Source organism: Eucyclogobius newberryi, unplaced genomic scaffold (assembly GCF_026437365.1).
Source record: "Eucyclogobius newberryi isolate DKJ021-1_F unplaced genomic scaffold, fEucNew1.0.hap1 SCAF_8, whole genome shotgun sequence".
Classification (NCBI taxonomy): Eukaryota; Metazoa; Chordata; class Actinopteri; order Gobiiformes; family Gobiidae; genus Eucyclogobius; species Eucyclogobius newberryi.
Genome location: NW_027316500.1, coordinates 17,493,327 through 17,565,415, shown reverse-complemented (window position 1 = coordinate 17,565,415; position 72,089 = coordinate 17,493,327). Strand labels below are relative to the sequence as shown.

General features: G+C 40.6%; 1 protein-coding gene and 2 long non-coding RNA genes across 3 annotated transcripts in view; 1 reads left to right on the top strand and 2 right to left on the bottom strand.

Moving 5' to 3' along the window:
• The window catches only part of LOC140351235 (uncharacterized), a 32,536-nt gene extending 23,670 nt beyond the window's left edge, over positions 1-8,866 (top strand). The window contains exons 3-4 of the long non-coding RNA XR_011925343.1: positions 4,093-4,169; positions 8,124-8,866. This is a non-coding gene — a long non-coding RNA (uncharacterized lncRNA). The remainder of the gene's footprint in view (positions 1-4,092; positions 4,170-8,123) is intronic.
• Positions 8,867-34,880: 26,014 nt separating this feature from the next.
• On the bottom strand, positions 34,881-37,240 carry LOC140351584 (uncharacterized). The gene is made up of 2 exons (XR_011925376.1): positions 37,080-37,240; positions 34,881-37,003 (listed from the first exon to the last, which is right to left on the bottom strand). It is a non-coding gene; the product is annotated as an uncharacterized lncRNA (long non-coding RNA).
• Positions 37,241-43,877: 6,637 nt separating this feature from the next.
• bcl2l11 (BCL2 like 11) lies at positions 43,878-50,641 on the bottom strand. The gene is made up of 4 exons (XM_072437357.1): positions 50,625-50,641; positions 49,300-49,616; positions 47,912-48,021; positions 43,878-43,939 (listed from the first exon to the last, which is right to left on the bottom strand). The coding sequence occupies exons 1-4, from the start codon at positions 50,639-50,641 to the stop codon at positions 43,922-43,924; spliced, it is 462 nt and encodes a 153-aa protein (XP_072293458.1). The 3' UTR covers positions 43,878-43,921.
• Between the last annotated feature and the right edge of the window lie 21,448 nt (positions 50,642-72,089).

Sequence of the window (72,089 nt, the reverse complement as noted above, 5' to 3'; positions counted from 1 at the left end):
CTTCTTCTGTAGGTGTGAGAGGCTGAGTGCGTTTTCTCACTCTGTCTGAGCACTCCTACACTTTCTCTGTAGCAAAAGTTCAACCCCACTGACTTATTAATCACATCTTAATGACATCAATGTACTTTTATCTGACAGACTGGTTTTGATGTTTGATTTTTGACAACATTGCAATACTTGAAATACAATTTTGATGTTTTTTTTTTTTGTTAGGGTCAGTCACTTTTTTTTTTTAAATTACCAAAATACTTCACACACACAAAAATATAGGCTTCAATGTTCACATATGTATCTGCTCAAACGATGTTTAAGGTTTTATGAAGAGCTACTATAATCCAAGCTCTCAAACTATAGACTTAAGTTTGTTTTTTTCTTGGAAGATTAACATAAGTGGAAAAGTGATTTGAATTTCACTGAATCACAATGCCTCGTTTGAAAGGAAAATGCAAATAAGTATTTCATAATATAAAAATGTGGATGGAATTCCATTAATAATATGGAACTTAAGTAAAAAAAACAACACGTGTACGGAATACTTATTTGCATAATACCCTGATGTGAACTTATGTGTACTGTGAAAGTATGTTTGGCTTTCATAATAGTATAGAATTATTTTTGTACATGAAAAAAAATTGTGAATATGAAACGACACATTTGACTGTCTGATTTTGAGACATCTGACAACAGTAGGACACTATTTAAACTGCCTCCTACTTCTTTAGAGCACCGTGGACTTGAAGTTACGGTAGAATTTTTGCTTGTTTTTTGCCATTTCAATGATTCGTATCAATTCAATTCTTCCTTTAAAATTCTCAACTGATCTCAAATAGATAAATAAATATTTTTTTTCCTTTCAAGACACAATTATCTCTTTCGACGTTCACCTTCTTTGAACTCTTTCAGAACCTCAATGTAGCTTTTTGTCCTTCCCTCAATTTCTGACTAATTCTAACGTGTCGATTCCCACCCAAACCTCATCTTAGTCCATTTCACACGTTTGAGTGGTGCAATCTTCTTGTTTTAAGTCATACGTTTTCAGCCCGGCCCCCAAAGACACCCACCGTAAACGGCAGTCTCCAGCCGTGGGCGATGACAATTCAGCAAATCCCTTTACGCCTCTCGGTCAAGGAAAAATTGTTTGTCTCACGCCTCATTTAACTTTGCCTGCGCTAATTTCATCAGACGTAGGAAAATTGTGAGCAGTGAGTTGTGAGCAGAGGCCTCAGTTCGGCTTTTCAAATGCTTTCACTTCACCACGATGACAGAACACTTTTTTTAATCACCTACATTTTTTATCTGTAGCGTTACACAAAATTTAAAACTGCACGAAAATATTTTTGTAATATTGAAACTATGTGAGATTTCGACTCACTTTAATCAACCGTGTTTTAAAGGTGACTCGTGGGTGGATCGCGTTTTCATAAGTCGAGCTGCAATTTAATTTGGAGCATTTTAGTGCGCACGCAACACTTCAAAAGAGACGACAATTTAACAGAGTAAAATACAGTTTGAGTAAAATACACGCCAAAATTGAGTCAAAAATGTAAAATGCTTTGGTAAATCTTTCTTTGTCATTTGCTACTGTGAATCGGTGTCACTCTGACTTGTTTTCTTCTTATAAATAAATCCAAAACTCATAGTGAAACCGTGATGCTCTGGAGTGATAATATTACCAGTACACTGGGGGAAATTTGCCTGGTGAAATGTGCTGTTCTGTGACAACCCACTCAAGTTTCGACTGGAAAAAAACATCTTTTAACCTTTTCTGCATCAAGTCACTTTCAGACCACACGTTCAGAGAATAAACCATCATTTTTCGATATCATTGTTTGTAGTTTAAAACAGAAAAAAGTGAAGAAGATGGCGATCCTTTTATTTTATTACTTATTATTGTATTTTTTATTCATGAATGTTCTTCTCCAACGTTGCGTTTAATTGCCGTGGGTGGCGTCGCCTCGTTTTCTCAGCCACTGTTTGACTAATCACTTCAATAACTTATTCCACTGAGAAATGAATTCAAACAGTAAAATCCTAATATCTTTACTGCACTTTTCTGATTTTGTATTTGTGTATTTATTTTATATTTGCCTATCATTTCAATGTTGGCATTATATGTTTGTCTGGCCGCTGTTTGTAACATTTCAAAAAGGTATAAGTTGTTTTTTGTAAATGTATTGTTGTTTTGTGACGCACACATTTCTGGCCTCACAGCATAATTAGTCTTAGTCCATATTCAGTTATTTGTTGTGCTTTGTGAAGTTAGCGCTCTCTTCGTTTGCATTCACGTGTGTGTCCTCGTGTGTGAGACTAAACGTCTGTTCCCTCTTGTGACATTTACACATTCAAATGAGTCTCCTCTGCTCAGGTGGAGGGCTCTGGACTGTATAGACGTACTGGTTCATCATGTGCTCACTTTTTGAACAAAGCAACGTGTTTGTTCAGGAGAATAATATGTAACTAAAGGTCAGAATCACTTTATTTAGAGTTGCTGCATTTTTCTGTGCGCACACACTGATTCTGGTTTAAGACCAGTTTAGTCCTGGTGATTTGGTTAGGTCCTGTTTTAGTCTTAGTCCTTTCTGGTCCAGGTTTAGGGTCGGATTTAATGTATTGCAGATGTTGATGTGGCGTGTGTGTGATAACATAGAAGTGTGTTGCACACAGTACTGTCACTACTCTTTTAGAGTCACTTCAAAAGGTAGTCCTCTGGAGGTGCTTTTGAGTTGAGGAAGAAAGTGTCTAAAACTGTATATATTATACTCATTTACAGAATTACTTGTATTGAGATACGACTTCTCTCCATTCAACTGTTATGTCAAATGTATTTGAACTGATTCATGTTGAAAGTGAGTCATGAGTGCGGTCGGACACTTTGACTCAAATATTGCGATGGCTGATCAGTATTGTTGTATTTGTACTTTATTCAGGTAAAGTAGTACAACAATAACATGCCTGATTGTTTCATGTTCTGTAAAGTCAAACACAGGCCGTGGGTGTTGTTGTTCTCTTGGTCCGTTTGACTAATCACCTCAAAAACTTGCTCCATAAAATCTTATACTTAACATTTTCCTTTTCGTTTTTTTAAATTTGTTTGTTTTCATATCGTTGTGAAAATGACTGTGCCAAAACCATTAGTCCACTAATTAGTTTTATTTTTAATTTAAGCTTTTCAATCCCACCCTTTCCTAGAATTATCTTTTTACTATATACGTTTTTGAAAACATATCTTTTGGATTAAGTATTTTATGTCTATGAGTGTGTTTGAACATTTTTATTTGTAGTAATATGACGATTGAATCCCCATTTGCTCCAACAAGAGCAGAGAATCTGTGTTTCTATCCTCAAATACAAAACAAATGCAAAACACATTTTAAATGTGTTCTTTACAGTGGTAATATGATGTTTGAGCGTGTAAAAACATCATTGTTAATCTGGATTTTCCCTGAGCCACGGTGGCTGATATTAAAGCTCTCACTTCCTTTATGAACATGTTGTGTTTACAACAACAGTGTTACACAAAGACATCCTGAGAGATTTCTGTTTGAAATAAAATCATGTAAAGTTACGTGATTTTATACACTAAACATTATACAGCATATTATTACATCATTCAGATTTAATGTTTGACAAACAGCTCCTTACAGTTGTTGCACGGCAGTGTGTTGTTTTCTCTTAAGTGACTGTTCAGTTCATGCTTTGTGTGCCGTGGGAGCACATTTACATTACAAACAATTCTGTTTCTTTTCATATTGCGCTTGTGAAAATAACTTGCACTTGTGTATAAAATATGGTGTATTTATAATATGCACATATTGAAATAAAGGAAACCTGTGCAATGTGTGACTTATACTTTGCCCTTAATAATGTCAGGATTATTCAGGCAATTGATAATTGTAATTATTCCGGTCACAATATAATTGTAAGAACTAAAACATTTTAATCTGGTCACATTTGGTCTTGTGAATAATATTTGTGTTACAACCCTGTTTGCCCTTTAAACTTAGATGTAGGAAAGTCCTTTCTGTCTGTCGTTTCAGTGAATTGTTCCAGTACAAATAAGATTGAGTTTAAACTACATCCTCTTTCTCACAGATGGATAAAGATAACCCGGCACAGAAGCTCAGCACAGGGAGATTTGGCCAAGGCGTTTCCAGAGTGACGATGGCGAGGTAACTTTACACTAATACAAAGTAAAAAGTGTCTCGTGTTGCCGCTGCTCGCACTGCTGTGATGTGGACGAGGCTGACAGCTTTCACATTCACAGAAATTCTGCCTAAGTATGTTGTTGCATGTGTGAATCAAATACATAACATTGAAAATAAAATATCAAACATAATGTTCAGTTGTACAATTTTTTTTTTTTTTAATGCTAAAACAGCTTCTGTCTTTGTAGTTGAGCTATAAAACTGAACTTGCATTGTCGAATCCAAAATACTTTTTATACTCAGCATTGGCAAACAGAAACACTGGTATGTGTACTAGCATGATATTTTGTAATGGTCTGGTTATACGGGACAGGAGAGTTACAGGTGATTTCCAAACTAACTGTAGACAATAAAACACTTGTGCACTCTGACACTGCTGAGGCTTTGATGGTTATAGTGATAGTTCTACTGTAGATTAGAGACATTTCAATGTTTTTACAAGGAATTATTATTATGACATGAATTATTACTGTCAGAAAACTAAAATTGCACTCTTGAGGAAAAGACTTTACACTCCCAAATGATCATTTTTAAACACCTTTTTAATGAAAGAATGTAATTTTCAACATTTTACCTTGTGTTCTTACAGATTGCAAATATCTTTTAGTTTTAGTATTGATTAGTATCTGGATATTGTTTTTTTTCTGTCAACCCTACTATAAAATATAAAATTAGTTGACAATTAGTAGCACATACAACATACAGAATTGACGTTTGATTTTTTTAAATAAAAAATGTATTGTACAATGTCTACAATAATTCTTCCACAGTTAGAAAAATTGCAACAAAAATATATTACAGAATATTTATAGAAATAACTTTGTGTTTAATTAATTTATTAATTTTGAAAGGGAAAGTTAAAAATATTCTTGTTTTTATATTGTAGTTACCCATTCTTGTATGAAAGACATTCATCATAGCAAATGTATTAGTAGCACAATTATTTTTATCCCATCTGCTAAAACTGCTGACATTCCCATAAACATTTGACAGTGTTTAGAGGAAAAATAAGACAGCATTAATCTTGTGCGTGTTTGCTCTCTTGACTGACAGTGAGTGTGAGGCGGTCCAGGCTAATCAGCTAAAGTGGACCTCATTTATCTGAGTCTGTCTGCGCCGAGTCGTTACGATCAATACCTGTGGCACACCTGGATCCCTGTGCAGCGCCGATGCTTTATGTCCGCTGAGCGCTGAAGGAGAAAACGCTTGTGTTTCCAGTCGACAGAGGAGCAAGTCTCGACCTGTGCCAGGATCAGCGCAGGTGTTTCACATGTGACACGGCTTTCACTCCGTAATGTGCAGTTTCAGGCTTTCAATGAGGCTCGGATTGTTTTCAGTCACTGCTACTGTGCAATTATTTAAACTTGAATCAAATCATGATTAAATTGTATTCAATCATTAAAAGTTTGGGGTTTTTTAATCAACAGAAACGTTATCCAATCGTGTGAGTTTGAAGACTTTTTTGTGGTAAATGGCACTTGAGAGGAAAACATGAATTTATTGATTAAGCTAAGGTTTATTTTAAGAGTCTGTCTATTCAAAATATTGATGTCAATATGAAGGAAACAATGTGCACTATAATTTTAGACAGATTGTAATAATACTTGTATTAAGTTTTTGTTTTTTTCTTGAAACAAAGTTACCTTGACAACAGTGGGCTAAAGAAATTTGACAACATTCTGTGGTAGTTGTTGTTCTGCTTCTGCTAACACTCTTCCACACTTGAATCATTTAAGTGTTATACTCTGAATTCTTAATATTTTAGTCTAGCTCTTCTAATACCTTCTCACAAACACATTTATTTTTACAAAGTCCTCTAAGCAGTGTAAGCCACATGTTTTCATTGATATCTTAAAATGCAGTAAGGATTGTTTGATTTTAACATCAAACACTACAACAAGATTATTTGCTTTACTGTCGTTATCTTGAATATCTCACATTTTCTGTTTGATTTTAAGTGGCCATTTTGTCCCACTGTCTTTGTTTATACAGCTGCATCTCCCGTTTCTCTTTCACCGCAGACATTTTATCTGCATACGCATTCAGCCACTGCAGAAGCATCCCCGTGCTTTATTAGAGGAATTAACTTCTTTTTAGTGTAATAGAATTTGAGTGGGAAAATGTCAATTGTGTAAAAGAATTTAAACGACTTACCGGTAATTAAATACTGATTCAAAAATGCACAATTAAGAGAAATAAATACAAGACGATACAAGGATGTAGAATTTCAAATGTATTTAATTGTATTTCCCTTTCTAATATCCAGCTTCTTTCGCCTTTAGCAGTAATAACGATAGTGCCGCTCTTCTCAAATGTATTGCAGTTGCAGGTCGTCCATCACTTTTGCTCACCGTGTTCCTCTTGTAAAGGATGTGGTGCTTTATCAAGTCGACATCTGATCTTTAACCAAAATGCTATTTGTATTCCTTCACTTATTCCCTGACAGCCTCAGGGAGCGCGTCGTCTCCTGTCTGTGTCGGAGAGATAAATAGTGGACGGGGGTTAAAGTGGCACCGTTCTAAATGCACATGTCATTTGTCAGACGAGAAAATGGAGTGATCTCATCCTTAACGCCCTATTCCTTATGTTTGTATTCCTTTAAGGCCATTCAGTAACTTTGTGTGTTTAGAAAAGACAAAGCAGTGTTTTGCATGTGAACATTACGTGCAATTTTCCACGATACAAAACTGAACGCTGACATTAAATTCAAATCGACATAGTTTTTAACAGTTAATATGGATAAAGGGCAATAATTCAATCAATGTGTGGCGTTTAACAGGTTGATGAAGTGCATTGTGGGTTGATAAATGAGTTCAGTTCTCGTGCTTGTAACTGCTGCAAAGTGAGTCCAGGTTATAAATGGATCGCTATCATTTATCTTCAGTCCTGAACTCACTGTCCACCACTGACCAGTGCTTCATCTGGACACGAGTGAGCTTTGCTTTACACCCAAACATACCAATAGTTACCACGTGAATGTACAGAGTTTTGATGAAAGGTTCTGGAGCATTTTGTGTTTGACATGTTTTTTCTCAAGCGGGCATCTTGTTTTATTACCAGTTTAGACAGAACTAGACAGTTACACAGAAAGACCCTGCCACAAAGACTTTCCACTGAAACAACCACTGATGTTCTTTGGTATTATCCAGATGACAATATTCAGACAATGATCCATCTGAAATGTGCAGAAAGAGCCATTCAATGTTGTGGTGATAAACGTAGTTAAATACAAACAATGAAAACAGTACAAGCCTTGAGATATTTTCCATTTGTGATCTATCTCCCACCTCATCATGATTTTAAATAGGAAATGCAGACAATTGTAGTGCCAGAATCTGTGAGCAACAGCCCACTTGTTGCCTCTCATGTGCACACATTTGTACTCCCACAGGACATTGTTGGATGTTAGTTTGAAATGTCATTATCGACATTGTGAAGTCAATTCTGAAATACATTGTATGTGAGTGTGAGTGAGCAATGTGATTTTCAAAAAAAACTGAATGTATGTTATTTTGTGCATTATGTCATGTTTTTAAAGCCTGCGTCGCCCTTTGGTTTCCTGGTGCTCTTATCATGGCCATAAACTTCTCCTACTGCTCATTAATATTTCACTGTAACATGCTGTGTTATGATTTTTATAATTGACTTAAGTTGTAGCTGGTTCTGGCGATGAATATTTTATGGAGCAGAGGTCAGTGTTAACTTCACATTCTCTGTGAGCGGCAGAAACTCCCTGACCACGGGCGCCGTAACAGTCACACATGTGGATTTAAGGTGCAGACGTTAAACGACATGTGAAATCACTCTGAGTCCGTTACAGTCCCAGAATAGCACTGCAGCTCTTCCCAAAGGAACGCACCTAATGTGTGCTGCATTAAGGCTCATGTTACAATGCCCTTTGTGTTTGTGTTGTTTCAGTTGGTGCTGAGTCAGGGTGGGGCTGATGACATCATCATCATGAGACTGGAGTGACCACAGCACAGGAGCCATCTGCAGCTGCGTTTTTACTCAGCTCTTCTGTGGAGAAAAATACTGCACTTTTAGAGGAAATTGAATGTTGTGCTGCCAGTAAGTAGAATATTTCACTTGTAATTGTTCAACATATTTTACAGTACACATAAATGCATTGCTTTATTAGATTATACAAGATTATCAAAACACATTATTAATTGTAGCTCATACAACATTTTCAAAAGTGATTATTTGTTAAACAATAATATAAGAATTAAGTTGGAATTACATATGACATATGACACAATTATCTCAGTTATAATTACAAATAAAATACATGTTCAATTCAAACGTGTTTTATGCCAGATGCCCTCCCTGACCTTCTCCATTTATTGAACCTTGAGAGAAGCCCAGAGATTACACTTCTCTGTTTCTCATAAAGTTTTTAAATGAAATACAATAAGGCATCCTAATCAACACACAATGCATAGGCCTACATTCTTTCTTGGAATAGTTAAATACTAAAATAATAATAATCATCATCATTATACAGTATTACCAAACCCCTTCACACATTTGCCTTTACAGAGTGAGTCCATAGCGTCCTCCACAGTCAGTGCACCTGTAAGTGTTACATAACCCTGTACAGTACGTGTCATTTTTGTGAAAAATCCTTCACCTCAGACTGTTGTTGTTGTCAGTCAACCTCACTGTACCCAAATAAAGACGATTTTGCCCGATACTGCTTATGTTATATTTGTTTTTCTCTTTTGTCTAGACTGCTCAACCCGTTCTCCATGTGTTTGTGTGTCCTCATTTGAACTCCATCTGACAGCTCCAGTGAAAAACATCCTCAAAAGATAAAAATATGTTTGTTTTATTACTCCTCAGACAGACAGTGAGGCCAAATTAATATTCAGTGTTGTTTTTACTTTCCGAGGAATCATTTGAGCTGGTGGTAATACACTCTGACGTACATTGTTCACAATGAGCTCCGTTGTTTCACTTCATTTATATTCCTTTCAGACAAAATGCACTCGACAAAATTGTCATATAAAATACAAAGCAAATACAAACAAAATTTCAAACTTGAATTCGATACTAAGTAAAAGGCTAAAAAAACACACACTTCAGACAATAGGCAGTAATATTCAACCCAAAGTAATAATACTTTACCATGTTGTCTCGTAGTAGTTCTCATAAAGCTCAAGATTATTCAAAAACTGTCCTATTTTGTCCCTTTTTCTGATGTTTTAAGTATTGATACCTGTTTTAGTGTTGTTTAGTACCTGATTTTTTATGCTTTTGACAACCCCAGTTACAGTATCTATTTTCACTGCGGTCATACGTGCACCATGGCTTAAAACTGTTCAAATCGAATCACAAACATGAAGAGGCGGGCCACAATTACTGAGCGTTTCAAACTAACAAAATTAAACAATATTTCAGTGGAAATATTTGCTCTGTGGAAATATTTGCTCTGTCAAGTGCTGTACTCAAGTAAAATGTTTATCTAACTTTTTTACTTTTACTTCACTATATTTGACTGTACTTTCTACTCCAGTATTTTTTTTAAGAAGGAAAATGAAAAATAAAAAGTACTTCTTCTCAGGGCAGATACAGTCTATGGTTCATGGAGTCTCGGCTTTGAACAAAGATAAGATAAGATACTCTTAATAGAACTCTTATGAACAAAACAAAAAACTCTTATTAACAAAACTCCTCTCCTATCTTAATAGGGGATGGAGGGGGGGGAAATAAAATAAAATAGATAAATAAAAATAAAAAGATAAAAATAAGATAATAATAATAAAATAATTATAATAGAATAAAATAAAGTAAAAATAGCTAGCACAAGACTAGGTAATACTATTAGCAGGTAAGTAAACAGAATAAAAACAAAATAGAACACTCTTATTTACAGGTATTGCACATGGCTAATTCAGTATTGCACATGAATATGATGGTATTGCACATGTTCAGGGCTAGCAGTGTTTGTTGTAGACATTAAAAATATATATATACATTAAAAAGTCTAGGAATTATCTGACAAAACACAGTAATCAGAAATATGAGCTAAAGACATTTACTTTTTAATCTTAAAGTAACATTTTTAGCACATACTACATACTTTTAACCCAAATAGATTTTTACATGTGATACTTTTACGCATTTGTACTTTCACTTCAATAACAAAACAGTCGCAGTTCCACCAGGTCTGATCCATCCCCTGAAAAAGACTGATATTAAAACAGCTGAAAGTGTTGAGAGTTTTTCTACCACGTTATAAAATGTATAATAACTATGACAATCTTATCTGGATTTGACTTCAGTGTCAGATTTGGATTTATTGCTTCAGTGGACAAACAAACTGTACGCGTATTTGAGCTGACACTGAGCCGTCAGTCTGTGCAGAGACAGAATACGCCCAGGCATGTCTGCAGCAAAGTTCACACGCACACGCATCTACACACACACGCAAAACTAAACGCACAACTACACACACGCACGACTACAGCACCCGACACACCGATATGAAAAGTAACCACTGACATTGAACTCTTAAGATAAGTCTTTCACAATAGACCTCCCCAAACGAAAAAGAAAAAAGTCCTCTATGATTTACGGCAAAGATAATGTCAGTACAAAACTAATACTGAATCCACCTGCACCTTGTAAATTCTTGATGCAATTAACTGCCCACGAACATAAGTGTAGTCGTTTCCTTTGTTGGCTCGAATGCAGTGCCACATGTAAAAGGAGGAAGTGCTGAGGGGGAATTGACTTTCACGTGCTACAGACTAAAGAAAGACATTTGAAGCAGCATCTTGGATCAATGTATTTTTTTCATCTAAGTCTATTTATTCACGTTTTCAGTTTAGTCCACCTTGACATTCAGGAGCTGCTATACCAAATGATGAGAAAGTTTGCATTAAAAGGAGACGTTGCAGCATTATGATTGTGTTGTTGTTGAATTCTTTAGCTTTGTTCACTTGCTTCTCTTGCTCAAGTTTAACTTTACTGAGATCTATTCGATTTTTTTCAGATGCAGACTGGACTAGGGTGCGTTCACACTTGTCCTGGTTGGGTCCTGTTTGAGCCCACTTCAGTCCAGATGTAGACATTATTTGTATATTAGTCTCTATGTGTAAGCGTGAACCCTTAAGAGGCGTTCACACAAACACAGTGTCCAATTCGCGCCCGACGCAGGAGTTGGAAGCCTGTACATTGGAAGGCAGAGGCCTCGGACGCTTGGTTCCACCGCATGGAAAACATAAACTCACAGCAGACGAAGGTCCTAGGTGTCTGTAATGTTCCACAATGTGGCATCAAACTTATCTATGGCCATGGAGACAAGCAGGTGGCCCAACCAGGCCGTTACAAGTCTGATCTGTGAAGAGGCGAGTCTGTGCACTATAATAATGCAGGTTTTTAAGGTATTTTAGCTAAAAAAACAACTTAATTGAATAAATGCCAGATTGATAAGTTTATTGCCATACAGTGGAACATTACAGACAAAGTAACAGTCCAAGTGGCGAGTCTCCACCAGAAAAAGTAACACAATGTCATATGTAATATGCACGTTAAATGTTTGTTACATTGTTATTTTGTTTGGTTTGATTTTATCTGTGGTAATTATTTATAATAGTTTACATCAGCAAAGTGTCAGTTTGTGACAAAATGTTGAAAAAAGTGAAGTAGCTCTAAGTTCTTAAAAAGAATCCCTCTTTAAAGCGCGTGTCGTCATCACACAAACGTTCATCCAAATGCAATTCACGCACAAAGAACAGTTTCATAACAAAGAGCTAAGGTGTTTCCTATGTTTATTTGTCAAATGATAATGATTGTGTAAATGAGATGCCCTTGGGTCTTGTTTACATTATGGTTGCTATGTAATTGCCTCTAAGTATATAAACTATAGTTCAATTATAAACACCATCAAAACAAGGTCAGATTCATGGCAAAATGTTACAATTATTTTAGCAATATTTTGATATCCATTTATAACTTTCTTTTTCATCTTTGCAGGAGGTTAATGCATTCTAACTAAATGCATAAATAACTGTCTGAATGATCTACTGTACTTTTCCAGACAGCGTAGAATTCTGGCAATAAGTTCTTCTATTTTTGTGCTTCCACTCAGAGTCCGGGGTTCAATCACAGCCTCAGGACAAGGCCATTAAACTGCTACAGTGCATTGCAATTTTTATTCTTTTCTATTCTATTATTTAGTAGTTTTGATTCTAGTAGTAAATAAGGAGTAATATATGGCATAACCTATATATGTGGTGTGTGTGGTACAAAGTCATTGCATAACTAGATTTGCGTGAGGTCCTATTGGAATGTGCATTTATTTGATCTTAAATGGGTCCAAATGAGTTGGTTGGGGCTGTCTTCTCTGCTGGAGTTTTGCAACAATGGGAAAGAACCTGACATTTAAGAATATTCTGAAACCGTGAGAATCCAGCTCATCAATAAAGACTTCTCCTCGTCTCTCAGATGGCAGTGAATCTGTGCAAGAGGAAGTTGTGTTTCTGCCACACCCTGACACTGGACTGGGCCAAGAATAAAGGTGTAAAGTTCTGTTATTTCTACAGACTATAGCTTCTTCTGACAATGGGTCTTGTATGATTTAAGATTGCATTTTATTTTTGAAAAGTTTGAAAACACACAATTTAAATACATTTCACACATTGCAACAAAAGGAAACTACGTAAGTGCATGTGACAAGTCCTTATGTTGATTTACTATTTTGAATTGTGCCTGTTGTAAATGTTAGTTTGTGAAGAAACATTTTAAAATACAATTTGTAAGTTACAGGAATTAGAGCTGAGCAAACAGATTCCTTCCAGCCAAAATGCAAAGACAATTTACACACAACTGACACATTTTTCTGACATTTCAAACTATTATGTGTTATCAGGTATTATTATTATTTGTCAATTCATAATTATTGTGTAAATGGATTTTGGCTCTTGATTTCCAGATAACAATTGTGGAATTACCTACTGCTCATGTCCAAGTACAATTATAACCATCACCACATTTGTCAAACTGATAAAGAATGAGCAAAATCACATGCTTTTGTGAAAGGTGTAAACTAGCCCGTCATGTGCACTTTAACGAAAGAGTTAGAATACAACGATATTCCTCATCATTTAGGCTAATACATGTTGCAACACAATATGAGAAAAACAACAAATGCCTTTAGTTAGTGTTTGTATTTTTCCAGCAAAATGAACAAAATAAAACTTTGTGGTTTATGATGCAGCTTTAAGAAAGTACACTCAACATTCAAAAACCCCTTTTTACGCTTGTTTTCTGAATAACACAAAGAGCATTCTGACCGTCGGCCGTGTTCAGACCTGCAGGAGCTGGAAGACTGATTACGCAATAGTAGCAACAATAAACTGTAAATGTCCAGCTCACTCATTTTCACCCGGCTTCAGTTCAAGACCAGAACACCCCTCTGAATGAGTTCAAAATCACTTTACTGTTTTATAACCTCTCTAAAACAGCCCAGCCAATCACAGACAGGCCACAGTGACTCACCAGCAACCAATCCACTGCTCCCAGACAAGTTACGGCTGAAAGAGATTGGTTAACGCTCCTGCATCACCACGGGGAAGTCGCAGGTTAGATTCCCAGACCAGCTGACGCATGAGTAACGTTTGGAACCTGATGGTCACATTTCAGCTCCGGCTCACAGTTGAACCCAGCTTCCTTTCTAAAAAAAAGACCCTGTCGTTTTTGCAACGTCCTGACCATCTTAATCAGGAACCGTGAGCAAACATTTGTAAATGAGTCATAAAGCAGATGGAGGTAATGAAATAAAGACGTCTGCAAGAAGTCAAAAGAGTATAAGTACAGTAAAGTTGTACAGTGTGGTATGGTAACAAAAGAAAGCCACATATGCTTAATTCTGTTGCGTAATATTATAGTAATATATGTTGGGCTGCTACAAGAAGTCAGAATCATTGTGAACCGACTATTCTGGGTTAGTATTTTAGTTTAATTGTATTGTTTTGTATAATCCTTATTGTGTTTCAAGGTGAAGAATTAGCTTCAGTCCAGGGATTACGGATGAAAAATAGCTTCTCTGGTACATTTACAGACATGTTGATCAATGTACCCTGGTGAAGAAATGTATGTATGAATGTAACTATTATGACTATAATTGTGTTTTGATAATCATTACCTGAACTATACAGACTTTAAAACACACGGGAAATGGCGTTTTATAATGAAGACAGCGACATTATTGAAGCAAAATGGAAAATATTCTCTATCTAGAAGCCTTCAGTCACAGATGTGTCAATGTAAAAAAGAAATATTGATTTGTCTGTCTCGACAACAAAAAACAACGACAAACTAACGACATAATTGTTCCTTGTTTTATTCACTTTATTCTTTTTATATTTTTATTAATCTTTGTATTTTTTCTGAATGAAAAGTGTGATCTGGTAACGTAAATGCTCGATTATCCTCCTGTCTAACTGTCTAACTATGACTAAGTGTCAGGTGGAAGAGCTTCTCAGCGTCTTCCCTTTCCCTCTGGCAGAATGCAACAATGGCTTGATGTTTTTAAAGGCGGTCTAAAATACCTCAGCCAATCACAGGTGAACTCTTTATGACTCATATTCAACCCGCTGCCACCTGTAAGAGTGGGAAGGTGAGAAGAGGACACACGAGCTGGAGGCTGATTGGTGGAAAAAAACTCTGTGTCACTAAGCAACAGAGTCAGATTGGTCAAGCTGTTGGCAGCAAAAGGGAGGGAAGAGTTCAAGAGCAAAAACAGATATCTCTATTTTGAACTATTTTCTTTTTGGTACCAGATTCTACACATTATATTACTTACACTGTAGTTGATGGAATTTGCTCAAAATGGGATGGATTTTTGTTGCTCTAAAATAAATTTGGCTTTTGAAAACATTGCTAGACAAAGGATAAATTATAAGGCTTCAACATTTTTATTTAAATGGAACTTTTGTCATGTTTTTCACAGACATTTAGCCGTCTATGTGATTTGACTCTTTACTCATTGTGTTCTAATTATGTTTAAGTACTTAATAACGATCTGTTAGCTTCCTGTTCACCCACTAAACATGAATCACTGTGGCAGCTGGGTATTGTAAAATCCCTCTTGTATTTGGATCTTTTGAGTCATATTCTGGGGGCTGATTATTTTACCCAGTGTTCTGCTCATGGTTTATTATAAGTAAAATGTATGTTGGTCCTTGCACCGCTTCATTTTCAAAGGGCTGCATAAAATATGAATAAAAAACTTTATGACTTCAAGTGTGAAGTTTAAGTATTTTCAAATTAGTCTAAATCACTCCTCATTGTAACTCAATTACTCTCTCATTGTAACTTATATAAAATGAATTCCAAAGTGTGCTGTATTTGATAATGAATAGAAACTGAAATCTCTCTCGTCTTCCCCTTTTTGACCAAATATTTATTGCATGTACACAAACAAACATGAAATATAGTTTTTCCTGAATGTTGAGCTTGAGGCTCTGAGACTCGGGGTTGGTTGTAGGAGGTGTGGTGTGACTCTCTGTTAAATGATTATGAACAATCCTAATGGAAAGTACCTGAAAGACACAGGCAAGGCTCATCAAGTTGTTTATTTGCCCTGGTGTAAACTTTGCTGCTCGACCTATTGCAGCAATCTTGGAGAATTATCACATTTTAAAATCTTTTGCTCAGTAAAGTAAGTGTCTGTCCACTGTGACTCATGATGCTTTTTTTATCAGGCTCCTCCAAACACCTCAGATACGGCTGACCTGAAAGTGCAGCTCTGAATGTGCATTAAACAGTCACATTCACATGTGCGTCAGTCTAATGTTTATGTAGGTCTTGAGGGTTTGAAATTGCATTCATGCATTTATGTATCTCTATTGACTGAATATATAATCTGTCAGATGGGTGAGGTTAAATGGTTTTAAAGCTGTTCATCCTATGGAAAAGATGTTCAATGCTTTTACTTTCCTGGTGCGGTCGTGAGCAAGACACATGACCTGTTCACAGTGTGGACTAAAGGAAAAAACAGCAAATATCCAACCAAATCACCCAAACTATACAGGGTCAAACAAACATAGTTACTCAAAAAAACAAACAGAACAACAACATGTTTGTTCATAGGATTTGTGAGGTGGTCTATTCTTTGTTGCTCACTTACACTCGCGTAGAGGAGCGAGAGGAGCAGCAGGAGCGAGAGGAGCAGCAGGAGGAGGAGGAGCAGGAGGAGGAGCAACAGGAGTGAGAGGAGCAGCAGGAGGAGCAGCAGGAGCAGCAGGAGCAGCAGGAGGAGGAGGAGCAGCAGGAGCAGCAACAGGAGTGAGAGGAGCAGCAGGAGGAGCAGCAGGAGCAGCAGGAGCGAGAGGAGCAGCAGGAGGAGGAGGAGCAGGAGGAGGAGCAACAGGAGTGAGAGGAGCAGCAGGAGGAGCAGCAGGAGCAGCAGGAGCAGGAGCGAGAGGAGCGGCAGGAGCGAGAGGAGCAGCAGGAGCAAGAGGAGCAGCAGGAGGAGGAGGAGCAGGAGGAGGAGCAACAGGAGTGAGAGGAGCAGCAGGAGGAGCAGCAGGAGCAGCAGGAGCAGCAGGAGGAGGAGGAGCAGCAGGAGCAGCAACAGGAGTGAGAGGAGCAGCAGGAGGAGCAGCAGGAGCAGCAGGAGCGAGAGGAGCAGCAGGAGGAGGAGGAGCAGGAGGAGGAGCAACAGGAGTGAGAGGAGCAGCAGGAGGAGCAGCAGGAGCAGCAGGAGCAGGAGCGAGAGGAGCGGCAGGAGCGAGAGGAGCAGCAGGAGCAAGAGGAGCAGCAGGAGGAGGAGGAGCAGGAGGAGGAGCAACAGGAGTGAGAGGAGCAGCAGGAGGAGCAGCAGGAGCAGCAGGAGCGAGAGGAGCAGCAGGAGGAGGAGGAGCAGGAGGAGGAGCAACAGGAGTGAGAGGAGCAGCAGGAGGAGCAGCAGGAGCAGCAGGAGCAGGAGCGAGAGGAGCGGCAGGAGCGAGAGGAGCAGCAGGAGCAAGAGGAGCAGCAGGAGGAGGAGGAGCACGAGGAGGAGGAGCGAGAGGAGCAGCAGGAGCAAGAGGAGCAGCAGGAGCGAGAGGAGCAGCAGGAGTGAGAGGAGCAGCAGGAGGAGCAGCAGGAGCAGCAGGAGCGAGAGGAGCAGCAGGAGGAGCAGCAGGAGCAGCAGGAGCGAGAGGAGCAGGAGGAGGAGGAGGAGCAGGAGGAGGAGCAACAGGAGTGAGAGGAGCAGCAGGAGGAGCAGCAGGAGCAGCAGGAGCAGGAGCGAGAGGAGCGGCAGGAGCGAGAGGAGCAGCAGGAGCGAGAGGAGCAGCAGGAGTGAGAGGAGCAGCAGGAGTGAGAGGAGCAGCAGGAGGAGGAGGAGCAGCAGCAGCAGCAAGAGGAGCAACAGCAGCAGGAGCAAAAGCAGCAGGAGGAGCAGCAGCAGGAGGAGTAGCAGCAGCAGCAGGAGGAGTAGCAGCAGCAGCAGGAGGAGGAGGAGCAGCAGCAGGAGGAGCAACAGCAGCAGGAGCAAAAGCAGCAGGAGGAGCAGCAGCAGGAGGAGTAGCAGCAGCAGCAGGAGGAGTAGCAGCAGCAGCAGGAGGAGGAGGAGCAGCAGCAGGAGGAGCAACAGCAGCAGGAGCAAAAGCAGCAGGAGGAGCAGCAGCAGGAGGAGTAGCAGCAGCAGCAGGAGGAGTAGCAGCAGCAGCAGGAGGAGGAGGAGCAGCAGCAGGAGGAGCAACAGCAGCAGGAGCAAAAGCAGCAGGAGGAGCAGCAGCAACAGCAGGAGGAGCAGCAGCAGCAGGAGCAAAAGCAGCAGCAGGAGGAGCAACAGCAGCAGGAGCAAAAGCAGCAGGAGGAGCAGCAGCAGGAGGAGTAGCAGCAGCAGCAGGAGGAGTAGCAGCAGCAGCAGGAGGAGGAGGAGCAGCAGCAGGAGGAGCAACAGCAGCAGGAGCAAAAGCAGCAGGAGGAGCAGCAGCAGGAGGAGTAGCAGCAGCAGCAGGAGGAGTAGCAGCAGCAGCAGGAGGAGGAGGAGCAGCAGCAGGAGGAGCAACAGCAGCAGGAGCAAAAGCAGCAGGAGGAGCAGCAGCAGGAGGAGTAGCAGCAGCAGCAGGAGGAGTAGCAGCAGCAGCAGGAGGAGGAGGAGCAGCAGCAGGAGGAGCAACAGCAGCAGGAGCAAAAGCAGCAGGAGGAGCAGCAGCAACAGCAGGAGGAGCAGCAGCAGCAGGAGCAAAAGCAGCAGCAGGAGGAGCATGCATGGTTGTTATGCCGGTGTGTGTTTAGCGAGTTCTTTCAGTTACAGTACAACATGACGACAGAGAAAGACGACGTTCGAGATGGTTCAGAAGAGACGGAAATCTGCGGAGACAAGTGATGTGATTGTGATCCGTCGCCCTAATAAACAAACGAACGTGTAGCAACAGGGCTGATTGGAAAGAACAGGACGGTGGGAAGTGAGTGTGCACATGAGCATTTTTGCGTAACAGTTGCTTTAGTTCTGAAATTGGCAAAAATTCTCTATTCTTCCTTTAAATCATTTCTATGAGTCAGTGAATAGTGTTATATCGTTGAGAAAGACGCTTGACCTGCTTCACCCCTGGTATCTGCATACACTGGTGTTTGAACGTATGTGTGAATGGGTTTGTGGTTTGAGTGCCTTGAAGATAGAAAAACACAACAATGTGACCATATTGTCCAGTGATATTTGTGGGTCTTCTGTCTTAAACAAATGACCCACAAATCTCACATTTCACACAATTTATAAGGAATGTGAGTGCATGATTAAATTGAAACCGTTGAATCAAGGTATTTTTCAAAAATGTTTCTTTGCAATCATTTGTTTTCTGTTGTCACACATTCGTGCAATAAACAGTGAACTAAGCTTTTAGTGATTTCCCAGAATGAAACAGCTTCAGTTCATATACATCAAAGTTGAGAATAATGACTCACTGATACGATGCCAAATGCTTGTACAATCTGATCACCACTTCCTTTTTATTTTTTGGTTTCCTTTTCTGAAAAATCATAGCACTTGACACAGGAAAGATTCAGCCAAATGCATTTCCAGCGAATTCCAGCCTAATTAAAGTTTAAAATGGCTGAGTTACTGTCAGTCTGCACATGTGACAAAAAGCAGTAACAAAAAGCTTGGATCTAGTTAATACTTGGATTGGAGATGGTTGGGGAAAACCAGGTGCCACAGTGGGGCAGTATATGGCTGTAGTGCCTCTTATTGTCTTCTTGGACAAGACACACACATCCTGTCTCCAGTGTCCATGTCCACGTCCACTGATGTACGAGGGAGAAGGTCATTAACATGCACTGTCCTGATTTAATAAACAAGTAACAATAATATTGAAATGTTTGACCAAACAACAATTGAACAGAATATTAAATAGAATTAACAGTGTGTATAAACTTAACATTTTACCCTCAACATATTTAAATGTTATTTTTTACATTAAAAGGCTTTTACTGAAAGTACTAAATAACAATGGTAAGCAACGCAATACCCTGCAACAACCAAACCAAAGAAATCGAAGCATTAGATGTAAAAAATATAAATGTTGCAGCACACTTTTTATGATTTCCCCCTCAAGTTGTGGGTAAAAATCTATTACTTGAGCTGGGCATGTTTACTTGCCCCGGGTGATGCAGACACTTTGATACATTTGTTTTTGAAGATGCAAAAGCTTTGATTCTGAAGCCTGTGGTGGGATTTTGCAACAACGGCCATTTTTTAAAACCTAAGTGAGGTTTAAAGACGTGTCTATGGAGCTGGAGATTAGCCTGTTTGTGTGCACAGGTACAGTCAGTACGAGGCTGATGAAATACACACCAAGATGAGAAGAGCAAGCATATACAACCTGCACCAAGTGGGCAGTCTTATTAATGCCTTTAAATATTTACTATATCATTATAATATATCATAAAATTATTCCCCTTGAAATGTCTGCTATATATCCTTTAATGATCATTTCAGCCTGACAGTCTTAAAGTGGTCATTGCTTTGTTTAATTTCTGTCAAAGGATTGATTTGTTCATTCATTCATTTTCTACCGCTTGTTCTAGTTAGAGGTCGCGGGTGACTGCCTATCCCAGAGACCTTGGGCCTTAGGCGGGGCACACCCTGGACAGGGGCCAGCTCGTTGCAGGGTTAACAATAAAATGTATTATTGATCAAAATCTGTATCTGAAATAGTTTATTCTTTATTGACATTCTGATGTAATAATTGTCTGAGTATGAGTGTATAGTTCAGATGATTATCAAAATACTAATGTTGTACGAATAGGTCAGTATGACTATTTATCAGCTTTTGACTCCAGAACAGACAGAAAAGCTTTACCCTAATTTAGTTCTGTTCTGTTTGATACGATGCAGTATATTAAGTGAAATAATAGTCTATTGAAAATCGCGCAAACCAAGAAGCGTTTAGTTGTATAAATATTTCTCTGTGGGTTAAATATAAATACTGTATCATATACACTATGGTTCCAGTTTTATGCTTTATATGGTGACTGCCATGTAAATGAAAGAGCAGCACAGCGGTTCGAACAAACGGTGTTCTGAGGCCGCATACAGACACTTGTTTTGCATAGGTGACAGCGGTGCATCATGGGAACTAGAGCCCCGTGAGATATTGAGTAAACTCATGTTCTTATGGTCATGTTACAAAACGGCAACCTTTGACACTTCTCTTGGGGAAGTTTAGGTTTTGGCTACGAGGGCAATACAAGAAAACGAGAAATGGTCGCTGACCTCTTCAAATAAAAAATATATATATTTTGAATGGGGAAAGGGCCTCAAATCAAGAAGGAAATATTTGTCTGAAAGCCATGAACATTAAAGGTACAAGCAAATAATGTATAAAATCATTAAAAAACAAAGTCTAGACCAAAATAAGGCATATGAACAATTCACTTAATATTACAGTAAATATGCCGTTGTTTTTATTTAAAGGTGACATGTGCTTTTTTCAGGTATTTAGAATTGAACTACAACATAAGTTGATCGTCATTTTACATTTTGTTCTTTGCAAACTACAACATTGATTTTAAAACTATTACTATTAGAAACATGTCCATTGACTTCCTGTTCAAAACTGCAGATCTGATATAAGCTCTGCCTCTTCATACAACATGCTCATTTGCATGTTTTTATTACATGACATTTTAGAAGCCTACATGTATCACTCAGAGTCTGGATTTTTCCAATAATCACAATTAAGCACGGGGATGTGGGTGGAGATAGGGGGTAGGTGAAAACAGACTTTTTCAGAGTCACAGTTGCAATCAAAATACAACTTTGAGTAAAATCATCAAAAGGAAATATTGTTATTTTTTGTCCCCTTTAACAAAACTGATATTTGGTTCAGGTACTGATGAACTGATGTACTGATGTACTGATGTACTGATGTACTGATGTACTGACGTTTGAGACAGTGATTTAAAAATTTAGGACAATCAAACGCAACAGTTTTTTTTCCCTTAAAAATAATTATTAATTGTTAAATTTCTGCATTGAAATAAAGGTACACTTCACCCTATTTGTATTTAAACCTTATACCTAAGCAGTGATGAATAATAACTGACACTGACCTAGAAAAAATAAAATTACCTGAAGATATACTTGCTACTTATAACATACCACACTTTGAGAAATACTTCAACCTCTTGGGTCCAGTGTGACTTGGCTGCAGAGCTGAACTGTGCAGCGTGCGTGTGCGTGTGTGTGTGTGTGTGTGTGTGTGTGTGAGTGTGTGTGTGACCTGTTTGTTCTTCTAACTGACAACAATTATACGTTGGGTAACACTAAGCTGTCATTAACCCAGAGGCTGCACCCGGTTTAACCAAAGCAAAATGCACTGCAGTCCTCTTTTCTACATGGACTTCAAATATAACACTTCTTACTGTCTGTGCAGTACAATCATGCAAACTTAGGCTGTACCGTATGTCTGGTGAGCACTTCCTGTTTATCATACAATGTTATATACTTTGGACTTTTTGCAAACAATAACTTCAGTTTTTGGACCACAGGAGATGGGAAAATGTAATTGGCCGAACCATCAGTTGCCTTGCTTGAGATATTTGATTTTCTCCAGGCTGGAGGTGAAACAAAGCGTCAATAAAAGTTTCTGGATTTTACGCTTAACAAAGAAAACATATTGAAGTTGGTTGCTTGGATTACATCATTGGCCTGTCCCTTTGCAGATTTCTGAATTGATCAATTGATTGATTGACTTTGGAATGGCACAAAGAGAAGACTGGATTTCCTTTGAGTGAAAGTTTTGCAATTTCAATTAATTTACTGTCACCATCATGCAAGAATGATCCCTTAAATAGCATGTACTTTTTAAAATTCTTTTGCAAACCAACCACAAAACGATGCTTACCGTAGTGAGCAGATGACAATGTATTTCCCATTATCACAGGACTTTATGGGACATTGTACTTGTAAACAGGAAGTTAAGGCAGGAAGTCAATGAGCTAATCTGCTCATTTCCAATAACTCACCTTGACATCTTTACTGTAATTTCTAGTGTTTTCAGAAGAAAAAAAGAAAAGGTGTCATAGTCATCATTCAAATCTTTGTATAAAGTAGTGCATTTTAAAAGGTTTGATTAAGCCCTCATGCACCTGTTTGACCTCAAAAGCCACAATCTGTATTTGTGTTGTGTCATGTACCATACTGGGACATCACATGATTGCATCCATCCTTCCATCTTCTTCCACTTATCTGGGGCCGGGTCGCGGGGGCAGCAGTCTAAACAGGGACTCCCAGACTTCCCACTCCCCAGACACTTCTTCCAAGTCCTCCGGGGGGATCCCCAGACGTTCCCAGGCCAGCTGAGAGACATCGTCCCTGCAGTGTGTCCTGAGTCTTCCCCGGGGCCTCTTCCCGGTGAGACATGCCCGAAACATTTCCCCAGGGAGGCGCCCAGGAGGCATCCAAAACAGATGACCGAGCCACCTCAGCTGGCTCCTCTCGACGTGGAAGAGCAGCGTCGCTTGTTCGGGCTGTGCCCGGCCGGGCCCCTTGGGGAAAGGCCCGGCCACCAGACGAACACCGTCGAACACCCACCCCAGGTCTGGCTCCATGATGGCGCCCCGGTATTGCCAAACCGGGCGACGTAACTGTTGTAACGTTGTAGCACTCGCCATAAGGGGCTTCTGAACTGCAGAGGAGGAAATGACTGTAGAGAGGAGGAAATAAAGGGAAATTCCACTTGCCCTGGAACCGAGTAGAGGAGACAGATAGGGACCTGTATGGGTGTGTTCATGTTCATGACGCTGTGAGCTGTCTATTTACAGTGCAAGATGACATGCACAAGGCATGGCAAGGTAACAAGAAGCGATCATTTTATTCAGCCACTAAAGTTTTGTTTAAAGTATTATGATTTATTTATTTTACATGTTTCTTGGTCGTTTGTGTGATTGTGTGTTGTGTGTTGTGGCTTTGTCATGAAGCTTTTGTTTGTGTTTTAAAAAATCTAGAAATTTGCAGTGCATCAAGGCAAGGCAAGTTTATTTGTAGAGCACATTTCATACATAAGGCAATTCAAAGTGCTTCACACAAGAGGAAAAAATGCATTAAAATCACAAAGAAATTCCAGACCACATACATAGCATTACAGACACTCTTTCCCATATTTATTTGACATCAGCGCGCTATCTGCATCTGCACACGTCTGTGCTGAGCGTATGTATCTTTTACGATGACTCTCCCGTCGACGCCTCCACCTTATGTGCGGCGCTTGCCGCTTTGTATCTTTAACGACGGACCCAGTCTCGTCTGCCCCCTCCCCACATTTAGCTTTCACTAAACTAATTGTCCCAGACAAAAGACATCAGAGTCTCAAATTCAACTTTACTTTTACAAAGCTTTTGCAAACTTGGTTCTTGAAAGAGAACCAGGTTTGGGAAGAAAATGTATATAATTACAGAATACTGAACACGTGCATTAAAATGTACTTTGTAATATATTCCATTACTTACTATATTACTACAAAAAAAAAAAAAATCAATGATGTTTGAAGCCTAAATTCCATGATTAAGAGACAGTGTATTCCTCAGATTTTAGGAAAGTAACTGGATTCCGAACACCACCAAGAGGAAGTGTATTGGAATACAGTTACTCAAAATGAGTATTCTGAATATGTGTTTTCGGTACATGTATTCAGTTACTTCAGTAGATGTTGAAAGTGTTTGTGTCAACTCAACGTAAGTAGTTGCAGTAATTGCAAGGCAAGGCAAGTTTATTTGTAGAGCACATTTCAAACACAAGGCAATTCAAAGTGCTTCACACAGCAGGAAAAATGCATTAAAATCACAAAGAAATTACAGAAACAGAAATACGATAAAATTAACTAAATAAAAAAAACACCTAGCCACAAAGGGTAACGTGGTTTCGGAGTCCAACTCCTTTTTAAATCAGTCCAACTGATGGTACGTACTATTACACGTCCAACGTGTTTCGTAGTCCAATTCCCTTTTAAATCAGTCCAACTGATAAGTCTAAACTAATGAAATCACATAAAAGAGAAGAGTGCAAATAAAAATCCTTTCAGTCATATGGGCAGCTAAACAAATCAGTTTTTAGCTTAGATTTGAACATTGTCAGAGTAGAAGCCTGTCTCACATCTTCAGGAAGACTATTCCACATTTTAGCTGCATAAAACTGAAATGCAGATTCCCCATGTTTAGTCCTGACTCTGGCACCAGCAGGAGGCCGGTCCATGTTTAGTCCTGACTCTGGGCACCAGCAGGAGGCCGGTCCCTGAGGTCCTCAGAGTCCGAGATGGTTCATATGGCACTAACATGTCCAAGATGTACTTTGGTGCTAGGCCATGGAGAGACTTGTACACAAGCAGAGCTGCTTTAAAGTCTATTCTCTGAGCCACAGGGAGCCAGTGCAGAGACCTGAGAACAGGACTAATGTGATCATACTTCCTGGTTCTAGTCAGGACCCGAGCAGCAGCGTTCTGGATGTACTGCAGCTGTTTTACAACTCGTTTGGAGAGGCCAGTGAGCAGGCCGTTACAGTAGTCTAATCTACTGGAGACAAACGCATGGATAAGTCTCTCTAAATCTGGTTTTGACACTATATTTTTGATTTTGGCAATGTTTTTTAGATGGTAAAACGCTGCTGATGTTATTGATTTGACGTGGCTGTTAAAGTTCAAGTCTGAGTCCATTATTACCCCCAGATTTCTAATTTGGTTTGTAGGTTTTAGAGCGAGACTCTGGAGGTGACCGCTAACACTTTCTCTTTGTTTCTGTGGCCAAAAACGATTATTTCAGTCTTGTCTGAGTTCACCTGGAGAAAGTTATTTTGCATCCACACACTGATCTGTTGGATGCAGTGACAGAGTGAATCTACTGGTCCATAGTCACCTGCCGACAGTGAAACATAGATCTGAGTGTCGTCTGCATAATTGTGATAGGACACATTTTCACTGCGTATCAACTGACCTAACGGCAGCATGTAGAGGTTGAACAGAAGGGGACCCAGGACTGACCCTTGGGGCACTCCACAGGTCAGGGTCATGTGGTCTGAGACACAGTTACCAATTTCAACAAAGTACTTCCTGTCTTCCAGATAGGACCTTAACCAGTTTAGGGCAGTGCCAGTGATGCCCACCCAGTCCTCTAGTCTCTGTAAGAGGATCCCAGGATCGACAGTGTCAAAAGCAGCACTCAGATCTAACAGAATTAAGACTGAGGCTTTGCCCGTGTCAGTGTTCAGGCGGATGTCATTTGTCACCTTGACAAGAGCAGTCTCAGTGCTGTGATGAGGTCTAAAACCTGACTGAAAAACATCAAATGAGTTGTTTATTAAGAGGAAATCTGTGAGCTGTTGGTAAACAACCTTTTCAAGGACTTTGCCTGAAAATGGCAGATTAGAGATGGGCCGGTAATTACTCAGTACTGCGGCATTAAGACTGCTCTTCTTTAGGAGAGGCTTTAATTTAATTGCAGTATTAATTGCAGTTGTTGTAGAAATATTAACAGTATTAGTACATAATTCTCTTTTCACATATGCAGCATTACACACTAGTTATTCAAATTGAGCAATTATCATCAATTTTAAGTATGCCTTTAGTTTGAAATGTACTTTTCATTGACTTCTTAAGGCATGTTTTTGCAATAACCGTGCATTTACTTCAGAACAGTTTGATATTTTCCTGACTCTTTTTCCAACTCATGCATAGCCTCACTTACACTTTGCCTCCTGTGGACCCCTCAGTCTATATTCCAACCTTCTTTAATCGATTCAGTCTGGCACTGGAGTGTTTCTTGGTTGTGTTTTGTTAAGCTGGTTTGATTTCCGTTGCTGTGATTTTGGGTTAGTGAGACGGGTCTTGGTGCATTGGTGTGTGCTGTGTACATTGACCTGATGCGTTCCACACACAGTACAGAGGCAGCAGTGGAGTATCGGCTTATTTTATGAGGGCTGATGTAACGCTGAGCCAAGCTACTGCAACACTTCGCACGCCTGACTCTGCACCCTCTCAAACACACACACACACACACACACACACACACACACATGCCTGGAGTGTCTTGGAAAGCTGTGGTGCAGAGCAGAAAATAAAAGAGGAACTGCCTGCCTCTGTGCACTTATTATCTAAAGGACAGTGTGCAAGTTGTGCAGATTGTATTTGGGGCCGGTACGAAAGGGACTTCTTTAAACGCACAATGTTTGTTTATGAGGGAAGTATGTACAAGGAAGCAGACATGTTCATTTTGTGTGCAATGAGATTTATAAGTGAAATAAGTAGCTAACATTTTCAGCAGAGGTACTGTCATGGAATGAGACATACACCGATGCTATTCCGTAACACACCGAGAACACAATTCAACTTAGAATATGAAACGACACAGAAATATCAGACATTTGTATGGCAAGCTTGGGAGAAAACGCTGGGCTGTGTCAGCCAAGCCGTTGTAAGGAGCCTGGCTGACCCTCCTGCGTCTCACCCTGTTTTTTCCCATGCTGGTTGGTTTTATTAGATATTCTGGAATAGGCGGGTCACATTTCTCATTGGTCAGCCTCACATCAAGGCACTTGGTATTTTTCCGTAGAGATCAAACCTTGGGTAATGTTTACCCAAACTCCTCTGGGCTGTCACACCCCCTCCTGGGGTAAACATCCTTTGGCCCATCTTTACGACCCCTTCACAAATGCAGTTTGTCACACACCCGTTCTTCTCTTAGACTAATGATGCAGATAATATATCACTATTATGCAGATAAAATACATCACAGAAATATACTCATATATTCACATTTTATCACATTTCCCTCCTGTTTATCAAAGCATTAGTCTACTGTCTCATATGCCAAACACATTATTCTTTTCAGTTTTCAACATGTCTTTCATATTGTGTTAAAATGACACTTTTACACTCAAAACGTGATGCACATTTTTCAACATTGAAAACACTTCTTTTCTCTCGTCCCACATTTCTACTGCATTACTGTCCTAAATGTTGAGTCAGATTGGTCAATTTCTGTAATTTGACAAACAGACAATTTATCTTGTCTATAACTTGCGGTGTGATGGGAAATATAGAAGTACAAGCGGAAGGCCCTCAAACCCGCTGCTCTCTGGTCAGTCAGTTTGACTCGTCAGGGACCTCTCTGGACACCCCAATAGAATCAAATACGTAGTATCCGGTGCTACTGGGACCAGACTGTCCACTAACCTCTCGACCTTGACCCTGCGGTATGGTTCTGGGTGATGCTTTGTTCTGACCATGGCTGGCCACAAAAGGGATACATAGGCACAACGTCCTACACCCTTTGCCTCCAAGTGCCTTCTCAGTACCGTGTCCCCACATCACCATACGTCCTCGCTTGGTTTCTTAAGAGATCTTCTTCCGCTGCTCGCTTCGGTCACACCTATGACACATATGAACTGGTACATTTCCCATCTCAATTCATAATCTCATTAACATTGCATGTAATTATGTTGTAGCAGATAAAAAAACTCTCTTAGTTAGTGCAAACAACAGTGGCTGTATAATATGCCATTGTGTTTCTTCAGCTGCTGTCATGTCAATTATACATTTCATTTCACATTACACATTATGCATTTCATAACCTTCCACGTTGATCACTTATTTTCTTCCCTTTATTTTTCATGTCTGTGTATGTTGATCGATTGTCCCGATTGTCCCGATTGTCCGGTGCATAATACAGGTGTTCAGCACCCATATTACCGTCATCGCTGTGATGATGATAACTGTTGATTCTTTTCACAGAGTATGGTACTCTGCGCACCGTAGCCTCTGGCTCTCGTTCATCGTAGCAGAGTATAGTACTTTGCGTACTGTAGAATCTGTCTCCCCATCCATTGTAGCAAAGTATCGTACTCTACCGTAGACTCTGGACAAAAACGAAGTCCTGCGTCTTCGATGTTATGGATCTGGTGCTGTGTTGTCTGCTGCACCCATGATCTCGTCCTCCCCTGGTGAGAACGACACGGTGTGGCTCCGTCCACTTTGCTCGTCCACTTGGCTCGTCTCTGTAAACACCACATCTCCAACACGTTTTGCTGCGGTGATAAACAAAGTCTTTTCGACAGTATAATGTATTTCAAACAGTTTTCTTGTTTACAATTTTTTTTTTTTAGTAATTATTTATTCGGAATATTTGTTTACACGTACATATCCCTCCTTTTTGAGATATGGCTTTGCCCATTTCTCAAACTACTACACTTAAACAAAATTAAATAATCCATATAGTTTACAACGTTCACTAATCCAGGATGTAATCAAGGAAGAGATGGAATTGCGTCTGTCACTCCAACTCCGCAATGTCACCTCTTGACCTTTCACAGTTCAGTGGTCACATCCCCGGCTGAGCCCTCCTTCCACGGCGCTGGGCTCCCCCCTGTGTGGGTCAATCAGTCTATGTGTCTGTAATCCGACACCGCCTCTGCGATCTGTAACTTGTAAATCTGTTTTACCACCATTTGTTTCAAACTCTAAATGTTTCAAACTCTAAAAGTCTCAAACTCTAAAAGTCTGGTGTCCACGTGTGCGCGCGTATGTGTGTGTGTATGTATGTATGTATGTATGTATGTGTGTGTGTGGGTGTGTGTGTATGTGTGTGTGTGCGTATTCAAATACATCAACCTATACTAATTATTTAAATAATTCCCCCGTTGAGCTGGTTCCCCTTGTAATTGCCTACTTTCTTGTCTTTTCTTTGTCTCTCATCTTGCTCTCTGTCTTCCCCTCTGTCTTCCTCTTGTAACGGAGGAAACACCCATTTCCAAATTTCTGTGTCAAATTCTTTCCCTGTTAATGTTAACTTTTCCTATTACTCATCAGTCAACCCCCCTGAGGTGGTGTTGCTGTTGGTGTCCCTGTGATCCGTAAAGATAACAACATCTGCTCCATCCTGAGTCCTCCAGATTCTTTGCCAGTCAATAGCCCCTTATCTCTGACTACCTTTATGACTTGGTGTCGTTTGCCTTTAGTTAATGACACATTCATGTCTTTCCAAGGAGGACATCAAGCACATCACTCTTTAACTTATTCCCTCACTTACGTCTACATGCAATACGAGGTTTCCTCATGATAATACAAATAAATAAGTTACTGATATAAATGTTACTATCACTTTACTTACTGCCCGTTCTATGTCCAAAAACATCAGTAGTCACTAATTTACTCATATTATCACACTCCAGGCCCGTGCCTGTATTTGATCCTAAATTTAAAAACACTTCTGTCTTTTCGTCCTGTACTTTCATCTAGTCATGCATTAAGTCCAAAAAGATAGTTTCCGTCAAGTCCAAAAATAAAACAAAACAAAACATAGCTTTGTTTGGTGCACACAAAAAACACGACTTTTGTCTTCTATGTCGGGGACAGGAAGTGTCCTGTCTTGTCTGTGATCACATTCCCCCAAAAATTGGCCATCTATAAAAATCTGAATTCATCTTTATCTCAAGTTTAATACAATCTTTATAATTGATTGTTGTCAATCAAACAAAAACCCTAAATTTGTTCTACAGAGCTCTCAAATACTAAAAATTTAAAACCAGCTGAGTTTAGTTTTACTTATTCATTCCCGTTCAGAGCGTCCTCTGAACTGCTTTCTCCCCATTCTCCTGCCTTGTTGAACCCCCTTATCTCCCCCTCTCTGCCACGTCATCTGAGCATACTGGAAGTCTCCCTCCAAAATCCTCATGACTTTTCCTTTGTCTTTTTACAGTTTGGGGTGATAATTCTGGCATTATGTGGTCTCGGTCGTCTGAGAGAAATGCAACTTGCTTTACAGTCACGGTCAATGTCAAGCTTCTAGAGAAAATTCCTTATTAGATTCCTCCGGACATAAACGTGGTGTTTAATGATTCACCCGTGACTGCAAATTTTAGATCTCTCAGAATAACGCCTTGTGACCCTTGTATGATTAATTGTGATTCACACTCGTTAGTGAATCAGTTATTAATCCTCATTCACACATTCACACTTCTCTCTTACTTACTTCGCTCGTGCACAGCGCTTACATTCACACATATTTCCTCAGTAATATTAAACTGGGCATTACCTCACTAACACCTAACTGGGCATAAAAGCCTATAATAGTTTTCCAGTAAATATCAAACTAATCCATAAAATGTTTCATGGCTAACTCTTTTTCACACACAATGTTTTGTCTGACCTTCTTCGCCTGTGTTCTCCTGCTGCTTCGAAACGACACGCTCTCCTCGCGGAGAATGAGGTGCGATGGGCGGCCAAAAGTGGACTTCCTTTAGCTGTGCACAGACTTCACCGATTCACCCGTCAATCTCCGCGAAGGGCAGCTGGTCGTCCGGCTCAAAGGACCAGAAAATGTCATGGAATGTATGTTTGTCACACACCCGTTCTTCTCTTAGACTAATGATGCAGATAATATATCACTATTATGCAGATAAAATACATCACAAAAATATACTCATATATTCACATTTTATCACAGGTACTGTATTCACACATCACTGCACTGCGCTCACCGTGAACATCTCACGGCCTGTGATTGGACACTTTTCCCCTCAGCAGCAGCTTTGGACATGCTCTATCACAATTTGCTTTCGTCAAACTTGCCAAAAATATAATATTAATGCATGTCAATTCATCCTACTCCTGTAACTCACAGATCACTTACCATATTTGTGCGTAATGATGCCTTTCACGTGTTGTCGTCTGCTGATTGCTGGAGGCACTGCTTTGTCTGGAGCTCTGCGGCTCAATTTAGACTTTTTTCTGTGCTTTATTTGAACACACATCTGATCATAAAGAGCTGATGTAGTGTAGTTGAAAAAAAAACAAGTAAGTTAACATTGCAGTCAAAAGCATTGGCTCACTGTTTTTCAATGAATCACCCTTACCGTTTTGTTTGTCCCACATAAACAGGACATAAGAGTTTCATTCACAGCAGAAATGTGTCTGAGCCTCCTGATTAATGTGATGTTTCACAGTGAATACCGGTACTAATAAATAATGTTCAGAATTTTTTTGAATTTTCTTTTGACCCTGATTCTAATAGAATTTTTTTTTATGACTTATGCCAAAGAGTAAGACCTGACTTTACTTCATATTTCTGCAGTTTTAAATTTCAGAACAGTTTTATTAAAACCCCTTGAGTGGGTTAAAGGTGCCATAACATGCTTTTTTTCACGTTTCGTAGTCTATCCTAAGTGTATAATTGATAATAATAATAAGGGTTGTGCAACACCCTTAACATAATAGTTAAGAAATATCACCCAGACCTTGGACCCCCTCACCAACCCGGAAATGCAGACGGCTTGGTTTGATATTCGCCCCCACCCTTGCGAAGAGCGATCTGGCTCCCCCGCCCAACCCGTGACGTAGTCTCAGAGCGCGTGTGTGCCCCGCCCACCCGTGACGTAGTGTGTGCCCCACAGCTGTGTGCTGTAAGCTCCGCGGAGCAGCGCGGAGTGAGTGAGAAAGAGTCTACTTTGAGACTGAATAAAAACGTGTTGATTCTACAGCGTGCGCAGAACAGATATATCTATATATATATATATATATATAGATATATATATATATATATCTATCTATATATATCTATCTATATATATCTATATCTATATCTATATATATATATATATATATATATATAGATATATATATATATATCTATCTATATATATCTATCTATATATATCTATATCTATATCTATATATATATATATATATATATATATACATAAGTCTTATGTCTATCGCGCTCTTATTTCCTGGTTTTTCCGGTATATCGGATAGAACTTCTCTCCGTTTATTTTCCCGGTTGCTGCCACATAAACCTTCACCATTGGAGGCGTGCTTGCCCTTATGACGCGGTCTTGCATCCACCGCCCGTCAGTTTGGAGATTCGAGGAAAGGAGATAGTCAGTAATATAGCTAAACACTGCGGGAATCAATCAAAAAAACACTCTGGGTACATATATGAAGCACAAATAGCAATGTAAGAAGGTTAAAAGCTCTGAAAAGTCGATTTTGCATGTTATGGGACCTTTAAAGTCATGATGAGTTGGTCTGGACCCAGAAGTAAGAGTGAAAAGATTATCACTTCAACCATTAGTAAAAACAATGTAAAAAAGCATCTTAAAATCTCTATTGGTTTAACATTAGCCCAAAAAATCAACTGATGTGTGACGACACAATGAGCTGTATTGATCACAAGCTTTTGAAATGTGTTGATTATAGTTAAAGATCTTCAGATCAAGGAAGAAGAACAGAAGAAGAATTGAAATGAAGAATTAAGAAATATCTGTCCACACCCCAAAAGCCTTGACGAGCAGACAACATCTTCTGTAATCCTCATAGACAAAAGTAAGATTTACATTGTCCATTTCAATAATCCACTCTATTTGCATACGTTTAAGCTTCCAGTCCCAGCAGAGGTATTGACATAAGTAGGAGAAAGTGCTGGCATGACTCATGAGGTAGAATCGTGTCCATGTAGGTGCATTTACAGACAATAGAACAGGGATTGGACAATTGGGAAGTGTATTCCCTTATTTAGAGTGAGTGCGGCTCAGTGTTGTGTGCTTCTTTTATGGCAAATGTAAGTGTTGTGTTTCAGGTATGGGAGGGGCCACTTGTATGGCAACAGGATCTCTTTTGACATGTTCAAATAAGGTAAAGTGTCACTAGAATTACTCATATTTTACAAGGACCGGTACGTAATGGTTTAACAAATCAAGTGTTCATCAACAATGCAAAGATTTCACATTCTGCCTTTATTTGACCTTCAATTGTTTTTTAGTTATTTTTTTAGATGCTTTGAGTTCATTTTTCTGGTGGTTTTATTTCGTAAGTCAGTAGTCTTACCCACTACAGTATAAAGACCCACTTGAGGAAGGTATTAGTCTGGGGTCTTGAACCACAACATCCTGAATGTGTCATACTACACTGTGTACGAGCTGTGCTTTAGCGGAAATAGACCGCTAGTTACCCACTGATTCAGAGGGAAAGGATAAACCTTTCACACTGATTCAGAGGGAAAGGATAAACCTTTCCCTCTGAATCAGGCTCTTGGCCTAATTTCAATTAGAAAGTCCCTGAATGTTGAAAAATGGGAAATTGGCAGGGAAGTTGCTTGTTGAACAAAAGATAGAAGAGACAGAATACTTTTAACAGGCTGTTTGATGGGGATCTGGGGGTGGACATTAAAGACATACAGTACAAAAGGCTGCAGAACGTAACATTTTAAGTCAATGTAAAGGGATGGCTAATATGTAAAAATAGATCAAATAAAACTTATTTTTCTGTTTTCTAAAACCTAGATCGAGGGTTACCATATTGTTTTAGGTTGAGACCCCCAAAATAACCATTCAACTGACCCTGACGCCCTTTTGCACGATACAAATTCAACCAGGAATAATTTCAAGATGTGAATTGAGTACATTTAATTTTGATTATTCACGAGGGGAGCCAGTTGTCCATGTTTTAAGTGGTAGAGGAAGCCAGACTAAAGTACTAAGCGAAGCATTTCAACCGGGAAAGGCTCAGACAGAGACAAAAAAATGAGCATTAGAAAACTTTATTGCATGATTAAGTACTTCCTCAGGCCCCGGCATAAGACACGAGTGCTGATGAGCGTGCTGCGATAGTCGAGCGTTTAGGAGACGTTTTAACCCCCCGGGGCCTGGACACTGGAAGGATGGAGAAGTAGGGAGAGGATGATGAGGTGGCGGTGGGGGGTGCCAGAGTGGAAAAGCAGCTGGGTGAGAGGGAGATTATGATTGGATGATGAAGCTGCAGGTAAGTCCATATAATCACACGGATCAGATCACAATTCGTTTCTTATCTTCATATTGCACAGCCTTCATTAATGAAATTATATAACAAGAAAAAATTAGATTCTAATGATCCTGTTGATAAAATTGATTTACAGAATATAAACTTTATGGCTCTATCACCTGTAAACTGGGTCAAAGCTGCTATAGTTTGCATGTTATTACAGTTTTGTCAGTATTAAAAGTGTCTATTATATTTTGCATTAGAAAAACTTGATGCAAAGCCATTTATCCAGGTTTGGAACTAGTACTTAAGAGTAGACTGGGTTGATTTCAGTCGCCTCAGATGGTATTATAGTCATGCACAAGTGAAGTACAATGATATTCTTCAATTATTGGCAAAATCTATCATGTATCTATTGTGTGGCTAAAATAGAAAAACAATCAAACCATTCTGCTTAAAAAGATGAAAAAAGTCTTTATTTACAATTCCATTTGCCCTCCACGTGTGAAGGGCGTGTCTTTACAATATGTTCAGTGTACATTGTTGCTACAGTTTGACTGGGTCAGTGGAGACTGTGGTACACTTGGTGCACACAGACTTGTGGTGGCATTTTTGTACAGCGAAGGCAAAGCAAATCAACTCAACAGCCAAAGCCTTTTCACCCGCACTCACTCATAAACCATTCAGTTCCAACATTGATTCAGTTTTATGTTTACTTTGTCACATATTCCAAAAATCAGACTGGACTTAAGAGAGCAGTTTGACATTGAAAAAAGCAGGGAAAAAGACCTAAATAAAATAACAGTATATTTCAGCTATGGTCACAAACAAATAAAAAGCAATTCATCACTTGGTTGCCAAGTTTGGAGAGTGCGATTCAATTTTCACTTTTCTGCCTGAGTTAATCTCTTTGACACAGTTTTTACACCATAACATATCGAGTGGTTTGACGTTTGTGCCACAGAAGAAACGACCAAACTTGTAATGGAAATATGCATGTTGTTTTCATTCAAGTCTTTTGATTCAATATGACAAATACATCAAACAATTGTTTTAACATTTAACTACACATTGTGTGGTAATAAACAATTGATTTGCTCAAACATCAGGGCGTATGGTTTTACATTAATGGACTTGTATATGACACAATGTTTACCCGATCAGTCCCCTTAATGTGTGATACGAATGTTTGTACTGGCACAACTGTACAAACACACTGTTCAAAGATCAGTCCAGTGACACACTTTACCAGACACTGGAGGAGCAGTGATTCAGATCTTTATTGTGTAACCTCTTACTTTAGACTCCTGCAGCACATAAAGCAATCACACGTTCTGGGAAACATCAGTGAAAGGGACATAGATTTGAAACTGAAACTTCTAATTGATAGTTTTTGTCAACTAAATACAATAATCTGTTGGACAGAAATTAAATATATGACAAAACAAAAGCCTCAAAATTAAGGAAGACATTTTTAGTTGAGCTCTCTTTGGTCAACTTTGTTCGCTGAACATTTAAAAATATGCATGAAACACTGAAATGTTAATAAAGGTCTTTAAAAGTGAACACACATTCAGCAGATTGAGATTTTGTATAAAATTGTATTGACACATCATATTTTCACCTCTCTTCAGCCATAAACACAGCCTTGCGTTGTTGGCTTTCTCTTGAGTTTAAACGTTGCAGGTGTTTCATTGTTGTAAGTGAGACCAGATCTTGTAATGAGCTTTAGGAGTTTGAAGAGCCCTGTGTTTGCTATGACACTGTTGGGAACACACAGTGATACTGTATGTGTAATAATGCAGGTGGGGGGGTTCATTAATGCATTTTGTTAACTTATATATTTGTAACTTCTATAAGCTTTGTGCATTTAGGAATGACAATTGATCATCTGCTAAAAATTATGTATTTCATATGGATTTTGAACGTACCGTTAAGTTCTCTTAAAATTATTAACAGTGTAGTTAACACTTTACATTTTAGAAAATATAAAACCATACACATCGATATATGGATTTGGACTGAACTTCAAGTTTCATAAAAATTATGCACTTTATCAGTATTGATTATATTAATAATGACACATACAGTGCTTACAGTTTGCCTGAAAGAAATATGATTGTTTGTAGGTTTTAGTTGGAACTCCAACTTAACATTTTGCTATTTTTCTGTAAATGCTTTCTAAAATCTTTGGTCAATACATATTAAAGGGACAATGTGAATGTAACATAGACCTATTTCTTTGGCCTGTTATAGTGGTTCAATATTTTTTTTGTGTAATGATCATGATCTCTTACTCAGTCTTATTAAAACCTGTTTAACAACCCTGGCTCAGCAGAGTTCATCCCTCTCAACACATTCACATTTGACACAATCACACAAATCGACAGCATAATACATTAGAGAATGTACAAGGCACATTGTCTCAGAGAAAACCCTCTCGCACCAGAACGGAGTGCAAAATCCCAACTCTTTGGTCGCGCTTGAGACCTGAAGGCTCTGAGTCGGTGACAGAACATCAAACGTAGAATCCGTTTAGAGTTTTACAAAAAGGAGTTCTTCTCATTTTGGAAATTTCTGAAAGTCCAAAATCAAGTCCAATGATAAAAGAAAGAATTAATGCTGCAAATGCTGGGTTTTTCAAGGGCTAAACCTGAGCTTGGCTTTAGGTGGTGCCGTGGGAGTACAGTAGTCGTCCAAACAAGAATATCAGGAGGCCCACACAGACGATGACAGCGGGCTCCCGGGGGTCCGCGGGCCGCCATTGTGGATGTCCCGCCGCTCTAGCCTGCAAAGAGAGAGAGCCAGAGCCAGAGAGAGGAATTACAATCATAAGAAAACTAACAGAACACGACACAAACAGTAGTGTGTAGAAAGTCAGGCTGACATAGAGTGCGTCCCTGATTGTACCTGTCCCGTTTGTCCCAACGTTTGACAAGTGTGTCAATTCACATTAACAAGTAGTTTTTCCAGTTTATATAAATATATTTCAGTCCAGTCCTTCACCGTCAGTCACTCCATCCTTTACCATCCATCTCCTTGTCATTGAGCTACTTGACCTCCACCGTTTCTCCAATAAATAATTAAATAGTAATATCCCTGTGTTTGTCAATTATTCTGTGCTGAAAATAGGCATGGGACAATATTGAAATTTTGTAACAGTCAGACAGACAGACAGTTAATGTATTACATAATTATGAATAAGTTCCATGTTTAAACAACTATTATAGAATTGTATTTCATCATCATTTAAAACATCCACAATCTAAAAAAAAACATCATGCATGAGTAGCTTTTTTCTGATGACAAAATACTGATTAGGCAAATAACACAATGACACAAAATGTACCACAAATGAATATTGTCTTAACATAAACATAGAATAACAGATTTGTGAGAGAAAATAAAGAAACGATTGATTGATAAATGTAGTAAGTATTTAAGCCTTATGTTGACATCATAAAGGCAACAAAAATAGAAACAAAAAGTAAAGCTGCGATGACGACAAACTATAGTTGTTAAACATAGGAGCGTGAAGCATCTTTGCCTCGGCACTTTATTTGTGGTTTCATTTGGTTAAACACACAATCCTCAAATGTCACCATGTAAAAATAGTGTCCAAACCTCTGAATCAACGGACAATTTGCATCTACGCACACAGACACACGTTTAAGAAGACATCAATGAGACTGTTATATGGTCGACTCTGCACCTACACGATCATAAAGTGGTAACTGTCCAAAAAGTAAAATCAAAGTGCAACACAAGAGGAGACGGGTAAGTATAGCTCTCAACATCCTGCTTTTACATCTCTCACTTCCAGGTGTAACGTATAGAGCAACATGTGTGAAGACAGTTACAATCATGGACATTAGGCTAACTCAAAGGAACATACATATCTGAGATTAGAGGTGGGAATATATTGACAAATGGTTACTAATATTGCAATAGTTGTTTTGGAGATTTGGAGAAATTTGAATATCAAGTAAGCATCATTGTCTATAAATAAAACTATTAAAATCTACCTCAAAAAGAGACAACAATGTAAACTCCCAAACGTGTATAAAGTGAAATTGTTTCCCTTTTGTGGTTAATATTATGGACTATTAAAATTTTGTGATGGATTTGAAACTTGAATAAGACATTTACGAACACATTTTAGAACGTTCTTGATAATCCAAAAATGTATTGAGATATTCATTCAATGTTTCCCGTTGCTAAGTTACAATACCTTTATGTACTATGTAACTTTTCTGGAGCAAAGCACTAACCTCTCCCTGGACACAAGCCTTAAATACAGTTAGAACTGGCTTTAGTTGGGTCAAGTGACTTCATGTGAGATGCAGTGTGGACAAGGACGACACATACAATGTGACAACAATTTATGGTGTGTCGTGTGTCATGAGAATAAAAAGCTGTTCTTTATGTAACTGAGCAGTGTTTTTTGAGTTATGTAAGTCAAGGGCCAAGTCATGATGACATTGTGACCTTTTAGTGCCTCATTAGTCAGAGAGTACATACCACTGCCTATCTTTTGAAGATAACTTTAAAAGCCTGTAATATTTAGCTTTAGTTTAACTTGTGGTTAAAAGTAGTATCTGAGAAGTGAGACTGTTTCAGATGCTTGTGCGCTAACTGCAGTGATGACTGAACCTTAGATATGTGATTCTTCAGTATACATTGCTGCTACATTGTAGCGTGAAGGGACTTTTATGGATGGGCAAGCGGACTCAATGTTTAGTGGATAACATTTGCGTGCAAAAGTGAAAAACAAAAATGTAGAGAAGCTGGTTCTGAATCCTGGGTCTCCCCCATAGATATGTGACACACTAATGAGCTTAACTGCAGCATAAAACAGGTGTTGATGGACTTACTACACTTACTTCACTGCTCTATTCATTACACAATCTAACTATCTAAATGACTGCCTGTATTTCTAACTAATGTCTAACCATTAGAAACGTGAACAGAGCCTTGGTTACAAACACTGACTTGTCTGTAAAAGCTAGTTTTTGTCACTTGTTGAAACTTGGCGCCGCTGTCTCCTCTGCACATGCACAGTTAGGAACAACCTGAAAACATCCATGATTCCCACACAGGTTTATTCAGCGTGGCTTGAGGCGGTAAAACAAGCTGCTGTCTGCTCTGGTTTCCTAAAGCGCGTGTGAGAGAGCGGAACATGAACGGGCCTCTGTACAAGGTGAGAGAATATAAAACGCTGGAGACGAACAACCAAAATTCCTGGCCTGCTGTACTAATCACTAAAAGACACAGTGAGTTCCAGCCAAGCTTCAGCAGCAGAAGTGAGAGGAAAATTGGCGTATTTGGATATTTTTTCAATTTAGATATAGTTGTGACACACGGTAATTTGGCTGAATTCAGTAAATGGGCCCAAACCACAGAGACTCTAATGCCAGAGGAGGAAACAGGTGTGGGGAAGAACAGTTCACCCTCCATCGTGAATCACAACTTCTGCTTCTCATCAAGATGCACATGTCTGTGTATTCAACGTGTGATTCTTAGAAGAGCTTATGTTAGGATGTAACAGTAGCAAGTCATTCAAAGTCATCTTAGGTTGAATCATAAAAGACTTCACACAAAACAACAACACATCTGGTGGAGGTTGTTGTGCACTTGTAAAAACACTTGTGTAAACCTTGGGCAGAACAAAGTTGAAGCAAATTAACATTAAGCTAAATATAATATTTGTAATGTAAAGGCACTTTGGACATGCTTTGGTTGTGAGATGTGTTTTTATAGATCCGTTTTATATGAAGACTCACTATCAGAGAGCTGATGTTATCTGAGTCTGTGTCTGTGGATTTACACAGTCACATGAGTAAACACAGTTCGTACCAGGTCCTTATGAAACCCACGAGTAAATACACCATCCGTCGTATTGTAAAAGACTGATGATACCAGTCGTTTGAAAAAATGCCATCCCAAATATTTTTTGTTTAACTAACAATATTAGACATTTTCAACATAAATGGCTGATTTAAAGTCACAGATATCACAGAAGTAGATGATGCATCATTCTTACCATGACTGTGGAAAAGTATTCTTATCAGTCCTTATCTGACCTCGGGCCTTAAGTAACACGCCTGTCTCTGCATTCGACACCTGTAATCTAGTATTCATTAAAACAATAGTTTTATCCAAATTAAAATAAAACTAGCCCATTTGACAGAGGAGACATTGAGTCAGTCCTTTCCAACTGGAGTCATGTGATTTTGTTTGGGTCACCACTACTTACTACGCTGCAGACAGAAATAGCCCGACAAGAATACACAACACACCAGCCAGACATTTGTCCTCTGAGACCGAACGCTCTGCTCAGAGAAAGAAATACAATGCATTATGAGCGCGTGTTTAAGCACTAGAGCAACAAAGAGAATAACATTTCTGTGCAAACAATATTGAAAATATATTGTTTATATTGGCTGAAACTGAAAATCTAAAGTAGTTTCATATTGATGCCTAAAAAGAGAGCCTGCCAGTGACTAATATGTAAAACCAGCCAGGGCTTTGAAGAGTTAAGTGTGACTGAATTGAATCATTCTCTATTTGATATTAACTGTCTAACCATTTTACAAATGGTCTAACCATTTTACAAATGGTAAGAGTTGCAATAATATTATGATGTTCAGAAATCACACGTTATCATGAACAGAGCCTGAGTTTCACAGCTTGTCTCATTTTTAAGGAGACCATTTTCTGTCTAATCAAAGTGACCTACTTTTCCTTTTCATCATTCCAAGCCTGCTGTTTTAAATGTAAATGACTAACTCTAATAATAGTGTAACATGCAGATAAACTGAGTCACAATAATAATCCGTCATTTGTGATGCTTAGGTGAGAAGTAGAATAGTAGTCAACTTATTTGACACCAACATATGTTTTAATTCAATTCAATTATAGCAGTTTTGATCAAATTTAATGCTGCACTTTGCTATGTCAAAATGCAAATCACTGCAGGGTATTACTGGGGCAGACTATTGTATCAGCCAAAGGGAAACTCCAATAAATGCTGAAAACTGCACACTTCATTTACACACACATTTAAAGCATTAGAAAAAATATATTTGATTTTAAGTCATTCAGACCAGCAATGAAAGAGTTGTACAGTTACTTTTGTCCATTTGGTCTCTCACACACAAACAACAGGAGCCGTAGTATCCACAATGCACTGGTGAGTTATTTCTGTTTCCAGCACAAAGCGTCTTACCTCTGACTGAAAGATGACAGATTCTCATGTGTTTTTCTGTGTGTGTGTGTCTATGGGAGTCGCTGGCAGGATAATTAGCCCTTGTGCTCTGCTCCCTGCGAGTACTTTAACCACAGGGCTCAACCATAATGAAGCTACACTGTCACAGACACTGCTCTCACACCAAACACACACACACACACACACACACAGTACGTACCATCCTAGAGGTTTCAAAACAAGAACAAGACACAGAGACAGAGACCGAGTAGATTAGCAGAAAAAAAGATGGTAAGGCGAGTTTTAGGTGGCGGCTGACTCAGGGATAATACTAGGGTGAAGACCTCTCCCCGAGCAAACTGACAACGTAATTACGGGCTTGTTTTAATACCAACTACATAAATCAAAACATATCACACATTAACCAGAGGATTTAAGGCAGGACATCTTAGTTCAGGGGTAAATGCTCTTTCGATTCGACCACAGTCAACTACTATGTTCAAAGAGAAGACTGTGCCTTTTCCTATATTGTGTATTTTCTGGCTGAACGTCAGAATATCTCATTTTACTCTTATTTTTGTGAGAAGAAACATCACGACTTAACCGTTATTCACAATTATTGATACCATGACTAAACAACAAGGAAATCCTTAATTTTCTTTCATTTCTGGTTTAACATGATTAACCAAACGATCTTGTCATCCCGATTCCTCACTCTTATAATGTGCCGAATGTCCTACCTACACACCTTTATTGAGGACCAAAGAATCACCACGACACACTTAATTAGGATTGTGGCCAGTGCAAACCTGAACGCTGGCCGTCGTCCCTCCACCAGATGGTTTTGCCTCGTTTTCCCACGACACCTGCAGCGTTCTGACCACAGATGAGGAGGCAGATATGGTCATTCATAGTTTTGGTTTGGAAGATTGAACAAACACACACACACATCTCATCAGTACTACTGCAGCGGGAAACCACAACGCAGGACAAAAGAACCAAGTGCATAAATACAACGCAAACGACACATTTTACTGTCTTATTGTTGTTCATTTGTTTTATTGCAATGTTATGTTTTAAGAGTTTTACAGTTACAGTACATTACCCGGGGTCTACGGCTGACTTTTCCTTGTAAATACTGTCTCTACTTTGGTAAAACTAGTTATTTTTTACATTTAATAATAGCTAAAGCTTTTGCAAAGTACATTTGGGTGCTAACTTTGCGAATGCATTGATCTACATGCCCTTCTTAACGCAATCCTTGAAGCCGGACTAAATTTTAAATATCACCATCAGTATTCTTTCTTGCCTCTTATAGACTTTTTTCAGACTCTGCTACTCAGATTCAATTGAACTTGTCAGTGCATCGAGCAGCCATTAAAGTTTAACTCACATGCCTGGTGTGATTTATCAGTACAGCGAGTCTGAGCGCTGCGCTGTGAAAGCCCTATCCTGAGGTTGTTCTCGACTGGGGATAAATGCTGCGATTTAAGACACAAGCATGAGTAAGACAGCTCTTCTAATCATGGCTCGAGTGATGACTACTGCGACCACAAGTGCACCAAAAGCATTGCTAAAGGGGCTTCCAGAGTGAGCAGAGCTTGGCTGACTATCTTCTGGCTTGGTTAACAAAGTACCATCATAGTTTAACAAAAATATTGTAAAGCGATTTAATTGTGAATGATGACCACGGTGTGATGAATGTTGGCCTATCATCACATTAAAAGTACAGGCAAATGTCAAAGGTTTGAACCAGTCCCAAACCAGGATAAGAGGCAAGGAAGCTCAAGGTAGAGTCGCTGCTCCTCCACATTGAAAGGATTTAAGGCCAGTGCACACAACAGGATTTTAGAAGCTTAATCGATTTTTACAGGTGAGACGAAAAGCACAGGCCACAGAACATTGCTTTGTTATTTAGTAAAATGGAACACAGGAAGTAGTGAGTACTGTTTATAGCTCATCTGCAGCAGCTCTTACAGCATTTGTGTAAATAGTGACACATCTACTTTTTAAATTTTGGACAAATTCTTCAAACTGGATTCATAGCAATGTTTGGAGTACTGGGTGTCATCATGAATTTGTGGAGAACAGTTGAACTTAGCTAAAGATAGCTTAACTATAGCTTTAGAAGAGGCGGGGAATTAAGTCTATTTCCCGTGTTTGTATCCTGCGTCTCAGTGTGCCCGTTATCCCGTGGGCCCCTGAGCCGGGCCCCTGACGCTCTGCTTTATTGGCGATTGCGGTAGCTGTGATGTTTTATGGTCACGGTAACGCGGAGATGATCACTGTCACGCTGATGGTGGTGTCTGGAAACAGCTGACATACGGTAAATGCCAAATGTATGGAAAAATAGCAGAATTTCAGATTTAAAAAACAAATAAATCATATCAATATCCCTTTTAAGACCTTGATTTTGACCCTATAAAGATGAATATGCGTTTAATACTTTGAAGACTTTGGGAACAGCCTGGAGCACAGAGGGAGTTCAACATTCAAACTGCCTCTAAGCTTTTGACACACTGGAGGCATTAACCAAACCTCTCCGGGGTCTAACTATCACATCGCCAAAAATGTCTTTCACACATTTTGACTTTCATTTTTTAATCCACTCCTCTGATGTCATTAAAGCGCGCTCGACGCCTCATCGCTCCAAATGTACAAGGCTGCTCTTTGATAGAGAGGCAGGTCTGTGGTGATGCAACGTGAAGAAATGGGATCCAAGAAGCACAAGCCAACAGGAAACGGAGTGTTACTACTGGGCAGACCTAACCATCGCGGGGAAGAGTGGAATTTACACTGTTATTCCTGCAAATAAAAGGCATTAATATATTTAAATGCCTTTAAATAGCGCTTTAAAGGAAATTAATCAAATTATTTAAAAAAAATACTGCAATCATTTCCAGTTCTATTTTAAACTCTATACATTTGACTAGTTTGAGATAATATGTAATAATAATAATAAATATAGCCGCAAGTGGCAATGATCGGCCCTCGCCACGCCGCCGCCACACCGCCGCCACGCCGCAAGAGGAGGGGGCGCTAACGCGCCCCAATTGTCCTTTTATTACGCCTACTGCTGAATCTGTGACGCTGTCACATCTTCTCCCCTTTGTTTTACCATCAAAAAGCTATTTTATTTTGAATTCTTGGCAAAATGTGCGGCTTTGCCGCACAGACACCGTGACTCTTTGAATGAAAATGTGGATAACTTTTGATGGTCCTGAAGATGAGTCTCACCAAATTTCAGGTTAATAGGGCTGACGCCCTGGGAGGAGTTTGTGAAAGTCTAAAGTGTAAACATGTTCTGGCGATTTCCCCATTGGAATAACATGAAAGGTTTCGGTCATCGTTACGGCAACGCCATAACAATTATGACATGGGTCTCATTGACTTTTTTGATGGGGATGCTAAAATTGAGTTGTGTGTCAAATTTCATATAATTTCGCAAAACTAAACATTTAACCTCCATATAAAATCTGTAGGGGGCGCTGTGGCGCCAAATGAATTTATTTCACTTCAAGTAGGTTTAGGGCAAAGAGTTTAACAACTGATTCTAATTTGACGCAATTCGGACTTTATCTGCGCAAACGGCAGAAATTTTAAATATGGGAGATTTCTGAAATTCTAGCTACAGTTTGCGGCTTCGCCGCACAGAGACCGTGAGAGGTATCAATGTAATTTGGATAACTTTTGATGTCCCACTCCTCAGTAGCATTTTCACCAAATTTCAGCTTTTTAGGGCCAACGCCCTGGGAGGAGTTCGTAAAAGTACGACGTTTGGAAAAACTCCGAAGTCATGTTTAGCCATTTTTGAAGCAATATGGCCGATATTTGGTTGGGCGGACGGCGTTGCCGTAATAATATTTTTTACTTCTCTTGTCACCATCTACCTCTGCGCCAAATTTCATGATTCTACGATCAGATTTTTTTTGGGTCATTTCCCATCTCTCAATGCATTTTTGGTACATTTGGGGGCGCTGACGCGCCAATTTTTTTTATTTTAGAAAAGGGAAATAGCCAGAATGTAGAGAGGCACGATTTTTAGAGGTGTGAACATTTTTGTGACTTTTCGTCAATGTTCACTGGGTGAAAAATAGGGGGGTTGGTCCCGAGAAGAAGAAGAAGAAGAAGAAGAAGAAGAAGAAGAAGAAGAAGAAGAAGAAGAAGAAGAAGAAGAAGAAGAAGAAGAAGAAGAAGAAGAAGAAGAAGAAGAAGAAGAAGAAGAAGAAGAAGAAGAAGAAGAAGAAGAAGAAGAAGAAGAAGAAGAAGAAGAAGAAGAAGAAGAAGAAGAAGAAGAAGAAGAAGAAGAAAGAATAATATTCCGATGCGAAAACAATGTTTCCCATTTTTCAAATATCATAAACTATACATTTTCGGAAAGCGCTCGCGCTTTCCTACCTCATGGTGTGGGTCCCTGGTCACTGACAGGTACTTTCGTTAATTTTGAGTGGGCTCCGCCCACTTTGTGTTTTTGGCCCTCTATACAGTAATAATGTTCAATTTTTGCATTACATGCTTATATGCACGGAACATGCAAGAGATGGGGAACGTATTCGTGAGCTACTTAGCGCAAATGAGTGCTTTATATGGGGATGACGACCGCTTCGCGGTCGTCATCTCAATGTAAAGTGCTCGTTTAGTGCGCACTTTTGCACGGGCTTCGCCCGTTTACAACGGTAATGTTCCATTTTCCTACTACTAATTAGTATGCACGGGGCGTGCATGAGTGAAGGAGTGCGTTAGTGAGTGTTTGGAAGTGGGCGAGCGCTTCGCGCTCGATTTCGTGCGCACTATGTGCGCACTTTCGCAGCCGTGCTTCGCACGGCCTTACGAGATTAATAGGCCTCTCGCCAGCTTGTGGCGCTCGGGCCTAATAATAGATTTTTTTATCATATGAAAGGAGTCAATTGGAGGGTTGAGGATTTGGAGGGTTGAGGATTTCACGTTATCAAAGGTCTATTGTAATTGCGTGTGCAGTGATTTCCCGTTTGTTGAATAAAGCTTTTCTCACACTTAACACTTGGCATGATATGTCTCATATTTTAAAAGTTGTTTTGTACAAAGTGATCTCAAATACATGACTGTTTTTCTATAATTTACTTTGGAAATGTCAGTTTTGCTTGAAATAGCTGATTCTTTAGCATAGAATTTTTAGGCCACACACACTTCCTGTTTATTTCAAACCAGGAAAAACTTAAAGACAAAAAACTGGTTCACCCTAAGGACAAGATACAGACACAAAAACAGAGCAATGTCGTTTACTCTATCCAATGCAATGAAGAAAATTGTAAAGAGCGGTACATAGGAGAGACTAAACAGCCACTTCACAAGAGGCTTTATCAGCACAGAAGACATGCAAGTTCAGGACCACAGAGTGCCGTGCATCTTCATCTTAAAGCCTCTAATAATAAAATTATAAAAAATAGTTTGAAAGAGGAATTAAAGAGGCAATCTTTGTTAAAAAAGAGAATCCTTGAAACCAAATGGAAGTTTAAGATTCAACCTTCCAGTCGTATATAATAGTGTTTTGAAACCCTGGAGCGGGAGACGCCAGGGACATTCTGATGCTAATCAGGTCCTCAGTGAGGAGGGAGCCAAAGTCAGGTTACAATAGGATGTAAATAGCCCATTACAGAGCTGTTAGAAAACAAAGTCTCATGTGAAACCAAAAACTCCCTTTATCGAGAGGTCACGCCCAGTGGGCAGGGCTTACTCAGAGTAGGATATAAAACCTGAGTTCCCGGTCTCGATTCACAGATTGAGAATGGCTCTTGGCAATTGGCTGAACAGCAGCTACCGAGACATGCAAATGAGCCACAGTGTAACAAATGACAGCTGCAGCCTCACCACATTTTAAACAACATTTTCTGTTATACCACAAAGTTCTGCATTTGTTTACTTCATTCTAACCATGTTGTTAAGTTTGTCATTTTGATATTCTTCAACTTCAATGATGAATCATGCATCTGTGTTGTCTTGTTTGCAGTTTCATGCAGCTTGGAGCTATCGTCACTATAACTGCTCATTCCCTTGAGCACAATGGAAAACACCATCTGATCTGAGTTTGCTCTTTCAAAAATAAAGTTGTTATCTTATTTGTTTATTTCTGTCCAACTGCTTCTTGGAAAGGACAAGTCTATAGTCTGCACTACACATAAAATGTGATTGGGTCATGTGCAGCGACAGAGACAAAATACATGTTGTAACGGAGGTTCACTGAGTTAATAGTTTAAGGGCCGAAGGTGCAGATAAGGCAGGTGAGATGGAGGAAGTCTTACCCTCCGTGTGAGCAATCTGTTGTACGCGTCTCCTTGTTCTCTGAGCACCCGACCGACCTCAACCGCCGGCGTGTCCCCCATTGAGTTCGCTGGAAGTGCGCTACTTCTCCCTGATAATACAGAGGTCAAATGTATTTAGTTCTGCCCCGTCTGTGATCACTTTAGTAATGACACATGTCGAAATGAACCTGTAGCGAAAGTTTAGACAATATTAGTTCTATTTTGTGACACGTTTGTTGTCAAAGCCACAAGTGAGTGGACACATCATTCTGAACAGAAGTTGTATTTTTGATAACGCCATCATTTTGTCTTTTTTATTGCCATAGCTAAACTCAAACTGACAAAGAGTAACAACAAGACGAAAAACTGATAAGCTTTGACCTAAACTCTACTACAAAATATACACAAGAGTGCCCCAACAGAGACACGCTACAGGAGATAGCAGATCTGTTATTTGAGCGTGCTATCAGATAAGCCGAGGTGAATGGAAGCTAAAGGGTTTCTGTCTGCACTCCACAAAAGACTATTATGACTGGTCCATGCCTGCTCTCTCCTGATTGGTCTTGCTTCATTTGAGCAGATGATATTCTTGGACGCATTAAAGTGTTTTGACAGGCATTGCATCCGTTTGGTTCAGCTACACAGTATAATCAAGAGACACAGGGTACTCTCCACAGTTCTAAAATAGTACCATTATTTATGCACTCCCTAAGAAAAAAGATGACATTGACTGATCCATCTATCCTCCAGTGAAAAAGATTTTTTGCTTAAATATGACAATAAGATTCGCCGGGAGCCCTTAGTTGTTTGTAATTGCTTTCTATGTGAATCTTGTTGACAGCCTTGAATAGCAACATATTGTGAGATGTTATAAATAGCCAGTAGCCCTTATTCTGAAAAAAATAAAAATTAAAAATAGATAAAGATCTATCTAGAAATAAACATTGCAAACAAGCAGATTTATTACTGCTGGAGGTGGCATAGTCTATTTATGGGCATCAGCTAAAACAAGTTACTGAGGCATTGGTTTTATAATGAAATCATGACAATTGAGAAAATGCACTGAATCTCAGAACAGTTTAGTGGCATCTTCCTATAGTCTGCCACTTTCAAAAGGCAAACAAATAGATGCACTCAAGAACATAATATGCATCAGGACAGAGAAAGTATGAGGAAGTAGCTATATTTTGTCAGATACAATAATTGTGTAGAGTAGGCTACTACTATGGGACAGAACAGAAAGAAGAAACAGAAGAGGTTTTAGGGAAGACAAACTATTGAATTTAAACGTGCCCGAATGCTCTTGGATTGATAAAACACGCACTTTCACCTTGCACTGTGGTCTACACGGACACATTGAGACATGACCCTTTGAGCACATTGCTCACCATGCTGCACTTGGTGCGCGCTTTCCCCGCGGGCTGCAGCCAGACTGCGCACCGCGTGCTCAATGACTTGTGCGCTCGGACTGACAGTCTGCGTGGCCTCGTCAGCCGTGTGTGGGCGCTGGAACAGTGGTGAGGAGGGCAAAGAATCACTATCGTTGGAGAAATATCCGCTGGAGGAGCGGCGAGGGGAGCGAGAGTTCCTCATATGAAGCCCACCCCGAGCGTCTGCTGCCGTGGAGTGTGCGCCTCTGCTCCCAACCGCGTCTGATGCGCTCAGGTTTGCTCCTCCACTCTCCTCTGGAGTCAGGACGAGTGGTCTGAGGGAACAGAGGCGCAGCGTCAGCCAGGACTTTATAACACCTTCTTCTTTATTCATAAAGCCTCTATAGCTTTGTGAACAATTATTATTAACAACTAATGAGACACTTTAGTGCGACCAAAGAGCTGAGTAATATCACCTCACATAAACTGTTGCAGTGATTTTCAACGCGGACAAGTTGTTAGGTATTTAATATGTATTATGTCCATTCTTCAAATATTGTTGATAGATGAAGCATATTTATTTAGATTAATCCGGGCAAATAAATGCTTCGCGCCGATGATTAACCCCTGATTGTGACTTTTACAGCACCAATAAACCCAATCCAATGGGTGTTCCTAAAACACCGAGTGATTATAGGGGAGACAATGTTTTCTTTACTCAACACTTCTGCCCAAAACTACATGAAATTTAGGTCAGTCATACCTACTCCTCTCCGTGGACACTTATTCCTGGTAGCAATGTGCTTCATCTGAGCCCCGAGACCCAAATTGTAATTGGTTTTATCCAACCACGGGCCCAATTACGCATTCAAGTTAATTGTAGGATATTTCCAAACCAAATGAAATGCACGAAGCAAAAAGGAAAGAATGAAAGATACAAAGATACACTGAAATGTGCAAGAAAAGACAAGAATCATGTGTTGGTCGCGGCGCGTGCCTTGTCTTCTCTAAAGTAAAGAGCGGCGGCGCGCGCCTCGGGACAGAGCGCAACACACTCGCCCCCTAGAGTCTAAAGACACACCAACTTCTGGCCATACTTTACTGAGCTATCACGGAGTTATTACGCACTCAAACATCGTGGTTGTTCAATCAACTTAATGTAATAAACAAATTGACGGAACACTTAAATTATAAATAAAAAAAAGTTTTGGTGGGTTCTTTTTGTAACTCTTAGTATTAGTCTAAACGGGTAATTGAGCCGGCGTTCACGCTGTATTAATGCGCTGTTTATGGTGTTATTGATGTATCTAAGCTCATAGACATCGACACTTTTCTCCACTCACCTAGAAGCACCGGACATGTCAAAGGCCGGACATCACCGCCGGCTCCGGGAACAAGAAGTGACGATTTCAGTTATAATCACCCTTTGGAAATCCAGTGGATCGGTAAGTATTCCCCGCGCAGTTAGACGAACAAATCCAAGTGTGATTCGCGCGACAGCCAAAGGGACCACGTGAACTATATCCACTGAGAGCTGAACGCAACTCTGGGTAAACAAGCGCTGCGTCCACACACTGCTCTTTGTGCGCTTGTTTCCTTCCCCTCCTTAGTGGCGTCTGCCTGAAACTACAGGAACTGAGTCCAGCGCTCGCGTATTTAAGCGGCTTGATAGGAGAGGGGCGTGTTAGTGCGCGCTGATCTCGCGACAATACTACATGTTACACAACAACTACATGTTAAGATAAGATAAGATAAACCTTTAATATCCACGCAAGGGGAAATTTTGTTGTTACAACGCAGTAGAACAGGAGGAAAGACAGATTATAAGAAGTTTCAAAACACACTCTTAATAGAACTCTTATGAACAAAACAAAAAACTCTTATTAACAAAACTCCTCTCCTATCTTAATAGGGGATGGAGGGGGGGAAATAAAATAAAATAGATAATAAAAATACAGAATAAAGATACAAATCAGATAATAATAATAATAATAATAATAATAATAAAATAATGATAATAGAATAAGATAAAAATAAAATAAAATAAAGTAAAAATAACTAGCACAAGACTAGGTACATAACTATGTGTAACATAGTTAGTTATTGTGTAACATGTAGTTCAGGCTCGTACATAACACACATAACTATGGCCACTGGGTGGTGCTTTTTTTCCTTAGAGCGCAATGTAACTAAAAACTGCTCGTGTTCAGCTGACAGGGCACGTAGAGCTTTCAAAAAAAGTCGGATATGGCGGGAATTCTTACTTATTTATGGATCATTGACTTTTTCCAATTTTAAGATTCTTCAGGTGTCTTTAAAACGCATTCTAAGCTGTTAGCTTCGGCTACACTCTAGCGCGCCGCTCTAGCCCAGCTCGTGACCGTCTAGACCAATCAGAGAGCGTGTAGGTGAAGTGAACGGGCCGAGATGCCGTGGATGAGCCCAAATGCCACGACTGAGCTACAGGCGTAAAAATATGGATCTATGAGTTTAATAACTGAACAAATCATGGAACTAATGACCACCACGGGTCTGAGGGCCACGGATCTACTACTCAGAAATGATGTCTTGAAATGTTTCTGCCTGAAAAACTAAATCACGTAATAAATGCTATGGAAATGGAATGTTTTGCCAGGTATAAACTAATCGATGTTACGTTTCGTGTCCATCAGTGTTGTTATCTGTATTACACAGACAAGAAACCTAAATATGGACTTAATCATGACTTTAGCACGTTTTGCATGTAGATAAACATGTCATCTGAATACATTTGACATGTTGTAGAATGATATGATTAAAAATCCGTAATTTAAGAAATCAATTTTAGATCATACATTCCATGTACTTAATAAGGACCAGAATTATTTCCATTGACAGTGAAAAAGTTTACTAACTAGACATTTTTTATGGTTTTATATTTTATTTGCAATAAACCACAAAACGTTAATAACTCTAAACTATTGAGCCATGACAATAAATAGATTTACTTTTTTCCGGTTCAAAATCCTTCAGTTTTTCTTAAAACCAGTTAATATTTGCCTTTATCTCACACTGCGCTAACTCATTCTGATTGGTCAGTACGATCACATGGTACGCTAACCGGAGGCAGACCTACGTCACTTCTGGGCTGCAGTGTCCAAAGAGTTCTAAAGGCTAGCTGGCGACATGCGCTACTGAGCAGCTCTCATTGACTTGAATGGGCGGCCATCTTGGCTTCCGGGAAGATGGCCGCCATTGAAACCTATGGAGCTGCTCATTGGCGCCATGGATCTATTATAATATCTGGATAGGGTATGGCTCGCCGCAGCATGTCGCAGACTGCCGCAGTGGCCACTCCATTGGTACTTCAGCCAAAGAAATCCTGCGGCCCAGAAAGGTTTTTTTTCCCTAGAGCGCAATGTAACGAAAAACTGCTCCTGTTCAGCTGAAAGAGCACCTAGAGCTTTCAAAAATGTTGGATATAGCGACAATTCTTACCTATTTTTGGGTCATTGACTTTTTTTTAATTTTAAGATTCTTCAGGTGTCTTTAAAACACATTCTAAGCTGTTAGCTTCGGCTACGCTCTAGCGCGTCGCTCCAGCCCAGCTCGTGACCGTCTAGACCAATCAGAGCGCGTGTAGGTGAAGTGAACAGGCCGAGATGCCTTGAAATATCCCAAATGCCTCGAATGAGCTACAGGCGTAAAAATATGGATCTATGAGTTTAATAACTGATCAAATCATGGAACTAATGACCACCACGGGTCTGAGGGCCACGGATCTGCTCAGAAGCGATGTTTTTAAATTGTTTTGCCTGAAAAACTGAAAGAACGTGAGAAATGCTGCGGAAAGAAAGCGAGGAAATGGAACGTTTTGCCGGGTATAAACTTGTTACGTTTCGTGTCCATCAGTGTTTTAATGTATTACACAAGCAGCATAAATACTGACTTAATCATAACTTTAGCATAAATACTGACTTCATCATGACTTAAGCATGTTTTGTGATAGATAAATATGTTAATATATTTGAAATGTTGTAGAATGATTGGTATTTGGCAGATAAAAAAATCCGGGATTTAAGAAATCAATTTTAGATCATACGTTTCATGTACTTAAGAATCAGAATTATTTCCATTGTCAGAGATATATGTATATACTGTAATATAATCAAACTGGCGTGTAAAAAAAAAATTGCATTAATGAGCAAATGTTCTGATGTAAAAGTGAAGAAGAAGCAGCTTTAGACCATGAGCTGGAATTAAGGTGAAGTTCATATTTAATAGATCCATGAGTGAAAACGGCTTGATTTTATGATGACGCAGTGACTGTTGCTCTCTCCTCACCTCGTGTTCTGGTCAACTTTTTCCGGTTCAAAATCCTTCAGTTTTCTTAAAACCAGCAGTTTAATATTTCGCTTTATCTCACACTGTGCTCTGCGCTGCTCTTGTAACAATCTCTGATTGGTCAGCGCAATCACGTGGTACGGAAACTTGGGCCGCACGTCGCTGGAGAGCTAAAGGCTAACTGGCGACATGCGACACTGAGCAGCTCCTATTGACTTGAATGGGCGGCCATCTTGGCTGCTGGGGGCTTGATTGGCGCATGGTTCCAAAAACGTTTTTTAGTTCCGCATTACTTCCTGAATACTGTCTCATTCACGCCCAGTTTTGTGACGTCATCGCCATAAGGCTTTGGCGTCGGGAGCGCGCACGTCACAGCAGCGTGAAAGACTGAGATCAGTCAACACAGACTTTTGGAATATTTCGGCTTGAAATAGTCTGTTTACGTAACGTATAATGATGGATTGTTATATCCATCTATAAATATACATGTATCATCTTGTAAAGGTCTGATATTTAAAGGCGGTATGGACGATTTTTCGGCGATTTGAGAACGCAGGCGGAAGTGCGCATGCGCACTCCCCCGTGCGGACTGATACAACACACACGTGCGTTTGTTTATTAGCGCAACGGAGCGCATCGCATCTCTCGTCTCCCGTAGATTCTGCGTCAGCTCGAACTGTCTTTCTCCGTCTTCATTTTGCCCCGTACACTGAGGGAACTATATTATGATAGATCCATGCGCTTAGGCACGCGGAAACGTGGGGACGAGCCTGACGCGGCTGCAGGTGAACGGTAGGTGCGTTGTATGATTGATACGTGGCAGGACAAATTATTTATCCACGCCACGAGGAAATATGATAAAAAAATTGCTGAAAAAAATCGTCCATACCACCTTTAAGAGAATTATAAAGAAGTGTTAAGATAAAAAAAAGTCTGGTTTAATGACAATGAATTACATTTAGAGGTGTAATAACGTCCTCATCATTTTCTGCAGTTTTTGGTTTGGGTATTTATTTTGTTTTTAACGTTTCAGTTATTTATTTACATGATATAATTTGGCCAATATGCTTTTTTTATCAAATGAGAAGAAATATAAAATATAATCATCAATTCTGTTACATAATTGAGTTAAGCAGTATTTAATTATATTCAGTTTTTCCTTTTGTGTCGTTTTTGTGTCATGTCAATTTTTAATAAATACAAAACACATTTGTTTATTAATGTATTTAATAAGAATAATGAACATGAATTAACTTGTTCAATAAATGTAAATCTGTTTATTGCTACAAATGATAAATTGATTTTAGCCACAGTTTTAGTTGAGTTTTAAAGCTCCAATGTCCATTATTAAGGAGTTTTTGGGTCTGTGTAATGTTCATTATTATTAATTTATAATAATTATTAATGGTTTATTGCCATTGTCAAAGAACAGAATTCACAAACAGTGGAACTTGCTTTGGTGATTCAGTGCAACATAAAAATAGTAACAATGATAAAACAACCTGTATAAGTCAAATAGAACATACTGAATAAGATAAGATATTCTTTTATTGTCCACACATGGCGAAATTTCGTTGTTGCAACACAGTAGATACAGAGGAAAAGGACAGAAAACTTATAGGAAGTTAAAAAACACTCTTAATAGATCGATCGTAATGGAAGAACTCTTATAAACAAAAACTCCTATAGACAGAACCTCTCATTTCTTAATAAGGAATGGAAGGAAAATAGAGATAAAGATACAAAAAAACAGCGTAAGACAAATTAATACTAATAATTAAAGCCGCACGCGGCGATAAAGGCCCTCGCCCCCCTTGCGACCGCGGGGTACTTGCCACCGCAAAGAGCACACCTCTAATCCCCGGCCTACATCACCCCTCCCTCACAAACAGTACAAACTGTATAATACTTCATTCAACATTTTCACAACCGCACGGTTCGAGAAAGAGTTATGTCCCCACTGGCTTTTATGTTCAGTGTGATGTAGATGTAGGGGAATGGAGATGGACATTCTACGGCCAGATAACAGAAAATCTCTCTTTGAACATTGGGGTTTTTTCGTTCTCCCTCTGTCCCTCACCGCAGGGGAGCCGCTGTGACTTGTGTGATAACAGATCTTCTCCCCACAGTCTTACAGGAGGACGCCCCGATGAAAACTATGTTTTATGTGATTATGCCATGAATGTTTGTCCGAATCAACTCCGTACACCGCATGTTTCACCTTGTGTTACGTATTTTTCCACTGTTTAAGGTTTTATATTCCCAATGCTTTAACTCGAGTGCCCATCACAGGTGAAAGAAGATGTAAAATGTATCTACCTCAAGAAATAATGTGTACAAACTGCCCAAAAGTGTTTAACGTGTAAATGTTAAAACAGGGTTTAAATGTTTTGCCATTATTTACGTTACTCTAGCTTTATTTTCTCGACCAGGAAATGTTAAACGGGAAGTCTGCGCAGTAGCGCCCGCCCCTTTCGCTCCCAGCATGCCCTGCGGGCCAGGTATCACAAGGACGCTCCAAGCTAGAAATCTTCTCTCTGCTCTTCCTCTTCTCTTCTCTTCTCTTCTCTTCTCATCCCCTTTGTCTTTTCTCTTGGAAGCCGTCTCCACGGATGAGCCTTTCACTTTTCCTTTGTCTCAACAAAAATCCGTCCGTCACGTGGTCGACAAGGCCATGCCAGCCCTGGACTCTGAAACCACCTGAAACCACCTGGAACTACCTGGAACTAAGCTTAAGCGCTAAACCGGACAGAGACTTTCTTTGCTACTTCGTTTCTCTTCCTTTTTGAAGTAATCTACGCCGTTTACGTGGATCAGCGCTACGCTCTCATCTGAGTAAAGGCCGCGTAAGGAGCTAACACGCCGCTAAAGCGTTCTACCGCTAAGGAACTCTCGGATATCGCCTCAGTTGCCACCGGCGCCAAGGACCTCACAGCCGCCGCTGCCTTCCTCGCTCCACGGCCAGCACACCGCTCCACGGCCAGCACACCGCTCCACGGCCGCCGCCCGCTTCACGAACCTTCGCCGCCACACCGCTACACGCGACGCCTCGCTATGGATCTCGTCCGCGGACAAGGACCAGCCGGACCGAGTCTCTACAAACCGTAAGCCGAGTCCAGTGTGCGGTTCTTTTGTGGCGTGGTTTGGGTAGAGCTCAGCTGTTCCTCCTCCCTTTTAGCTTCTCACTTCCCCCTTTTTGATATAGATTAGCATAGACACGTTTGATTATCAAAGGCAAAACCCTGGTTTAACATTATCTGCATGAAATTCGCTGTCAAATCTGATATAACATCACCTGTGATTTACCTGTGCACATTTCTGCTCCGGTGTTTTTGATTGCCCTTTGGATAAATAAACTACACGAAAGAGTTATTGACTATTGTTTGTTTGAATAGACTATATGTAATATGTAAGTCCCTGAATCGGGAAACACCCTTCAGACCTTTTTAACGAGCGCGATTAAGGACCGTATCTTAGCTCTTTGGGTTTTACCCTGGTGCCCCGTCTTGTCTCGTTTCTGCTAAGAAATCTCCCTTAATCATAAACTGAATACATGTAGTTTGAGACCCTACATATTTGGTGCCCCGTGTGAGACGATTAAAACTTTTCATAGTCTTTGAATCAGATTAGTACTCATATAAACTTTTGTGGACGTTTGAACTCAAACTGTATGCTGCTGTGTCGATGCTGGAATATGAGACTGCTTTGTGAACTTGCCTGCGCTGTAACGATGCTTGGATAAACCGTACGCTGCTGTTACCGTACGCAAACCGCCTAGTTACTTCACAAACACGTGCACAAGATAATTATCGAACCTGGGGAAGCTTATTAGGGCTGTAACGCCGCATAAGCACATCCACCCCAAGACGGCAGGGGCAGTACGGCGAATTTCCCGTCCCCGAACAACTGCCACGCTCGTGAATACTTTTGGCTCGCTACCAAATGACACGAGCAGAAGCTAGTACATAGGCTACGGCCCGGAGCTAGCACAAACACGAGCCGAGCTAGTATGCTAAATGCCATGTTGTTGTGCTAACCGCCATTTTGTCTTACAAACCACGCGGCCGAGCGTGGATGCTAACGCTAACACATGAGCTAAATGCTAACAAAGCCGTGTAGAGCGTGCTGAGTGACGACTCGACGCTAACTCTGACCCCCCCTAGAGGCGGTCCCAAGCGCCCTGCGCCCAGCTGGAATTCCTCCGGAGGAAAACTCTCCAGCCCAGGAGCTTTGTCTCCACCTAGTGGTCATTAAATTGAATCACTCTTTGCGGAGCTCTGTCTCCATCTAGTGGTCATTAAATTGAATCACACTCTTAGCGGAGCTTTGTCTCCACCTAGTGGTCATTAAATTGAATCACACTCTTTGCGGAGCTCTGTCTCCATCTAGTGGTCATTAAATTGAATCACACGCTTAGCGGAGCTTTGTTTCCATCTGGTGGTGGGTAAATTGTACTACACTTTACCCTTAGGCTGACCCTGTTCCCCTGTCAACACACACCGAGGGGTGACAATTAAGTCTCACCTAGACACTAACAAGATTAGTGTTTACTTTCGCACTGCATGCTCCTCGCTGCTAACACAGATTGTTTAAATGCTTTTGCACAGTTTCCCCACTGTTGTTTTAACGCTTTAATCAATATTTTTCTTTTAGAAGTGCATGGCCTGTTTTAACTAACCGCTTTGTACCTGTTCTGCTGCAAGTGTGTACATGCCCCAGAACAACACCTTGTTTAACGCTCGTTCTGCACAGCTGACGCTGTTTTAACGCGTTAATCAATATTTTTCTTTTGAAATGCATGGCCTGTTTTAATTAACCGCTGTGTATCTGTTCTGCAAGTGCTTGCATGCTCCTAAGCTCACACCAATTGTTTAAATGCCTGTTTGCACAGTTTCCCCACTGCTGTTTTAACGCTTTAATCAATATTTTTCTTTTAGAAGTGCATGGCCTGTTTTAACTAACCGCTTTGTACCTGTTCTGCTGCAAGTGTGCACACGCCCCAGAACAACACCTTGTTTAACGCTCGTTCTGCACAGCTGACGCTGCTGTTTAACGCTTTGATTAAACAAAATTTTTCCTTTCTATACACTACATGATTTTCAACTAATCTCCGCAGGTGTACCCCGGCGCTAAGTAACACTTCACTGTGAATGCTGCACGCTATCAGAATAACAGCTTGTTGTTTACCTGTTTGATTGCCTACTGAATGCTGGTCAAGAACAGCGAGTGTCGCCCTGACCAGACCTCTTGTTACGTAACTGCATGGCCCTGACCCCGCTAAGCCTTGCCGTGTAACCTAGTGAATTGCCGTGGACACTGCATGCGTCCATGGTTGATGTCTAATTGCAATGCCATTTAACATGCCTTGTTAACTGTTGTTTCATCCAAACATCAACACCCGCACGACTGCATGCCCCGCTCACGCAAGAACTAGCAAGCTCCACGCAGCTACACGCACAAAGGTTTAGCCTAGCCACAATAACTTAACACTCTAAAACGTTTCTTTTAAATTCTCCTAAGCGAGTGATTGAAATTCAGAAACTATCGGCGTCCCGACATACCTGTCCCACTTGACTGAATTGATCTAGGCAACCCACAGACCTGGCGACTTGGGATCTTCTCGTCCCGACCCTGCCTAAAGTAAACATGGCGGACTCTGATACTGATTTTATTCACTGGCCTGTAGACAACCTACACGAGTCCATGGTAGACTATACCAGTGAAGTAGCCCCTGGCGTCCTGGGAAGGAACAGGCTCCTGTCCAACAGGGCCCTTCACGAGGACCTCGCGCTGTGGATTGGACTCCAACAGGCGCCAAAGGCTAAGGACATGGCCGAATGGGCCAGCCACGTTGCTATCGATTTGTATCTCATCCTGGAAAGGACCTGGGAACTCCTTGAACTTGAGCGCCACAAATCGGAAGCCAGGAAGACAGACCTGGAGGCACAGAGAACTGAGACCGCCGACCTCAGAACGGAGCTCGACCGAGCTAACGCAGACGTCGTGATGCTAACACAGAGCGACGCTAGGTCAAGATCTGAAGGAGCAAAGGAGGACGAAACCTCGTACCTCCGACAGGAGCTTCAACGGGCGGAGCAGAAATTTGCTGACCACCAGGCGACTTGTGTCGCCCTGGAAGCTGATCTGGAAGATGCTAAGCACGCGCTCCACCGATCCATTCAGGCGACTGAAAAGGCAGAGACTGAGCTGCATGACCTTAGACTCCAGATAAGAGACCTGACTGACAGGCGAAGCCGTGCGAAACCGTCCTACGACCGACCGAGTACAGACAACCGGGAGGACCACGGGCGGGGGACTCAACCCAGTCCAACCCCCGTGGCCCGCCTGGATCCACAGAGGCTGTACTTCAACGAAGAAAGGGGAGACTGGACAGACCGTAGCTGGCCACCACGGGGCCACAACTACGACAGACGTAAGAGCCCCACCCCGTACGCTGACAATGACCGACCCAGAGACGATCGAACCTCCGACTCTGACACGCATGGACGAACCTACGGGGGGAGGAGCCCAAGCCGGACCTACACTGACGGTAGACGACTGGGGGATGGCCGTGACCGAGACAAGTCCCGGTACCACCCCGGACCCGACTCTACCAGCTCCGCCCGACGTTATTCGGACTATGACCTACGGGACAGGCGACGCGACAGACGTGACAGCCCCCGCAGACATTACGCCGAACTATAGGACGCGCGACGAGACGACCGCGGTAGCTCCCGCAGGCACTACGCCGAACTACCGGATGCGCGACGAGACGCCCGCGGTTGCCCCCGCAGGCACTACGACGACCACAGGGACGCGCGACGAGATGACCGTGGGGACACTCGCAGGTACCCCGACGACTTCAGGGACACTCGTGAAGACTATCGCGAGGGCAGAGACTCCGATAGACGCCATCGAGGCCCAACCGACCATGACTTCGACAAAATAGCCAGGCATATCTCTCGGTTTGAGCCCAAGCCAGGCGTCGCTAACGACACCAGCGCGTACCTGAGAGACATCGACTTCTATGCTGGACGCCTGTCGGATCCGTCAATCAAAGACAAGATCTTCTTGATCAAACTAACGTCCAGCCGAGACGTTAGCAGCTTCATGGAACGCCAACCTCCTTACGTCCTGAAGGACTATGAGCTCTTGTGTCATGCTCTCCTCGAAGAGTACTCAGACACAGGCACCTCAATAGGGTTGTCTGCTGCCCTGATGTGCAAGCAAGGCAGACACGAGGCTCATCAAGCCTACTACGACCGATTGAGGAAAGCGTATTTTGGATCACAAAATGAAGCAGGGATGGAGGAGGACAAACATTTCAAATCTTTGTTCCTACAGAACCTCCACCCCGCAACCAGCTACCACCTGGGCATAGCAGCCTGCCCGATAACTCAAAGCAGCCGCCAGCTGCGAGATTTAGCGGTAAGGAGCTACACCAAACAGGCAGGAACAACAATCAGAACCCAAGGCCACTCTTCCGTCCTGAGCGTCGAAAGACCTCTCGAGCTAGAGGGCACCTTGGAAAACCATCGCTCGGGAGACACCCGAGGACCGCCAAGACCGTTTAGGGACAGAGAGAACGCCTCAGGTACGTATAACAACCAAAGGGACGCCAGACCGTTCAAAAGGGACTCCCGGCCTAACGGCTCAACGAAGGAAGAAACCCAAGGAGACTCCGCAGGTAAGTCTTCCTCTAAACCGAGTCTCGACGCTTCGAACCTCAGTAAAGAACAGCTGAGTAAGGTGCTGAAAATGATCCAAGACATGAAATGGAACCAGAAAAGTAAAGCGGAGGTCCTCGCCGTAACCTCCCTCGGACCTGAGACGAGTGATAACTCAGCGCTCAGCCAATCGGAAGACGAGTTAGAAGACTTCTATCGGAGCCCTGTGGACCTGGACCCTCTGTCGGAAACACCTGTTACTGGGGACCAACCCCCTGAAGACCAGGAACTTGACAGCGACGATCAAATGCCACCGGAGGCCAACGACGTCTTTGTGGTCCAGGTAAGTTCTATCTCCAGCCCACAGGATTACGACCCGTCGATCATCCAATGCGAGCCCCCCTTTACCCAGTTTCTTGGTAACCTTTCCGAAAAGGGAGCTGCACGCAAGCTTTATCTTTCAGTTCTCTTGGAGGACAACTTCGTGCATGACGCACTCCTTGATACAGCCGCCGACATCAGCTTGATCTCTCGCGATCTTTTCAGAACCTTACAAAAAGTGGCCCAGCACTCTCAACGAGAACTGAAGTCACAGCCCTGCTGCTTGGAAATCCGACCTTACTCTCAGGTCAACACCACCCTTGACGAGGTGGCCCTGATCCAGATAACGATCGGCCCCATGAAACTGATGCATCCTGTTTACGTTTCACCTATGAATTCTATTCCCCTTCTTTTAGGTCAAGAGCTGCTCAGTCGCTTCGAGCCACTGGTTCATTTTAAACGACTCAAAATCTGGGCACAAGTCCGTCGACCTCTGCCCATGCCCCAATCAACTCCGCCAGTTCAGTGCTGTGCCATCGTGACCCCTCCCAAGGTTGACGTGCCGCCAGACAAAGACCTCAACGACCTAGCCAACTCCCTGGCAAAACAAGGGGCCCTTGAAGGGTCTCCCTGTAACTTACAGGCTGACTCACTGGACAGTGAGTTGATGCTCACCCAGCCCACCCCTTCGGTGGCCGCGATCGGACGGCCCCAGCCCGATCGCGCCCTTCTTGAAGTGTCTCCGACCTTCGCCTCCTCTGACCTTGTGTCTCTACAAGCAGCCGATGGGGCCATAAGCCGCATAATCGGTTTCCTTCCTGACCCTGCGCCAAGTGCCATCCCTCCTGATGCACTTGCTGCCGACGCATCTCTCGCCGCGCTGTGGCGCACAAGAGAGAACTTCACCTTGCGTCATGGACTGCTGGTGTTTGCCTCTGAGATCCTCACTGCACCCGCATTTGTGGTACCTCAGAGCCTCCGGGGGGTTATGCTGACGCACGCACACGACGCGCCAACAGCTGGCCTCCGGGGGGTCAACGCCACATACGAACTCTTGACTGACCGACAGATGACCCTCCCCCTACACCTGTTGTACAAACCGGGAGAGGTTAGCATCGCAACCGCCTACACCACCCACCAATACATGTCGGAATTACAGGAGCACCTGAAAGCGACCTTCTCTCTCGCTCAGAAGAAGCTTGAGAAAAGTGCAGAGGATTGCAAGGCTTACTACGATCAGAAAGCCCCAAACGACGAGCTCCAGATCAGGGACAAGGTATGGTATTACATCTTAGCGCACCCGATCGGACAGACAAGAGACTGGCTAACCAAGCTAACCCGAAAGCTCCTCCCACGTTGGTCGGGACCCTACGAGATTGCCAACAAACTATCTCCGGTGGTGTACCACGTGAAGACCACCAAAGGACGCAGAGAACCTACTCTGAAATGGGTTCATCGCAACCAAACCAAAGCGCACCAAAACCCCATGGGACATGTCAGGGATGCCGATAGTTCCAACTAGAACACAACTCTGACAAACACACGCCTGTTAGGGACTGTACTAACAATTGTTTTGCACGGATTGTAAAGTCTACTAACCCTAACCACTAAAACCTAATCATCAAAGAGTTAAGTGTTAACTAAGTGTCTCTAAAAACATCCCCAGATGTGTGTCAGAAGCATGTGGTTACAACGCCTTCTCCTGGTTGCATGTGACACTTACAGACCCCAGACGCTAGTGCGTATCATGATAGCAATACATGACATTACCGGCGGCGTTTGCGGTTGAAAACCTGTGACAGCAGGCAGCGCGTGCCCAACCTTTGTGGCGGTGCGAGACCAGGTCACAGAGACCCGGGCTAAAATAGTTGGGGGGCCGTTGACTCGTGAACACTTCCCTCCGAGAGGCGATCTTCCACTATGACAAGCATGACACAGCAGCATGAGTTGTTCTGCCCCGACGACACCTAACACAGGCGCCACCTACTGGAGCTTGGAAAATTTTAGCCAAATCCCCGACTTACAGCTGGTCCTAAGCCCGCAAAGTCCCTACCACTAGCCTCGTATGTTAATCTCCCCTGCATGCAAACCATAGAGTAGAATATTCTGTCACCTGTTTCGAACAGAAGCGGTCCAACCTAGAAGTTGCCCCTTTGCTAGGGTGAAACGTATGTCAGGAACCTTGTTAACCGCTTTCGTTTTTTCTTTCCACCATAGATATCCACTTTGATCTAATTTTGTACCTCGATACTACGTAAGCTACCTCGGTGTCTTGGAATCTTGCTTCTACGCCCAAATTCTTGCACTAGGAGTCAAGAGCTCTTGCATGGTTTACCACTCCCTCTCAGGATGATGTGCTGAGAGTTAGTAGCCTAGGGATAGTGTAACACCCACTAGCACCTGCCCCTCAGCCCAAATAGGATAAAGCGACCAGTCCAGGTTCAGAGGTTTACCCAAATCATGCCACTCTGTGCCGCTCACTGACTTGGTATGGACATTCCCTTTGACATTTGCCCGATGCTTCTTCATCGGAGAACCAACGGCCAATCGGGGGGTTGTAGGGGAATGGAGATGGACATTCCACGGCCAGATAACAGAAAATCTCTCTTTGAACATTGGGGTTTTTTCGTTCTCCCTCTGTCCCTCACCGCAGGGAGCCGCTGTGACTTGTGTGATAACAGATCTTCTCCCCACAGTCTTACAGGAGGACGCCCCGATGAAAACTATGTTTTATGTGATTATGCCATGAATGTTTGTCCGAATCAACTCCGTACACCGCATGTTTCACCTTGTGTTACGTATTTTTCCACTGTTTAAGGTTTTATATTCCCAATGCTTTAACTCGAGTGCCCATCACAGGTGAAAGAATGTAAAATGTATCTACCTCAAGAAATAATGTGTACAAACTGCCCAAAAGTGTTTAACGTGTAAATGTTAAAACAGGGTTTAAATGTTTTGCCATTATTTACGTTACTCTAGCTTTATTTTCTCGACCAGGAAATGTTAAACGGGAAGTCTGCGCAGTAGAGCCCACCCCTTTCGCTCCCAGCATGCCCTGCGTTATCTGATATAACATCACCTGTGATTTACCTGTGCACATTTCTGCTCCGGTGTTTTTGATTGCCCTTTGGATAAATAAACTACACGAAAGAGTTATTGACTATTGTTTGTTTGAATAGACTATGTGTAAGTTCCTGAATCGTGAAACACCCTTCAGACCTTTTTAACGAGCGCGATTAAGGACCGTATCTTAGCTCTTTGGGTTTTACCCTGGTGCCCCGTCTTGTCTCGTTTCTGCTAAGAAATCTCCCTTAATCATAAACTGAATACATGTAGTTTGAGACCCTACATAGAGAATAAATGCAAAATTTTAACTGTAATTGACAAAGTACATGTTTTAATCCCATTCAAAATGCCTGTGATCCAAAATTCATGTAAGTCTATGGCAGTGTTTGTCATGTTGCCACGGTAACATGCTTGCAGCTAGATGTATGCTGTCATTGGCTTTTTTGTTTAAAATGGCAAGAAATGAAGATGTTTGTTATCTTAAAGGTCCCATAACATGCAAAATCAACTTTTCAGAGCTTTTAACCTTCTTACATTGCTATTTGTGCTTCATATATGTACCCAGTATAGTGTTTTTTTGATTGATTCCCGCAGTGTTTAGCTATATTACAGACTATCTCCTTTCCGCGAATCTCCAAACTGACGGGCGGTGGGGCAAGACCGCGTCATAAGGGCAAGCACGCGTCATTATCCCCCCTCACCCTCCCCCCTCTCCGTGAAACGTGAAAAAAAGCATGTTATGGCACCTTTAAGTTTTTGAGCAGGACCACACGTTCCTGTGGCTAAACTATTCAGGTATCCAGGTCATACATATCAGCGTTTGTGACTTTGTGCACCTTCCTCCTTCCTTCTTCTAATTCTCATTCTCATTTATGAGAATAAACACTTTTCATCTTAGCTGGAGATGTGGTCATTGCTCGTGAAGGATGTCTGTGCCAAATTTAATTTGTCTACATCGAAGTAAATTTTTTCATCCTTTTCAAAATGCTTGTAAACCAAAACACATAAATCAATGACAATATTTGTCAGGTTTTCACGGTAACATGCTTGTAGATGGAGGTTTGCCATCCCTGGCTTTATTAATCAAAATGGTAAGAAGAATGTATGTGCCAAATTTGTTTTGACTATATTTAAGTACATTTTTTGACATAATTTAAATGTTCAAGGGGGCGCAGTAGAGCCTTTGTATAACTTAGCTATATATGTTATACATCATTGTGTTCAGCTCATCATTTTACACAAAACTTATCTTAATGCCGGGAAATAGGACATGTCATTCCAGAGAAACGCAAGTTTTACCACAAATAATTGCCATTTTTGTTAATGAGCTTGCCACGCCCACATTTGGAATTGTATCAAAAATCAAAATAATTACCGTTAATCACACATGTGTTAAAGTTCATTTTGACAAATTTTCAAGACTTTTGACTGAAAATCCAAGGTGGGAAAAAATAAAATATGAGGTGTTAAAATACTGGGTTCCGCCCACAATGCCCGACTCCCTGTTGGGTTTAGGGTGGGGTCAAAATAAAAAATTTTACTTGTCTTGTATGTATGTACTAAGTTTCATAAGTCTAAGAAAAAATAGGTCTATCAGTGTAGATGGCGCTAGCAAGTTATTTTGCTATTAAAAATTTTTTAGGCACAAAATAACAAATTTTTCACCGATCCTGAATTATATGTCAAATAAAATTGACTTTTTGTTAACTTTCAGGGGGTCAAAATTGGGGTGGTTTGGGAAAAAAAAAAAGAAAAAAAAGAATGGAAACACTTTTCGACCATTTTTTTCGGAAATAAAAACTCAAGCTAGAGTCACGTGATTTTGTCACATTGTGCCCGGTCACACACTTAATCCTTATAAATCTTTTCAGCTGTCTACGACAAATAAATGGTCTTTTTTCTCATTCATCTTTTATGAATTTTTAAAAATCTAATTTGGAGAGGGCGCTAGAGAGCCATTTTATTAGTTAGCCACAACATTTGCATATCATTGCGTTCAGCTTTAAAATCTTCCAAAACGCTAGGTCAAAACTTTCCCCCCAAAAAATGTTGAAGAAATGTAGATTTTTTTTTAATATTTCCAGAAATCGCGATTTTGTTTAAAATTCACGATGACCATACCATCAAACGTATCAGCTTCAGAATTCAAACACTACTTTGCTCATGGGTTTTGTGTCTTGTGGCCAAGTTTGAAGTGATTTAGATCAAAACTGGAAGAGAAAATGCCAAATGTACGACGAGGTGCACATTTGTCAGCGCCGAGTTTATCCAATATGGCCGACTTCCTGTATGACTCAGGGCGGGGTCATAATATAATTTTTTACATGTCCTCCCAAGAATATTTTTGGGAGTGAGTCACATTTTTACGGCCACTTTTTTTGGCTTCGGGCTCCCATTGGCCCCATGTTATTTGATTTTTGAGGTGGCGCTACTGAGCCGTCTTTCAATATTTTTTCACGAAACCTTCACTCAAAATTAGAGCTCACAGAGTTCTAATTTTTGATACCACCCACGAGCATATCCATCTTTGTTTAGTACTCGATTTTTGCATTTTTCCACCCCTCGGTACCAATTATAATAAGTCCCTCGCCGGGACGATACTCGTCCTTCGGCTCGGGCCTAATAATGGTAAAATAAACACTCTTTTTACATCAGTTATATGCACATGAATGTGACATTATTGTGTTAAATACTGAATATCTCAGTATTTAACAAGACTTTGTTTCCATGGCTACGCAGTCTTCTGGCGAAAAGGACTTCAGTAAACTCCTTCGAGGGACAAACAGAACATGTCACAGCTTTGGATTTATACAAGTCATAGAACATACACTTCATATGTATTAGATTATACAAGTCATAGAACATACACTTCATATGTATTAGATTATACAAGTCATAGAACATACTCTTCATATGTATTAGATTTATACAAGTCATAGAACATACACTTCATATGTATTAGATTTATACAAGTCATAGAACATATACTTCATATGTATTAGATTTATACAAGTCATAGAACATACACTTCATATGTATTAGATTTATACAAGTCATAGAACATATACTTCATATGTATTAGATTATACAAGTCATAGAACATACACTTCATATGTATTAGATTATACAAGTCATAGAACATATACTTCATATGTATTAGATTTATACAAGTCTTAGAACATATACTTCATATGTATTAGATTATACAAGTCATAGAACATACACTTCATATGTATTAGATTATACAAGTCATAGAACATATACTTCATATGTATTAGATTTATACAAGTCTTAGAACATATACTTCATATGTATTAGATTTATACAAGTCATAGAACATATACTTCATATGTATTAGATTATTCAAGTCATAGAACATACACTTCACATGTATTAGATTTATACAAGTCATAGAACATATAGTTCATATGTATTAGATTTATACAAGTCATATAACATACACTTCACATGTATTAGATTTATACAGGTCATAGAACATATAGTTCATATGTATTAGATTATACAAGTCATAGAACATACACTTCATATGTATTAGATTTATACAAGTCATAGAACATATAGTTCATATGTATTAGATTATACAAGTCATAGAACATACACTTCACATGTATTAGATTTATACAAGTCATAGAACATACACTTCATATGTATTAGATTTATACAAGTCATAGAACATACACTTCATATGTATTAGATTTATACAAGTCATAGAACATATAGTTCATATGTATTAGATTATACAAGTCATAGAACATACACTTCATATGTATTAGATTTATACAAGTCATAGAACATACACTTCATATGTATTAGATTTATACAAGTCATAGAACATACACTTCATATGTATTAGATTTATACAAGTCATAGAACATATAGTTCATATGTATTAGATTATACAAGTCATAGAACATACACTTCATATGTATTAGATTTATACAAGTCATAGAACATACACTTCACATGTATTAGATTTATACAAGTCATAGAACATACACTTCATATGTATTAGATTTATACAAGTCACATAACATACACTTCATATGTATTAGATTTATACAAGTCATAGAACATACTCTTCATATGTATTAGATTTATACAAGTCATAGAACATACACTTCATATGTATTAGATTTATACAAGTCATAGAACATACACTTCATATGTATTAGATTATACAAGTCATAGAACATACACTTCATATGTATTAGATTTATACAAGTCATAGAACATACACTTCATATGTATTAGATTATACAAGTCATAGAACATACACTTCACATGTATTAGATTTATACAAGTCATAGAACATACACTTCACATGTATTAGATTTATACAAGTCATAGAACATACACTTCACATGTATTAGATTTATACAAGTCATAGAACATACACTTCACATGTATTAGATTTATACAAGTCATAGAACATACACTTCACATGTATTAGATTTATACAAGTCATAGAACATACACTTCACATGTATTAGATTTATACAAGTCATAGAACATACACTTCACATGTTTGTCCTGAAGCTGCTTCACAGACACATGTGACACAGCAGTGGCTCTTTTGAAGAACAATTATCATTTTTTTTTTTTGGTCATAACAAAACAGACATTTTATAAATTCTGTACTGATTCTACACTATTTACTTTTAGTCGAGGCACAAGTTAATATTAAAATACCTTTTGCTTTGGAGTCGTCAGGAGTTTACTTGAGATGACTCTGTGTCTGCAGTGATTAGGTCTGCAGTGACCTGTAGTGACCTGTGAGCTCTGGACAGCACAGACAGACTAAACTCACTGGTCAGCACTGAAGATGAGAAAGATACTCATTACAACATTGATATATTATGCACATTTAACAAAGAAAAGCTGGAATATGTTATTGACAGATTTACATTTCGCTCTGTAACACAAAAGTTCCTCTTTTCACATAAATTTTTAAAGCTAGAACCAAAAGTCGTTTACTTTTGCATAAGTTTAAACCTTAGAAGTTAGAACATAAGTGACATGTTTGCTTGTTTGCATGTGACAAGTTAGGGAATGGAGGGGGGGGGAATAAAATGAAATATATATTAAAAAATACAAAATAAAGATAAAAATAAAAATCGGATAATAATAATAAAAGAATGATAAAATAATAAAAATAAAATAAAGTAAAAGTAACTAGCACACGACTAGGTAATACTATTAGTAGGTAAGTCAACCGTATATAAAAAAAAAAAATTAAAAATAGAACACTCTTATTTACATGTATTGCACATGGTTGATTCAGTATTGCGAGTGTTCAGGACTAACAGTGTTTGTTATAAAGTCTGACAGCAGCAGGAAGGAAAGATCTGTGAAACCTTTCCTTCACACATCGAGGGTGGATCAGTCTCACTGAAGCTGCTCTCCAGAGCGGACAGAGTGTCCTGCAGGGGGTGGCACTCATGGTCAAGCATTAATGTGAATCTAGCCAGGACCCTCCTGTCCCCCACCTCCTGCACCGAGTCCAGAGCACAGCCCAGGACGGAGCTGGACTTCTTGATGACTTTGTCCAGTCTCCTCCTCTCTCTTCTCTCTCTCTGTGATGCTGCTGCTCCAGCAGGCCACACCTACAGGAGCTGATGCCACCACAGAGTCGTAGAAGGTCTTCAGGAGTGGCCCTGTCACTCCAAAAGACCTGAGTCTCCTCAGGAGGTAGAGCCGACTCTGGCTCTTCCTGTACAGTGCGTCTGTGTTATGAGTCCAGTCCAGTTTGTGGTTCAGATGAACACCCAGGTACTTGTATGAGTCCACTCTCTCAATGTCCCTTCCCTGGATGTTCACTGGTGAGGGGGCAGTGGGGTGGCGTCTACGGAAGTCCACCACCATCTCCTTGGTCTTCCCCGCGTTGATGAGGAGGTGGTTCCGCTGACACCAGTCTACAAAGTCCTGCGCCAGTCCTCTGTACTCCTCGTCATCGTCGTCCGTGATGAGTCCGATGATGGCAGAGTGGTCAGAGAACTTCTGCAGGACACAGCTGTCCGTGTCAAGATAAGATAAGATAAGATAATCCTTTATTGTCCCACATGGGGAAATTTCATTGGTGCAACGCAGGTAGATACAGAGGTAGATACAGAAGAACAGATCACTTATAGGAAGTCTGAAAAACACTTTCAGTAGAAGATCTCCTATAAATAAATAAAAACTCCCATAGACAAATAAATACATAAATACCATTGCATGTGATCCCGACAGTAATTGCACATGAATATGTGTCACGACAGCACATAGATTGCACATGAATTTCACAGTAATTGCACATGAATTGCACATGAATTCCAACAGCAATTGCACATACGACAGAATTGCACATCAGTATTAGGTTCGGTCAGTATTGCGACGGGATAACGTGACGATCTCCGGGTAAGACGACTGTTCTCCGCAGTTTCATGAGTTCCTCCTTTGTGGAAACGCGGTACGGCGCCGGCCGGGGGGCGGGGCCGGAGCCGGGGGGCGGGGCCGGAGCCGGGGGACTCAGAGCCAAGACACATCGCCACGACACGACGAAAACACTCAATCCAGCCGAATAAAGTCAAAACAAGTTAATTTAAAGCGATTCCAGTGCGTGTCCCGATCGTTCGTGAAGTTCCTCTTTCATATAAACGTGTATATAAACGTGTACCGACGACACGCCGTACTTTAGCGCGGCCGGAGGGCGCGGGGGGGGGGGCTGGTGGGCTCGCTCGGAGCTAGCTCACGTCACAACAACACAACGAACGCAACGAAAAACGCTCAAATCCAGCCGAAAAAAGTCAAAAACAGTTGAATTAAAAAACTATTCCAGCGCGTGTCCCTATCGTACAGTAAAATAGAAAAAACATACTAACTATATTTACAAAGTATAGGAGATAAAGCACAATAAGTGTGAGAAAGAAGAGAGAGCGTTTACACCGGGCTGCCAGCTGTATCAGCGTCATGTCTGAAGTCTGCAGTGTAAAAGGTGAAGAGAAAGGGTGCGAGGACAGTGCCCTGGGGCGCCCCCACACTGCAGGTCTGAGTGTCAGACACACAGTCCCGGGCTCTCACAAACTGGGGTCGGTCTGTGAGGTAGTCCAGGATCCACTCTAACTTGTGTTAACTGTGTAATTGTTGTTTTACACTTCACATGGAACGATGTGTGAAACGTGAGGAATGACATACAAACACAACTTACGTGTATCGTGGTCTCGTCTCGTCACGTTCTTCTGCTTGTGTTCAGTTTCCGTCACGTGTTCTCCTGAGGCTCGTTCATGAGGGTTACGTGCGCGCTCGGTGCGCGTACACCGTTCTCCGGGAGGTTAAAAATGTATTTTTTAAGTATTTTAGAAACAGTCAAAGAGTGAAATTCCTTCTATTTTATTTTTAGACTAAAAACAATTTAGCATGTTTGGTAATTTT

Coding starts and splice junctions, on each gene's coding strand:
- bcl2l11 (XM_072437357.1), bottom strand. Junction 48,022..49,299: donor CGCGCACCAAGTGCAGCATG/GTGAGCAATGTG, acceptor CTGTATTATCAG/GGAGAAGTAGCGCACTTCCA.